Source organism: Anabrus simplex, chromosome 1, assembly GCF_040414725.1.
Source record: "Anabrus simplex isolate iqAnaSimp1 chromosome 1, ASM4041472v1, whole genome shotgun sequence".
Taxonomy (NCBI): Eukaryota; Metazoa; Arthropoda; class Insecta; order Orthoptera; family Tettigoniidae; genus Anabrus; species Anabrus simplex.
In genome coordinates, this window is record NC_090265.1 from 1,006,673,176 (window position 1) to 1,006,745,264 (window position 72,089).

A 72,089-nucleotide genomic window follows, 5' to 3' on the forward strand; every position below is an offset into this window, starting at 1 on the left:
CCTCATCCCGAGATGGTGCAGCTCGTTTTAAGCACATCTCCAATGCAAGTGAGCTGCATGTACAATTTCAAGCACATATCAGCCCTCCTATCATCCGAATCGTTGGCTGAGTAGTCACCGTACTGGCCTTCGGTTCAGAGGGTCCCGGGTTCGATTCCCTGTCCCAACACTCTCCTCTTCATATTCATACAACATACCACACTACCAACCACCACAAAAACACGCAATAGTGATTACATCCCTCCACATAGGGTTGGCGTCAGGAAGGGTATCCGGCCGTAACACAGGGCCAAATCCACATGTGCGACGCAGTTCGCACCCGCGACCCCACAGGTGTGGGAAAAAGTGGAAGAAAGAAATAAGAAGATCAGCCCTCCTACCATTATTAAATTTCGGGCAGTGCCGGGAATCAGAGAACGGGAGTGAATGCTACGGAGGCAGACATCTCTCTTCAGATTAATATTCAGGCATAATTTCTTCTACTAGGTGCAGTAAATAAATGAACTGTGTCTGCTGGTGTGCGAGTTTCTAGTAGTAAGGAACGTGTTGCAAATCTCTATAAACACAGATCCCATCCAAAACCTCTCGCGAACCTGTCTTCCAATCGTTCACATAGCAGAGGCATTACTCTGTATACATATGTTCTTATTTCACTCTCAATGGAATGTCATATTCTTAAAGATAATGTAGAAAGTGCAACTTGCGATTCTGTAGTTACTTACCGAACTCAACCTCTATCGACACAATAACAAACTATGAGAAATCACTTTCAATGCAAAGAGTTACATAAATACCCAAGAGATGGCCACACTGCGTCATGTCGGCAGTCAGTACATCTACTGACTGATTCTTGATAGGTTTCAATTCTTTCATGGGTGTTATTGAAGTTTGAATGGTTCAATCTGAGTTCAACTCAATATTATTTAAATAAAAATGAATTTATCATACCATGCAATGATTATTTTTCTAGGGGCTTTACGTCGCACCGACACAAATAGGTCCTATGGTGACGATGGGATAGGAAAGGCCTAGGAGTTGGAAGGAAGCGCCCGTGGCCTTAATTAAGGTACAGCCTGAAGAAAGTACTCCCGTAACATTTGCCTGGTGTGAAAATGGGAAACCACGGAAAACCATCTTCAGGGCTGCCGATAGTGGGATTCGAACCTAGTATCTTCCGGATGCAAGCTCACAGCCGCGCGCCTCTACGCGCACGGCCAACTCGCCCGGTATGCAATAAAATATTGTACGTTCCACGTACGAAAGTATCTCTCGCATTCGTTTCGATATCTCAAACAGAAAACCTCACATTCGGTCCTTGCAGTGTAAATAACTGTTACGTGTTTGTGAAGAGTTTTTACTGCTTAAAAGAACTAAATCAAAAGCAGCTTGTGTTCATCCATACACAAAGTCAGAGTCAGCAAGAACTACTTACAATCAACTTGCAACCTAAAAGCACAACTAAGTATAATCTTATTATACGTCCCGGTTTGACTCTCTGAACCCGGTGTCTCGGCCGGTTTACCAATTGTCATGGTTTGAAGTTTACTACTCACAAAATAATTTAGATGTTTTGACCGAGATGGAACGGTGAAAGTTCTGCGTCCTCACTGTTGCCAACTTAACTACTTTATAACACTCTTTCTTCAGCAAAAAACGGCCGTAACCGTGTTGAAACACCGGATCCCGTGAGATCTCCGAAGTTAAGCAACATTGGGCGTGGTCAGGATTTGGATGGGTTGCCACGCGCTGTTGGTGGGGGGTAAGGGAATGGAGGAGCGGAAAGGAACTGGTCACCCTACCGCACGTAAACTCTGGCTCAGGAACACCTCTGCGGAGGTTCGGACCTGCTTTCGGGCAGAACAACCCTTACCTTACCTTCAGCAAAATACATGAAAATATTCTATTGTTTAAATTTAAAATGGATAACTGGGAAACCAATATATTAAACAGTTAAGAAAACTGGGTTCTACTGTTCACTAATTTCATCATCATCATCATAATCATCTGTTTACCCTCCAGGTTCGGCTTTTCCCTCGGACTCAGCGAGGGATCCCACCTCTACCGCCTCAAGGGCAGTTACCTGGAGCTTCAGACTCTTGGTCGGAAGATACAACTGGCCACCCTACCGCACGTAAACTCTGGCTCAGGAACACCTCTGCGGAGGTTCGGACCTGCCTTCGGGCAGAACAACCCTTACCTTACCTTGACCAGTACCTCGCCCAGGTGGCCTCATCTGCTATGCTGAACAGGGGCCTTGTGAAGGGATGGGAAGATTGGAAGGGATAGGCAAGGAAGAGGGAAGGAAGCGGCCGTGACCTTAAGTTAGGTACCATCCCGGCATTCGCCTGGAGGAGAAGTGGGAAACCACGGAAAACCACTTCGAGGATGGCTGAGGTGGGAATCGAACCCACCTCTACTCAGTTGACCTCCCGAGGCTGAGTGGACCCCGTTCCAGCCCTCGTACCACTTTTCAAATTTTCGTGGCAGAGCCGGGAATCGAACCCGGACCTCCGGGGGTGGCAGCTAATCACGCTAACCACTACACCACAGAGGCGGACGTTCACTAATTTCAAGAATCGAAATATTTTTGTAGGTCACCTCCGTTGCGTTATCGGCTTTTTTCGTCTGTCTGGCTCTTATATTTCTGTTGAGGGCGTATTTTCAATTATGACCAATGTATGGTCCGAAAAAAATGGTAAAATTGAGAAATGTACAAAGAAAGGTGCATTAACCTGCAAATTAAATTAACGGATTTAGCTGTAGTGCACCTTACAATAAAATTAAGAATGACAAAACCATTTCCAAACTATGTGCACGCCATTAACAAAGGAATGGTTTCAATCCCACTTTGTATCTCTCAATATTATTATTATGGCGTGTGGCCTCCGGAGAGGCCTGGTATAGGTCTTTCGATAGGCGTATAGGCGACCTGCACATCTGTGAGGATGGGACCCTATCTAAAATGAAATCGAATACTGAAGAAATCACGAACACCCAGGCCCCGAGCCATAGAAATTAACTGAGGAAATTTAAAATCACCAATCCGACTGGGAATCGAACCCGGAACCCAATGAACCCCATGGAGCTGATAATAATAATAATAATAATAATAATAATAATAATAATAATAATAATAAGCTCTTTATTAGTATGAATATGTCTTCATGCCTGAAGAAAGTACTCCCGTAGCATTTTTCGTGTAGAATTAATGTGGCTTGCTAATGGCAGTCTCAAACACGTATCGGTCAAATTCATCCTGAAATTTCAGAAAATCTCACTTCAATGTGAAACATGAAATGATTTATAGTAAATAAATTATCCTTTTCTAATCCCTTGTAAATCAGCTCGTTTAATTTTTGTTTCACATTCTGTAGAAATATAATTAAAACAGAAGATTGGATGAGTACCAGTCCATGCCAGAAATTCTACTCGTACATACAGAACGGTTGCCTCCATCAATAAACAATGTAAGGGATGTGCCCCACGGCAAATTGAACAAAGAGAAGACACGCGAGTTTAGTGGGGCCGTAATAATGACAGTGATATTTGCGTGCTGGCGGAATTAATAGTCGTATACAGGACAAATACCATCAAACATAGCCAGGAGATAAACGTAAATTGACCAAAAGTAATACACAAAATATTTGCGGTTTAAACAGTCAATATTCTCTCGCTCAGAAACAACTTGGCAAACCGCGTCCAAATAATCGGCTTTGAAAATTGTAGTGAATTGAAAAGCACCAGAGATGAAATCACCAGCATCAAACAAAGTATTTTATGGAAATGCATATCGGTTTAGAAGTCCGAAGTACCCTAAACAGTTGTCAGGGCCATTAGCATCCGTCATCACACAAAAGAAAATGCTCACATACCGAATGAAGCTAGAAGAATTCTCCAAATACCAAAAATTGGTAGTAATATATCGATGGCCTAGATTGAATACCTCGTATCTCAAAAAGTTCTTCCTATCCATTATTTCCCTTAAGACTGGTCACGCCTCCCAGCCACACATGAATATGCAGTCCATCAGAACAATGTTCATTGGGTTTATTTTCCTATGGTGTTGCGTAAAGGAAAATGAACCTTATAGAATTATACTGTAGGAGTCAGTAAATACGTCACGCAGACATACTTTCCTATAGTACGGTACGATAAGGTTCATTTTCCTTCACACGTCGGCATAGGAACAAAGAACACAACGAACATTGTTCTGATGGACTGCGAATTCATGTGTGGCTGGGAGGCGTAACCAGTCTTAAGGGAAGTAATGGATAGGAAGAACTTTGTGAGATACGAGGTTTTCATTCTAGGCCATCGATATGCAACTATTCCCTACACTATAACCGATATCTTCACTTGTCTGCGAGACAGATAAAGCTAAAGTGTAATATACATCCAAGGCAATCTGTTTCGCGTACAGTATTTTTTAACCATGGGCTTGTACATCATCTTTCTTCTTACACTTCCCATCACAACTAACAAATAACCTATCCTAAATTCTACTCTCCTGTCAGCATCGTTTTCACTTCCACAAATAACCGATTAACATGCTGGCCTTTGGTTTTAGAGGGCCTGGGTACAATTCTCTGATTGTCTCGGAGACCGAATGTTCATGACATCTTCAATATTAGACCTCCTTTTTTTTCAAGTGAATTTTTGTACAAGTAATCGTTATCGTATTAGAGTTTTTAATTAATCTGGAGACATTGTTTGTGATGAACCGTAAATTTTGATTTAACATATGTCATTTTGCAACATATTTTAGAATAATTTTTAACCAGGTACCTGGTAAAACTGAGGTTTTGTTAATGACTGAGGATGCCCCATAAGAACGGGCGAAACATGTCTCATCCTAACAACGTTTTAACTCATACGTTAACATTTTGAATTGTATTGAATAGGTGGTAGTAAAATAAAATATATTTTACATATATTAGGTAATTTAATGAGCTTATAGAATGTTATATCAGCCCTAAAACCAAACTGAACCACAGTTGCTCTAGGAGATTTTAACATCAAGGTCGAGAATACTACGATGGATAATCATTTCGGAGGTACGGTGTGATATTTCTGTTTAGGGGAGCGTAATGAACGAGGCAAATGTCTATTACAGTTCGCCGTCGATAACAGCTTTTCCATTATGAATACCATTTTTAAATACCACAAAAGACGTCTGTTCAGACTGATTACATTCTTGTAGACAAAATGTGGAGAACCTCCTTTCGCAACATCAGAACGAAACCAAGTGCTTAATGTGAGTCTTATCATCATCTACTCCGGGCCTAACTTAAAGTCAGAGCAAACTAGTTATCAAACAAAACCGACTCGAATAATAACTCCTGAGCCATTTGCCTTCCAACGAAAGTTTCGAAATATTGGACCATCTGACCTTAAAGGAAGCAGCAGCACAGCGTGGAAGAGAATACAGGAACGGATTACAGAAGCAACAAACAATATACCGAAACCAACCACCGTGATGAAACGCCAACACTGGATATCCGAAGAAACTCTAACACTAGTTGAGAAACATTTTAATGTCTGACGTACAATCACAAATCCACAACACCAGGGGCAACTGCTGAAAAAAGTGAACATTGACATCAAATATACTTGCAGGAAAGACAACAATAAGCACATTAAGAAGCTTTATTCTGATCTGGATAACCATTAAACAGAGAATCACTGCGTAGAAATATATGACGAAGTGAAGTACTTGGCTCGAGAGTTCAAGCCTAGGACTCAGATCTTCACGGACAGGAAAGGAAATATCATTACTGACGCGAAAGGCATAGCCAAAGTGTGGCGGAAGTATTGCACCCTTCTGTTTTATGCTGAACCAGAACACATGCTAGAAGGAAGAGAAGAAGACCCGGAACCATTAATTCTTAGAGAAGAGGTAGAACGTACAGTGGAAATGCTACAAAATGCGAAAGTCCCCGGCTGTGGTGGAATTACCACCGAAGTGCTGAATGACACTGGTGAATTCAGCACTGACGTTCTTCACAGGCGGTGCCAGAAGATCTGGACATCTGGAACCTGGCCGGAGAAATAACGCTACTCCGTCTTTATACCACTATTAGAGGAGGGCTCCCCTCCTGACTATGAAAATTACAGAACAATAGCTATTTCCCATTTCAGAAAAGTCATTCACACGATAATGAACGACAGCCTGAAGACATTACTCCTCCCATAAATACCAGATGAGCAGATTGGGTTCGTTCTCCACAAAGGAACTCATGAGAAATTCCTAAACCTCCGACAGTTCGTGGAGAAGACCAGAGAATTCAATGTCACGAAGTGCATGTGTTTCGTGGACTACAAAATAGTGTTTGACAATGTGAAATGGCCGAAGTTGTGGATCATACTCATCGAAATGAAGACACCGAGCACCTGGTGCACTTGATCTAGAAACTGTACTCTTCGAACACAGCAACTGTACGAGTCAATGACCCCCTCTCTGGTCATTACCGGCGTGAGACAGGTGTGATTCCTTCCCCTATTTTTGAAGACTGGAATGATGGCATTGCAGTTAGAGGCAGACAAGTAAGTTATCTTCGATACGCAGACGACACCTTGATAATTTCAAAGATCATCACGAGCTAGAGACGATCATGCAGAGAATAGAAGAACATAGCAGAGTGTATGGACTTCAAAAGAACAACAACACCAAGAAGACCAAAGTGATGATTATAGATCGTCTTAACAACGACCTACCTGAGATCTCGGTGGTTGCTAACTGCAAAGTGTTTAACCACTTTGAGTACCTTGTATTTGTTGTTTCTAACACTGGTGACGAGGAGTTGGACAGCAAAGCTTACTCGCATGTGAAAAGCCGACAAATATTAAGTGTTTGTGGACACCCATTATTCCCATTGCCAATTACGCAGCAGCAATATGGACGTTAAAGAGGTCAGACTGCCGCAGGATTAACCCTTTGTAAATGTGATGCTGCAGAAGAATATTGCGAATACCTTGGAGGAACACCGAACGGACGTTTTGATCTCGAAACATTTCGGCATCAAATTAGGGCTATGGACAATAATTATCAAACAACAGCAGCTCATGTACTGCGGCAACACTGTTAGAAGACCCAGTGGACTGAAGAAGACGATCATTGAATGAAAAGTCGCTGGACGAAGGCCAATAGGACGTGCTCCATTGAGATGGGAGAATCAACGCAAATACGTAACTGGAGAGAACCTAACCAAAGGATTCACCATGCCCAGGAGAGAGACTCACGGAGATAGGTCTTCAAGAGGCCAGCTACACGATGCCATTACCCCCATACAGAAGATTAGAATAACACATATGCCCCTCACAAGTAGCTCGAATAAAGGCAGCATATTAAGAACTCACTTCCTTGTTCTTACGCATTTAAATAGCCAACTTCAAACTCAAATGAATTTCCGTTTAACGAAATATTCTTGGAGTAACGGCTAGATGTTGGTACATTTCGAAATGTCACAAACCGTCACTGATTAATTGAACCACTCACATCCTCTTTACATAACTTTAAATATATTTCCCGTTTTGTAGCGAGTGGCTTCAAGCGACTACATCTAAAATTGCAACTCCAACAACTGTGCACCAAAATAACTGGGTTATTCCAGTATTTAACAATGATCTACTCATACAGACTGTCTAATTTACATTGTATATACTAAATATAGATATAATTGCATACAATAATTTAACCTATTTACAGTTACTTCAATGAATATAAATGAGCATGAAATTTAATGTGGTTTAATAAATTAAACATATATATAATTCGCCACATAATTAAATTGAAATATAAAAAATAAGTCATTGTCACGTACCGGTATTTGACGTTTTACAGAGGTATAACATTGTACATCTTACAGTCTCCTCCAACGCATGTATAACTGTAACTTAGATACTTACAAGATGACTATCCTGCGTGATGTTGGCGAGTCAATACATCTGTCGACTGATTCATGAATGATATCGATTCTTTTAATGTTTGAATGGTATGAAATGGCGTATGGCTTTTAGTGCCGGGAGATCCCAGGACGGGTTCGGCTCGCCAGGTGCAGATCTTTTGATTTGACACCCGTAGGCGACCTTCGCGTCGTAATGACTATGAAATTATGATGAAGACAACACATACATTCAGCCCCCGTGCCAGGGAAATTAACCAATGATGGTTAAAATTACCGACCCTGCCAGGAATCGAACCCAGGACCCCTGTGGCCGAAGGCCAGCATGCTAACCATTTAGCCATGGATCCGGGCGTTTGAATGGTGAATCATGAACAGAGTATAGAACTCATTATTTGAACAAAATTTAAGAAATGTCACATAACAAGGAACAAAATAGCGTACTTTGCACGGGAGAAATTTTTACACGTATTCCAAGCTTTTAAAGCCTTTGAAATTCTTATGTTAAAGTTCAATTTAGACCCTTATAACATACGTAACTATTACCAGTATTTAGAGGTTTCCGTTCACGGAAGTTTTATTCACCTGAGGACATCAGGGTGCTCGTCTTGTGTACTGTTCCTGTGGGATTCAAATGGAATGGGGCAGAATATTTAAAAAAAAGGCCTCTTGAAAAAATAATATTATTTCTTGGTTCTATATGTGATTGTAAGGATAGTGACAAGTTGAATGGAACATGTCACATTCAAGAGAAGTGTTATTATTTTAATGTGTATGGATTGTAATCTTCCTGCGGATGCTTTTTAAAATATCCTTTTCCACTTTTATTATTTTGCTAGTTCCTCATACAAAGACATTATTTAATTTTCTTGTTCCTTTATTTCATTTGTAATTCACTAAATGTACAGTCACTCTAAAACATAATGAATGGATGGTATTGTATAAGTTCCTCGCAACTACACTTTTTTCAGCAATTTAATATATGGAAATGCTGCTTGTTATAGGTATCCACAGGATTCATATCACGTGAGATGTGAATTACATTTTGATAATAATTGAAAATAGGTCTGATATCATATCAAATTCGAGGAATATACAATATCCTGCGCTCCTTAGTTTGAGTGAATATGCAACCGGTGATTGCTGTTTATTAAACAACTTAAAAGTATAGGGATAGTAGGCGAATCGAATTGAACAACTTCTGTTGATCGTGATCAATAGAGGTTGATGTTCATGACCCCAGCTACTACCATCGACAGTTAACTCGTTACCATGATAATTGAACAACTTTTTCACGTCAGCGATGTTCGCTGTTGATGGGATCTAGTAAAAAAAATCTCAATTCGTGAATATCTCCGTTCGTATGGTGAAAATGTATGGTATATACTAGATTAAATAGTCTATTCCATAACTTTCGTAAGGTACAAAATTGTGTAGACCTCATATTTCCGGAGATGTATGGAAGTTTGGGAAGAATATAAAAATCCAAATGTATATAAAAAGGAAAAGACTAAACATGAAACTTCAGAAATGATATTTTGCACAACTGATCTTATCTAAAATATTTGTTTTGAGCACTTTATGCTATATTTGTTTATCACCGTACCCAAATGAAATAATATGTAGCCTGTGTATAGCCCAGTGCACAACTCTGCTATCCTAGAACTTAATTTGTGAGTTTTGAGATATTCTATTAAGCCTTTCCCCATGATTTAATCAATAAACATACTAAAACAACCAGAAAAGCAGATGAAAATTGAATATAAACTATTTTCCATAATAAAGCTAATCCAAAATGGTATGAGGAGAAGTTTCGAAGTGTGCGGACAATATTATAATTTTGTTTACAGAGATATTAAGTAATTACCTACCCTAGTATTTAGGCTTCATAATTTGGGACTGTTAAGAATACTACTAATAATATAATTGTTTGCTTAACGTCCCTTCAGTTTGTCGTAGACCAGGGCCTCTCAAACGCCCAAAATCTCACGGGTGCAAACTGAGGCGGAGAGTTCCTGTGCACAGTGCATCGGTCTCACTCGGCTCGGCTCGGACCAACGCTTCGTCTCTGGGCTACTCGGCTAAGCTCGGCTCAACTCGGCTAAGGTTTGGAGCGCTACGGAGCAAGTGAGAAGTAGGTAGACAGGCGGAGCGAGCGACACAGGAGTGGAGAAAGAGAGAGACAGCGCTATTGCTTCATATCGAGGAGTGAGAGTATGCACTGTTCAAGCAAGCGAAGTCGTCTTTTGCACCTTGCACAGTGCATGCACCAGCACCCTGAGAGGCCCTGTCGTAGACTTCATGTAACACTGTTGAGGATGAATCTGTTCCTACAAGAGTTCTTTAAGGTGCAGGAAGCCAACGACGTTGTAAAATTTGCATTTAACCCTTAAATACTGGTAAGGAATTTCTGCTCTATTAATATCAACCACATTCAATTAGCATTGAATAAAAGGAGGATGTTTTAATATGCAGAACAACAGGAGTTAAATTTGTTTTCCTAGATCGTTACGTAACCAGAAAGTAAAATTAAACGTTTGGCACACAAATTACTTTTTAAGAACGTATCGATATTTCACACGGGAATTTCGGTTCGGTTATTTTTTTACAGTCCTCGTAGATTCTCACAATGGCAGCAATTGAAATCTCTAGGACCACATGTCTGTAGTTACGGGATGTACTCTCTGAAATACCACGGACTTCGCCCGGAATCGAAATAGATTTATTATGGACCGTACACGACAAACCGTCTGCACCATAGAAAACAGTAAGACTATTTCGTATTATTTGATATGCTACCTAGGAAGAAATATGATTCTTTACCGTCTGTGAAGTCAAGGAAGTAGAAGTGCTGTAAAAAACTTCGGTCGTAGTTCATATTTTCCTTTATTTGGACACGTACTTACTGCGGGGAGAGTACTGCAGCGACATAATTCAGGATGAATAAATGACTATAGAACTGTATATAATTGCCATTACCTGAGAAGTCCAGCGATCACATAGGACCTTAAACGTCATCAATCATAAGGCCGCATGAAAAGGTTGCGAGATAAATCCAGAGCTAGAAACCAACTGAGCGCGACAATAAAAACAAGGAGAAAGCCGTGCCATTAAATATCCATCCTTCATGAGAGAAGCCAAAATAACGAAACAGAATGGGGAAGAAGTTCGCTCCCGATGTTCGTTCTGCTGTAAGCTTCTGGGTCATAGATCAAATATATACACTAAGAGAGAGTGTCAATTACAATTTCTGACTACTGCAGGCATTATGACAGGTCCATATGAAATACAAGGCAGTGGAAATCGAAAGAGGCCGATACTACTTTAAATTTTGTAGCATCTCATCAATAAACTTGCCAGGAATCGAAGTAGTGTTATTTGTTATGTTAAGGAGTAACTTAGCCTGCATTTAGTCATACAGAACGTAACATTTTAAAATACACTATATCTAATGTTAATGTTTCTTTGGTTGATTGCATTAGATGGATAGTCGGTTGAATTTATCCTCTGAAAAGTGCCTAAATCTTTGATAATTCGCAGTTGTGAGTTTCGATAAGTTCTGTGAAGTTTTTTTCCCATGGTGTCGTAGTCAATAAATAGACAAAAAATAAACAGATAAGCATATAAAAATGGAACAGAACCTATTTTTGGATTTAATAAGGCTAACGCAAAATAAAAACATAGTATGAGGAGAAGGTTCGAAGTATGCGGACAATATTATTTTTGTTTACAGAGATATTACGTAATTATCTACCCTAGTATTGAGCCTGTGTTTCCTATTTTCAGTTCTTTTGCAGTTTTTCATGGTTTTGCCGTCTTCACATTTCACTTAAATATTTGAAGGAAAACTGTAAAAATTTTATGTACTTTGTTTCAGCTATTTTTACACATCTTTCCATCAAATGTGACTGTTTTATTTTGTGTAAAATATCAAATTGTATATATTTTTCAAATCAAATTTTAATTGAACCTTTAGTTTAATACATTTCAGTAAGCACATTTTTCCTCTCCTCTGAAGTAGTTATGCCTTCCTCTGATCCCTGTCGACCGGTCGGCGATGTGAGAAGAAAAGACCTGTAATGCCCTAGAATTTCAAGAGTTAAATGCACTACCAGAGCAGCCGTGGCAGATGACCGACGATCGTGGGTTCAATATGGATACTACTTCTGTGCCCTAACTGGTGGTAAATATACTATCACGCGAAACAGCTCGTATGGAATAATGTTTCAGAGTAAATGGAGCCTCTGTAAACAGTAAATAGAAAGAGCAGTTACAGTAGTGAGAAGTAAAACAATTAACATTGCGGCATCAAAAATATAAGTGGGACTACAGTTTGAAACCAAATGTTTAAACAAGTAATTCAATACAACTGAGTTGTTTACAATGAGGCAGGTAGGCGTTGAGGGGGCGTATGGGATACTCGGTGTGTGCAGTCAATTAGCTGACAAAATAGAGAAACCAATCCCTGGGAATAAAGACTGTGACGCCTCAACTAGTAATTGAGCTATATATCGACCCTGAAGAATATCTCTAGAGGGATGCTGCTGATCTTTCAAACTGCAACAACAGGAAAGTCGCATCTTATTGTGCCGATATGTACAGAATGGGTTAGATCTTGATATCAGAAATACACATCACATGCATCAGTCACTCGTCGAGAAAGCAGTATAAATTCAGAAGACAGAGGGTTAGTATTACGTAGTGGAAAAATGTTGTAAAAAAGCGCTATATCGATCGATCGATAGATAGATAGATAATAATTTAATTTGGAAAAAATAAATGCCTTTGTCGCTCTCTGACACTTAATCAGTAAAATGTTTGAATATTAGGCCTACAAATCGAATTTAATGTCTAGTCTACTAAACTACCTACTATGAATTATAAATATAACTTCCTACATAATACGTAAAATAAATAGACATATTTCCTTAAATTATCCATGTGGAAATTAATAATAATAACAATAATAATAATAATAATAATAATAATAATAATAATAATAATAATAATAATAATAATAATAATAATAATAATAATAGTAGGAAGAAGAACCATGGAAAATAGAAGGAAAGAAGAACAATTGCTATCATTCAACGACCTCATATCATAGAGATATTTTTAGCGCTGTCGTTTAAAGCTTCCAGAATAATAATATATCCCTAGGACCTCTAGCGGAAGTAAGTTCCTTCGTTGTAGGTTCCATTAATGGTGGCCACACCAGTGAAGAAGTTGTAGAGCGGTGATTTTTATATAGGTAAAATGAGCATTGTCGGGCTCAGAGATCTCACGGTATGCTGAAATACTATGCAAACGTACTTACAGGTAGGCAGACGAATGTAGATTAAGAGTTCGGTGCGGTGAAGTTAAGGTAAGTAGCATGTGTTTGCCTTCGAGGAGTGGTCATCCGAGATGTTTGCTCACGGTTCAGCTCCTCGAACAATACGTCAGCCACCGAGCTCGATAGCTGCAGTCGCTTAAATGCGGCCAGTATCCAGTAATCGGGAGATAGTGGGTTCGAGCCCCACTGTCGGCAGCCCTGAAGATGGTTTTCCGTGGTTTCCCATTTTCACACCAGGCAAATGCCGGGGCTATACCTTAATTCAGGCCACGGCCGCTTCCTTCCACTTCCTAGGCCTTTCCTCTCCCATCGTCGCCATAAGACATATCTGTGTCGGTGCGACGTAAAACAAAATAGCAAAAAAAAAACATACGTCAGCCATCTTTGTACGTGGTGGCGCTGGCATTTGGGACGTTAACTACTTGCTTTTCGCGTGTAGAAGATACTACAAACAACAAGAGAATTTCATCAAAACAATCGGCTAACATCACCACTAGTACTCACCATCGATATCGCCCCCGCTCCCACTAGCTCTCAGGGAAAGGAAAAAATCTCAAGAAAATTATTTAAAAGTCTGTATTATGTATAAATTGTAGGAAATACCGTGGGTAGTTGGTATTCTACCGTGGAGTACAAGTCTCCATTCATCTTCTAAAGTATTAAAAATACTACATACCCCATGTCTAGCCCAAACCCCACCCTACAAACTATCCTATGGGCGCCCTTGGTACCGCACTCATCATATCATGTGTGGTCTCATTCGTCACCTCTTTTGACAGATAGTCCACAAGGAGGCAGCTGTGTCATATTATGGATGTATTCATCCACCCCCACGCATAGATTTTATGATTTTGTGGACAATCGTTCTAAGTTTGAACAACTCGAGCAAACAAGATCATATGATTTCCAGTTTCTCCTCTCTTTTTTTCTGATTGCCGAAATCGAGATATTTTAAACAAATATACAGATATCAAAGACATTGTTCTAAAGTTAAATCCTATCTTACTATCGCTGGCTACAATTGAAAGACTGTTTTCCTATATAACCATGACAAGGACCCCAAGGACGGAAAGGCTGTCGAGTAGGGTGTTCGAGAAAATAGTGATATAAAAAAATCCAACTATAAGGCTTGAACATGCGTGACATAGCGTGATATCCGATGATTGTGAGGAATTTTGGTCATGAAGGTACATTATTCTACAACTTTGTATATCCAACTTTTATATTTCAACGTCAGCGATTTACAATGTATTTAAATCTCATTGGTATCAGACGACGATTACAGTGTCTGAAAAAATGTTTGACATACGGGTCATCCTCAATTCCAAGATATGTATTTAGTTACATAGCATGTTATCCAATGTTTGTGAGGAATATTGTACCGTACCACATCTGCGTGATATTGTCATGTATTAAAACAAGCGCGGGGATGCGAACGTAGGAAAGCGCGCCAGACCAGGGCCACACACGACGGGGACGTGTAGACTAGCAAAGGGAGAACGTGAGCGGGATTGACAGATTAATCTCCAACTCTCCTAACAGAGTCATTTAAGTGCCAACTTAAAGTATAAAAAAGCAGAAAGAAACATTAGTCGAATGCTTGCGAGATTAATGGATAATTACGCCTAGGAGCCACATGAAGGAAAACTGGAACGACAGAGAATATTGATTGGATTTATCTAGTGTCTCGAGTTGATTATATCTATTAAGGGGAGTCATACACTAGTTATCCAATGTTTACTTACCACTTGACAAAAATATGACTATTTCCTACATTATTTCAAGTAAGGCTTTGAAAATTAATTTGGTAATATTTAACATCCTAAGCTATTGTTTTATATAGTAAAATTCGAAATTTAATGTAAAGTAGCCACACTATTAATTTTTATTATTAATTAATAATTAATAAGTATCAACCACAATAAACCTAATTACTCCTTAAATATGAGCTTAATTGTTCTTTAATTTATTTTGAATTGCATCTCACAGAATATTGTAGAAGATGGATTAAGATGAAATCTCTTATTGCATTCCAATTAATTTGGCAGATTTAAATATATATAATTTTTACATTTTTATGACCTGTGTATATAATTCTGTTAAGCCTAATTTTTGTCACAGTTACATTACTTTTAGTTCATCCCCTATAGAATTCATCTTTGAACAACTGTGCAAAATTTCATTTAGATTAAACAAATGGTTCTTGTGATATTATTTTTCTGGTTTGAAAACCTACGTTCTAAGGAAAATGCATGTAAAGTTGTAACACACATTTCGACCTACAGGACACTTTATTAAGCCCCACTGGCATATTATATACTGAAAAGGGAATGCCCTACGAGCATTCACGTTTCATTCATTTATTAAGAGGAACTCGCTAACACCCGGCCGTAAGCATTTAAAACTTGCGCCGAGCGCACAGGCATTGTGGGAACTGCAAGCAAGCTCGCGCTGTTCTAGAACACCGGCCAAGGTCAAGCGACGTCACGCAGAAGGTTCTTTCGTGTTCCATAGCATTGCAGCATGAACGAAATGTGATATCAATATTTCAATAACGTCACCTTGCAGGCAGGAATAATGAACGCTGCTAGCCGAAATTTCATGTCAATCGGTGTAAAGATGGCCAAGATATAATATTTTCTTGGGGCCCACAGGTGTAGCCACGCCCACCGACCTTCGGCAATATAAGCGAATCGCCAGCCTGGGGTAAAGCAGAGAGTGTGCAGTGTGGGCAGTGTGCAGCTGCAGTGTGCCGTAGGCAGAGAGAGTGAGAGGAGTCGGCAGTAAGCCGTGAGCTCAGTGTGTGTGCAAGTAAGCACGTCGCGATATAATTCGTCACTCGGTCCGGCTGTGTACTTGAGTTCGGAAACGTTAGTGTTGGAAGCCTTCTCCGTGGACTTGAATTTTGTGCATGAACAAAAACGTAATTTCGTTTTTATCAGTCTGTACGACTGGGCGATTATATTTCGTTTGTGGACTATGAATGTTTCTAGCATAAACTGTGCCAACCTTGATTTCATTTAAAGACTGTGTTTCGAGCATAAACTGTGCCAACCTTGATTTCATTTAAAGACTGTGTGAAAACCGCGATAACGTTTCTAACATAAACTGTGCCAGCCTTCATTTCATTTAAAGACTGTGTCTATCCATTGAACTGTGTTCGTAATAAAACTGTGCCAGCCTTCATTTCATTTAAAGACTGTGTCTATCCATTGAACTGTGTTCGTAATAAAACTGTGCCAGCCTTCATTTCATTTAAAGACTGTGTCTATCCATTGAACTGTGTTCGTAATAAACTGTGCCAACATTCCCTCTCAAAGACAGTATTAACTTGTGGAATACGGTATCGTAATTTCTTTCTGAGGGACCATGCCAATTCCCATCATAACCTGTTCAGAATCACGTATGATCTTAAGTGTCAGTGATAATCTTCTGAAAATTACGACGTAACAGAACTTGGACTGTCGTTTATTTCAACAAGTGTGTGAATATTGTGCTCATGGTGTACATTGCAGAGACTGTACCCGGTGAATTTAATTTTCTTTGTGAAGTGCTTAATCACTGCACCTCGGAAGGTCCTAGATTGTTTTCGTTTGTTTATTATTCCAAATACGATAATTCCTTCCATCTTATTCTCATGGAACTGTGACTCTGACTTTATCGTTGCTGCTAAAGTGCGTTCAAACATCATTGACTGTGGGAACTATTTCGGTGTGCTTCGCCTTAGAGAGGTGTCACACCAGAGTCCCATGACGTCCGATGCGGAAGCTCCACATTTCCCCGTTCCTGCCTCAGGTTCGAGTCGCCATCAACACTAATACAGAGAAAACACCAACGACGGAAGACAACGCCGACGCCGACCGCAAGACGACGCAGACGCCGCAGGACGACGTCCCCTCCACGCCTTCAAGGACAACCCCACGATTCAGCTGTAAAAGGTGACATAATTCTTTGCATATCTATTGAATAAACTGAAGGATCCGCTTAATCATAATTTTTTTTCACTACCCTTCTCTCTCACTCTCTTAGCATGGGCCGTACACGCCTTGTCGTTTCTCATGCTCTCCGATAAACTGAAGTACGGGCGTTCCTGTTTCAATACCCTCTTTCTGAATTATCTTGGAGATTTTTCCAGTCTGAGGCTTTGCCTAGATCTTCTAGCCTCCAAAGTTGAGTTTATTACTTTTTTCATCTGAATCTCCCCTTCTGTGGTCGAACTTGCACAAAGCTTCCACAGTATTCTTCCAAATTTGATTCCCAATGTCTCCAGTAATTGTAGGCTACTGCTATATCCATCATTAAAATTTTCCTCTGCACTGTAGGTTGCTATTTGAACAATGCTCTTACCACTGCATGATGTTTTGGGCTAGATGGACCAAAAATTTCTATTGAATGACTCATTTGCGTTTTGGTTTCTCCCTTTTAGACATCTTCTCTGTAACTCTGTTTTGCTAATATCTTTGAAACCAGGCTGTATGGTGTCCATTACGGGTTAGGAAATTGGATGTAGGTGCTTGTAAGTACTGACTGCCCCCTCTGCTTCAGCTCTTCGGTAGCCACGCCAAGATTCTGAGCACTTGGAACAAAAGGTGACCTAACTTCTGGCCTAAGTTTCCTCGCTGATGCACTAGGCCTACTGGTTCCCTCAGTAATAACATTGTCATTATCACCTCACTCTTGATTGGAATAGCGATTTCTAGCAAATCTCCTCTTTCTCAGTCTTACTGCATTCCCTTTCTTAAATATTATGAACACAGTTCACAACACAATGTTTGGAAAGTTTCAAAACAAATTGCTACTACCGCAAAGGAATAGGCAACAGAAACCTTGGAAACAGAAGTTCAAAGCTCTATACTGTCAAAGACAACTCGCTAAACCATGGACACAGGCATGGCCTACGTGTATACCACCCATGCAGCCAGTGCTATAAGAAATTGACGAAAAGAGAAATCATACAACTGTCTGCCGCTGTACCTTTGCGTCCATTACCATGTAGCCACGCCCATTATAATGTGCAGCTGTCACTAAAATGTAAATATCCCTAAAACTACGAGGAATATTTACATAAAACTCTGTATCTGTATTTAGAAAGCCACAACGATTTGTATGATATTTAGTTCAAAAATGACATTGTTTAGCATGGTCTACAGTATGACCAAATTTAGTCATTACATACCATGGGAACCAAAGCCCATTCAACGCAAAGAGGTGGCATGCTTCTGTTAGTGATTCCCCTAGTGAGGCGTCATCCCGAAGATGTGATAACAAGGAGATGGACGAGGGGACGCGCATTATATTATGATCCAGAGCTTGACGAAGAAGGTTGTACGTATGACTTAGTGTGAGTCAATAGAACAATATAAGTGTAGAACCGCATCACGGCAGTGTACTAGTACTGGCAATTATCCAATGTAGTCCCTGAACTAACTAGGAGAAAACAGTACTTAATTGAGGTCAAAATTGAAACTTCGAACTTGAATGCTAGGATGGGGCGTGTGACTAGACAGCGAAGGACGCTATAGGACAGTGAGAAAGTAAAGCGCGGAAGGAAAACTAGATATAGGCGGAAGTAATGAACATGTTTTAATTTGTTAAACTCCACGCCAGTACGCAATTGCACAGATAACTAGCACGTTATCCAGGCTAATTGCAGCGACGACAGGCGAAAGTGGACCCGGTGTATGAAGGATCGCCGATCCAGTAGATGAAACGAGACCTTCCAACTGTAATCCAGAAGGACTCGGAGAACGAGAGACCGCCGATCCAGGAGATGAAACAAGACCCTCCAACTGTAATCCAGAAGGACCCAGTGAACGATACTACCATAGACTGTTTTAAGCTGGCGAATCAAGAGGATACACCTCAGGACCAGCAGGGAGCTATGGGACATTAAATCAATCTGTGATCCTTTAAGATGGAGCCTAGCGACAACACCTAAATAAGATAAGTCTGAACAAGTATAAGCATGGCGTAGAACAGCGAGGTTCATGAATTTCTAATGTAAATAATTATTCTGCGTAGGGAAAAACATGTGTTAGTTTCATAGGTTCAGGAAGGTTGAATGTGATTTTAGTGCATATAGCTTTGCTTGGGTAGTTGGTTATACAAGGGATATGCGTTAGAGAGGTTTGATTCACTGTAATATTATATAATGTTATTTTTGTCTTGTCTGGAGTTACGGTACTTTGAGAGCTAAGATCATCCAGAGGCTAAGGACGAAAGGGTATTATAGTAATTGAACTGGAAGAAGATCCTTGAGAGGGCTAGTCAAACTAAAGAGCAGGATGTGCATGGTAGATTAATGATATGCATGAGATTCCAGAGATCCACAGAAGGCTGAGGACAAGTTGTCGCATCCGAGGGCTCTGTCTGTTCACTGAGGTCTATTACCTTTCTCGCAGGGTTAATCAGGTGCCCCGGATATTTCCAACTCATCAAGACAAGTCAATTTTATTTTATGTGCGCTTACAGGTGCACTTTTTAACGTGTATATTACTTTGGTGCGTTTAGTTTCATGAATATTTGTCATAGTAGTGTGTTTGTTATTAGGGAAATAATCCCGTATGCTTACAGTAGGGATGCAAGATTCTGAATTCATTCATTTGCATATTGGAAATCGTGCCAGTAGAAGAGTCTGTGAATATTTTGGGGATTGAATTTTAAGGTCCTGGACGAGTGTTCATGTATTTGTGCCCCTAAGTCTAAATAAATTTGTAGCGCCAACCTTGCTCATCTTTGCCCATGTTTCATGAATGTTTAGGAGCAAAAGTTTTCATGTCTGTTCAGATTAGGAAGTTAATGATACCACAAGATAAATAACGTATCTCACGTCACCGAAAAACTTGTACTTGACCATATTTTGTGTGGGGAACAGACCCGTCATTTGGTAAATTATGCAATGATCATTTCGGTATCATGTTCCTTGATTCTTAAAGGGGAAATTTCTATGTTTTATCATAATAAATTTGTCCAACTGTAACATGCTGATTTATCATTCACAAATTTGTATATTAGTTCCTGCCTTGCTTTTATAACTTTGGAATAGTTATTGAGTTTTTATTTGACCTACTGAAGAACCGAAGGCGAATTCTGCCTATGAGCAGCTGGATGAAGAAAGCAGGGAGGCAGTAAAGTACAAAATCTTTAATTATCATTCATTATTTTAATACTTTTTTGACAACTTCAGTAATTTACTTCTTTAATTTAATAATAGTAATAAAATGTAGTTGGTTTTACGTCCCGCTAACTTATTTTACGATTTTCGGAGACGCCGAAGGAAGTTCATCTTGCAGCTCTTTTACCTTCCAGTATATCGACCTACTCGAGACTGATGTACTTGACCAACTGAAAGTATCACCGGATTGAGCTACCATGTGAGCTACTTAGCCCGCAACTTTGTCATTTAAATAGCATTCGTACCATTTAGCGAATACAATGTCCGAAAAATCGTTTGAGGGACGGGCGGTATTAAAAGCCAATCTCGACTACACTGCCTAAAAAACAAATTATAGCACCTAGAAGAAATGGTTGGATGTCAATGTAACTTCGTACACGTACACACCATCGGAGGATATGCGACTGATTGGAGTTGCAATTCTCCGACCGAGCTCGATAGCTGCAGTCGCTTAAATGCGGCCAGTATCCAGTATTTGGGAGATAGTAGGTTCGAACCCCACTGTCGGCAGCCCTGAAAATGGTTTTCCGTGGTTTCCCATTTTCACACCAGGCAAATGCTGGGGCTGTACCTTAATTAAGGCCACGGCCGCTTCCTTCCCACTCCTAGCCCTTCCCTGTCCCATCGTCGCCATAAGACCTATCTGTGTTGGTGCGACGTAAAGCAACTAGCAATTCTCCGTGAGAGGTAGAGCAGTGCATTAGTTCTGTCCGTGTTTAGTGTTGTTACCAGGCACGGTTGAGCATATAAGGAGCGTTAACAGCATCAGGTGTTGAGCAATTACTGTGAAGAACACGGAGATGTCACGTACTCGTTTGAGACAGCGTTTGTCAGTACCTGACAGAGTATGAATGGGGCCTCATTGTGGATCTCCATTCTGGGCGGCTGGTCGAATCGTGCAATATGTAGATTTGTGGGGCATTCGGATATGACAGTGACCGATGTTGGACTGCATGAGAACGTAAGCGCAGACATACTCGTCGTCAAGGGAGGACCGCCCAATTGTGCACCAAGCACATCTTAACTCTTACACATCTGTCCTAACATCCCAGAACGAGTAATGGACTCCCTGCAACATTTTATGTCATGCCGCACCATTGGTCAGAGACTAGCAGCAGCCGGACAAGTTTTTTTTTTTTTTTGCTAGGGGCTTTACGTCGCACCGACACAGATAGGTCTTATAGCGACGATGGGATGGGAAAAGCCTAGGAGTTGGAAGGAAGCGGCCGTGGCCTTAATTAAGGTACAGCCCCAGCATTTGCCTGGTGTGAAAATGGGAAACCATGGAAAACCATCTTCAGGGCTGCCGATAGTGGGGTTCGAACCTACTATCTCCCGAATACAGGATACTGGCCGCACTTAAGCGACTGCAGCTATCGCCTTTTATATAAACATGCATGTAAAGTTCTATCAATGTTCGGCTCAACGTACATAAATTTGTGAGCGTTTCTTTTCGGTTCTTAAGCTTACCAAAAGTAAATATCGGGTAACGATGAGCGACAGAAACGCGCGTAATTGTTTAAGAATATTGGTAAAACATTGGTAAAAGGTTGTTGAATTTTCCTCTCAGATATGTTCAATTTTCAGTTTTGAATAAATCGCATTACTGTATTCTTTACTTAACACTTGATTTCGCTTCCTGCATATTCCATACATCGGAATACCTATCGATTTGTATATGCGGTATATGTGTTATGGCAAAACAGCCCTATCAGTATGATGTCAACAAACCCACAAAAGCCGTCGGACGCACGACTGTACATACGTATCTAGTCAGCGGGGTCCGAACATCGTCCGTCTCAGGTCTTCTAGCTGCCACAGTTTAGTGGTGGTATTGAAAGGAGCGCTAGTCTGACTGCCCAGTGCTCCCCGAGCGCGGGCGCGCTCTCGGAGCGCAATAGCTGGATGGCCCTGTACTATATTGTATCCTTGGGTTACGTGAACGAATTCGATCCACGAAATGTCACTGTATTATTTGTACCAAATTAATATAATAATTGCTTTTACTAAAAGAAAGTGTAAAATCTGCGGTAAATTAAGAACAGTACGAAATATTTTACTTGTAGAGAATAATACGGATACATACTTTACTACCTTACAACTATATTTTCCGCTACGTCGCAGCGATTCCGTATGAGTTTTGTTTGTGTGTTGTGTGTTGTTTTCGTGTGTGATGTCTGCTCACTGAAGTTGGTTGAATTAATATATAATTTTATTAAACACACTGTGTACAAGGTATTAATTAATTAAACGAAATTAACATCATTTGCACAGTGTGACAAAGTCAATGTCCTGTCTTTGCACTCAATGATATGATACGTGTTGCATGGTCCTCCACATATGGTGCACTGACATCTGTCGGTGGGGTTGTGGTATCCCTTGGTTGAACATATTCGGTGATGTAGTCCGTGGGCTGCCACTCTCGTATATAAATGGCGCAGTTGGTAGTTGGCCTTTTTCCATTCGTTGCTTGTCATCGCTGGGGTGGTGAGGAGTCCGGGATTGATGTCCCTCGCTTTCTGCCGCCTGTCTTCTAGGAATCTGGTGCTTTGTGGTGTTGGTATCAGATTATGAGCTTTCATCAGGTCTTATATAAAGAAGGTTGTGTCTGCCAGGATATACGTTATTCTGTTTTGAGTGTACTTTGAGACACAGAACATTCTTTTCAGGCAGGCTGTTTTAATTCCCTCTAATCGCTTCAGATTCGAGTATGTGAGGTGGTTCCATGTAAGATGTATGCCGTATGAGGCAATGGGAGCAATCTTTATGTCGAATAGTCTCAGGACTGTTGTGACGGATAGTAGATTGAGTTTCTTTATCTCGAAAGTCGCTTTTATTGCTCTTACAGCTCTGTCTTCAATATGCTTGGAAAAGGTATGTCCTGTCACTTGCAGTGTGAGTCCTACGTACTTGTAGCTTTTGACTATTTCTAGTACTTCTTCCCCGCAAGTGAATCTGTCAGTGTTTGCCAAATTTCCCCCTTTTCTGATTTTCATTATTTTTGTCTTTTCCCTATTTATAACTAGATCATTTTCTTGGGACCACGCTTCCAATTTATCTATGGCTTCTTGCAGGGGCTCTCTTCTTTCTGAGAGCTGGATCATGTCATCAGCGTACAACCACATCCTCACTTCTTCTATTTGTATCCTTTGTATCACATTATGGGTAAGTACGTTAAACATAATGGGGCTTATAGGATCTCCCTGGAGTACTCTGTTTGTTTGCTGGATTCCTTTGGATTGGATTTGGCCTTCGTGGATTCTGATTGTATTTTCTCGGAGGGTGCTTGCTATGAACTTAACGATCTCACTTTCTTCGTCTAACACAAGTTTTAGTTTTCCAGTATTCTATCCCTGTTTACCCCGTCAAAAGCTTGTTTGTAATCAACGAATGCTGCATATGCATGACCTTTGGGTTTAGCCAGGGCTTCGCTTATGAATTGGAGTACGTGTCCCACCGCTTGTAGAGTTGATCTTCCGGGAGTAAAGCCGTACTGTTCCCGAGGTATAACTGCCATTAAGTTGTCATGGATCTTTTTGAGTAAGATATTGTTCATTATCTTGAATGGTGCACATTCCAGGGCTATCCCTCTGTAGGATTCTGGGGTGTTCTGTGGTCCTTTCCCTTTGTAGATCACCTTGATCGTCGATTCTCTCCATACTGCACGAGTTTCCATGATTTCTAGGCACTTGTTGTATAGGACTGTCCATACCTTTATGGTATATATCATTGATCCTTTCATCAGCTCGTTCGAGATATTGTCTGGGCCAGCTACTTTTCGAGGTTTGCTCTTTTCAATTGCTTGCTAATCTTCGTCTTCTGTTATTCTTTTTTCTTCCGTTACCGGGGTACTCCCTTTTGTATGGTGTTGCATTTTCTTCTTCTGAAGTATATTTGCGAAGTGGTTTTCCCATATTGTCATTGAGATACATGGGCTCACCTTGGTTCTCCGTGGCTCTACGACTTTGTAAGGTTTTGCTTCTCCTTCTCGTATTAATTCTTCTTCTTTGGCCTGTGTATACTGTTGTTTCTTAGCCTTCAGGAGCGAGGTATATCTCGTTCTCGCGTGCACGTATTTGAACCTTTGAGTGTCGTCGTTCGTGTCTATCTTTTTCAGGTCATTCAGTTTTTCCAGGACCAGGTTCCGTGCAGTGTAGCATTCACTGTCGAACCAGGGTTTTGCTTTTCCTCTTTGTCGGTTTTGGGGATGCAGACTGCATCAGAGATTCGGTTAGGTTCTTCAGTGCAAGATCAATGTTGCCCCTTTCTATTGTGTTCAGTATTTCTGCCACGTTTGTGTTCTGAACTAGTAGATCGGGAACTATTTTTCTTGGCGTCCATCGCTGCTCATTTTGTGTGGTTCTCTCCGTCGATATTATCTGGAATTCTGCTCTTACTGGGAGATGTTTTCTGATAGGTGTGCCTGCTGACTCTGTGGTGGTAGTTATGGTTTTGAGCTTTAGGTCGTTTCCGCGGTAGAATACAAGGTCTATAATGCTCGAGCCGTTGTGGGAGATGTATGTTTTTTCCTGTGCTTCGTTGCTGAGGATGAAGCCTTCTTGGAATCTCTGGGTCAGTTTCGTTCAGTGCAGTCATTACGATTTATATCACTTCGTCTGCTGAGCACTGGGGTCTTATATAGATTCCTACGATTTGAAGATTTTTTAATTGTACTATTACGGTGTTTTCTCTTGTTTCTATGTGAGTCGCTTGTCCTAGTGCTGGATTGTAGTAGCATGAGACTCCACCTGATGGTCTTCCTTTTGGACCGGCTTTGGCCAGAGCATGTGCGGCGTGGAAACCATGTATGTTCCAAGGTTCTTGTAAAAGGGTTTCACAGAAGATCAGAATGTCATTACTGGATATTATGTCGTGTGGTAAAATATTTAGAAGATATTTCAGTCCTTTCACGTTCCATAACGTGATTTTGACGTCAATTGCGAAATGGTACGGTCGGAAGATTACTCCTTTAGGCCATAATTCCTCCCTCCCAACTTCGTGTTTGATGCGTTCGTCGACTGCAAGTTTGAAGCATTTGTTCCTTCCTCTGGTATTTAATTCCACGCATACTTTTACTTCCTTGATGCCTTTCTCTTTTAGGTGTTCCGTGATGTCTTCGGGTGTGGTCATCTCATCCAGGCGACCCAGAAAAAGCCAGTATAGTTTCACTGCAGGCTTTAGTATACTTGTCTTTTCTCCTCTTCCTATTCTCGAGAGGGGGTGGTAATTAGGTGTCGTTTCCTTCATGTTGCTCATTCGTTTTTTGCCCTAACTCATTCATTATTATTGGTCCAGGAATCATGCTATTTTGCTGTTTGAACTGCCTGCGCTAGTCATATGGACAATGGTAATGTGAATTCACAGACATAGCACTCCCATCCGTTGGTGTTAGCCATGGACCTCAAGAAAGAAACAAAAGACGGCACGAGTAGCGGAATGCAACGTAAGGGAGTCCTGTCTACAGATCGTAAGTACCGTACGTGTACATATTTCTCTAGATATTTCTCTAGTAACGACGGTATTTGTTAATGTACCGCAGATTTTACACTTTCTTTGAGTGAAAGCAATTATTATCTTCCATTTGGGGCAAATATTACAGTTACTTTAGTGGATCGGATTCGATCGCATAACCACATTCTTGAAAACTTGACAACCGTACTTTGACACTACTTAAAAGGTTAATGCAAACCTTATTTTAATAGTGTATGTTTCAGACAAGATCCATCATGCATCTAAGGGTTAAAGATATCTTTAGAATTTTTACTATTGTTCTACGAGAGTCTCTTAACTTGAAGCTGTATTTACTTAGCCATGACTAGTTCCCAGAAACACAGCGTATCTGCAGAATATTTAAGTCCATCAAGGCCTTGGGGAAGTTATTTTAATTTTCGTTCCTATAGAACTGAGATCTCCGAGGAGCGCTATATACTGAGTCAACAGAGCCTTGTTAAACAAAAACTCATTAACGGAAGAATAAACTGAAGTGCTGGAATCTGTGCTATTTGTTTGAAGTAAGAACAGCATTTAAATGAATTAATTACCAGTCCTGGAACTCAAGAAGAAGGTTTGACGTTAATGTATTTAATCATTTGTCTTTATCACTTCAGTAAGTGTAGAAATGACCTGCCCCTGCTGTAAGGGGTAGAGTGACTGATTCGTACCCAGAGGCCCCACATTCAGTTTCGGGTTGGTGCAATGGTTTTTAATTCTGTGCTGGAAGAGGCGATGTGTTTTACAGGTGTTAAATGAAAGGCGTCCTTGATAAATAATTAGCAGATCGTGGCTTTTCACTTCGTAAACGTACAATAAGCTTTAGTCAACTGTTTCGTCACTATCAATATCAACTATCATCACACAAAACAGAAATTCTCTATTTGCTACATTAGCACAACATTTAATGGGGGGATCCACCCGGACTCGTCAGACTTAGATATGAGACGCCGTGGCCCTATCTTCAGTGAAAGCCAAGTACTCGTAATACCGTCGATAATGTCACGCTGACTACGTGACACTCCACCATCTACAGGCTATCTAGCTGAGTAGCAACCGGCTTGGCAGGCCAAGTCCCTTTATAGGCTGAATGTTCGATGCGCTTCTTTGCTATTTTTAGAGTTGAAATGTGTGCCGATATCCCTAAATATTCATAATGTATGCGTTCAAGTGCTAACGCATCTTGTGTACGTAAGTGTAAAATCATTTGAATTAATATTTATGATCTAATGGTGGAATATAAAGTACAGTAGAGTAGAAAAGCTAGAGTCCGCCTGTGTGGTGTAGTGGTTAGCATGATTAGCTGCAACCTCCGGAGGCCCGGGACCGATTCCCGGCTCTGCCACTAAATTTGAAAAGGCTGGGACGGAATCCACCCAGCCTCGGGAGGTCAAATGAGTAGAGGGGTGTTCGATTCCCACCTCTGCCATCCTGGAAGTGGATTTCCGTGGTTTCCCACTTCTTCTCTAGGCAAATGCCGAGATGGTACCCAACTTAAGGCCACGGCCGCTTCCTTCTCTCTTCCGTGTCTATCCCTTCCAATCTTCCATCTCTCAGCATAGCAGATGAGGCCGTTTGTGTGAGGTACTGGTCCTCCTTCCCAGTTTTATACCCCGACTCAAAGTCCCAGTCTCCAGAACACTGCCCTTGAGGCGGTAGTGGTGGGATCCCTTGCTAAGTCCCAGGGAAAACCATCCCTGGAGGGTAAACAGATTAATAAAGAAAGAAAAAAGAAAGGAAGAAAAGCTATAGTGGTACAATACAACCTAGATAAGTGCGCTGCTTATGGAGGTGGTGAAGGCGTGCTCGTTTTACTCGGAAGGATGTAGGCTCGAGTCCCGTCAGGAAATTTGGAATGGTAACTGCGACGTAACATGACGAGAATGACTGTGCACGTATTTCATCTATGCAAAACAACAAACTTTCATCAACCATGTGAGACCTGTGTATGTCAGAGATGGGGACAAATGTGTAAACGCTACCACGCACTGAAATGTTAGCGACTCTCGGAAATATTGAACTGATTTTATCACTTTTTGTTATTTTATTATCAATTTTTCTCATTTCGATAGTCATCTTTAAAATTTTCCTAGCCGATATGTGCTAATGAGCACGTGGTTTTCCACCTTAAAACAGTTATGACGGAAACACCACTATTGCTAGTTAACACGACTGAACAATATTTCTAACTTAGCGATGCTCGGCTTTGACATGCATCGTCAATCGAGAGCGAAATGCCTTCGGAGCCAGTTTACTCCCCGCTCTTGAGGAACGAGAGCAGCTTAGCGAGCAAGTAGGGGAAGTGCACCGCAAGCTAGTGGCGCAAAGGTATAGGGCATCTTTCTGCACAGGTTAGTTTGCGAAACGATACGCGTGAACTCATGTGAGGTGACAATAGTGTGTTCCCGGCTTTACCCTCACACCATACGACGTTCAAGTCTAGTCGGTTAATGTTGCATTTACTACGGAAGAGAGTTCAGCACAGCGTTGGCCATCGACGCCAAACTGTTTCAAACCTTCTTGGGAAGAAGAGTATTTGATACTTCAAGAAAATAACACATACAATTTTTAATATGTAATGAAATATTGAATCACATTTAAAAAAAATTAATCTGCAGTGCCGTTGTCCCTTGTGTCATGCCAACAAGTACGATAAATATGAAGGCCGGGAAAGGATGGCATTACTAGAAAAACTTAACAAACAATAGCTTATAAGTACATTTCATATTACCCTATTCAACTCTGTTTATATTAAAATGTTTGATAATTCCTCAGAAATTATTTATTTATGTATCGGTATGTAATTCATTGCTGTTGTTCACACGGTAAAATTTCCGAGTGGCAAGTACAGTACTACCACGGTCTGCAACCCGCCTGTCCGCTGCTCTTTTGTCACGTGACTGACAGCTGTCCCGAGCGGAGCAAGTAACACCGGCTCCCTAGAGGAACTACGTGATGACGTCTGGACTATGCTACAAAATTTGAAATTAAGACAAGATGCAAGGGTCGAAAATGTATTTGTTTTTTGTTTTTTTGCTATTTGTTTTACGTCGCACCGGCACAGATATGTCTTATGGTAAAGATGGGATATGAAAGACCTAGGAAGTGGAAGGAAGCGGCCGTGGCCTTAATTAAGGTACAGCCCCGGCATTTGTCTGGTGTGAAAATGGAAAGCCATCTTCAGGGCTGCCGACAGTAGGTCTCGAACCCACTATCTCCCGATTACTGGATACTGGCCGCACTTAAGCGACTGCAGTTATCGAGCTCGGTCGAAAATTGTATTCTCTACAATTTCTGTTATGAAGTATTTATTGAGAGGACCATTGAGAATTAAATTTTAGGCCTTCTCCTAAGCTATTTATTTATAGCGCAGACCGTCTTGCCTTATTCCCCGACTTTGTATACCGATTTTAATTCATTTCTGTTCAGCCATTCTCTCGTGTCTCGGTGTTGATATGGACTAAGCAACAAAAAAAATAAATTCATAAATATCTCTGTAAGATGTGCATCAGACCTAAGTGATCTAAATGGTAAATGGTATTATCTATAATATTTGTTACGTAGTGTTTATCGATAGGACCATAATAACAAAGATATTTGAAAATTAAATTTCAGATCTTCCCCTAAACTATCACTTAACCCAGCGTGAATAAAATTATTTATAGCCTAGATTTTAGTGCCTTATTCCCCGACTTTTTATACCGATTTTCATTAATTGTCTTCATCTATTCTCTTTTTTTTTTGCTAGGGGCTTTACGTCGCACCGACACAGATAGGTCTTATGGCGACGACATCTATTCTCTCGTGATGCGCGTACATACATACAGGTAGACAGACAGACAGACAGACACACAGACAGAAATGACGGAAAATTCAAAATTGCATTTCCTTCTTATTGAGGACACGACCGATACCGAAATACCATTTTTTTTAAATTCTGAACAACGTACAGACGAAACTCTTATTTTATATTGAACCCTTGTACTTACCATTCCATCGTTGGTCGGCCACAGCTGCTACAGTAGAACAATATAGAACTCTTAAATCATGGGTCGTTGCGGGAATAAATTCGGTCACGATCTTAACCAAACGATGGGGTTCAGAGGAGAGCCTAACTACTTGAAATGAGGAGCAAATATGTGCTTACTAAATTTTATTAAAATCGAAATGACACGACAACATTATTATTTTAATATAACTCCTTGAGAGAAAAAAATTATAAATTACTTATTATTGAATGTTTCAAACGCAGTCACATTGCATAGTGTTAATTTATTTCTCACAATATCGAAGAGTTGCTTCGGAGAAATTAGTACATTAGTGGACAGCGAAACTGAAAAACTGAAAAAGGAAAGACCTGAAAACCGGGCACCTATTACTCCAAACGAGAACTGAGAATTAATCCACACGATCCGTGGAAAATCTGACTTTCAACAAGTAGAACGCCTGATTTCCTCTCAATTAAGGTTATCCACCAGTCGAATACCCTTTACGGATACGGAACACGCGCCGAATGGACCCTTAATCGAACCAAATTGACTATCAGTTGCTTTGGATAGGTTGCGAAATATTATGGGAAAGCATGTTGTTCACTACGAGTTAACAGCATCATTCACAATTTGAAATAAAATTCCACCATGCATTTGTCATTCATGACACCCTTAAGTGATAAGGTAATCCCGATGCTAAATGTGCATCACCTAAACAGCTGTTCGGAAGGAACCAACAACAACATGATCCGCGAGGATCTTACGTTACGTCGTTCTAAAGGAACAAAACTGCGAAATGCAGGAAACACTTATTCATCACGCATTTAGAAGAAATGCCAAACACTGAAGTTAATTAAAAAGTGGTAAATCACTTGAAAAGTATTATTATCAAACCGATTTTCAGGTTAGAAATGGTTATGTTACGTTTAATAAAATTACCAGTCCACATTGAAAAATACTACAACTGTAAGGAATTCTTTCCTTTGAAAAACAATGACTACCATTACAGATCCATCTACTTATTGTCTGTCCCAACACACTACCTATAAAGTGATTACTTAATCGAATTCAACTACGAATAAAATAAAAGTACGACAAAGATTGAAAATAAAATAATATTACTGGCTGACGAATCGAAACCGCATTCGCAACTCAAGTCTCACACTAATACACTGAGTGTCAATATGCACACTATCAAAACGAAACGGACGTCAGAACGACAAAACAATTAAGTCCGTAAAATAAAATAACATATCGAAGTCATTAAAACTCAACACGCATGGAGAATTACAGTAAAATATTTAATCTCCGTCAGGTCGATATCCAATATTTGGGCAATCCTCATTCACCGATAGCGGCCCCGTTATCTTAAGGAACACCCTTCAGCTGTTGGAGCTACGCACTAGTTGGCCTCATTATACCGATCTAACCCTCTTCATATTTCATATTTTACTGTAGAGGCTACCTTCGCCCAGGTCACTTCGCAAAAACAAAAGAAACATCTAATCTGAGACTTGAGTATGTACAGCTGACATCCCAGACCTATTGTCGGGCTCACTTAAAATCTGTACGTCCTAACACTAATCTCTATGTACACGATACCTTCCAAATTCTATCGTCGGGCGTGAACTAGGACGTCACATCATCAGTGACTCCAAGGATAACATGTGACGTCCTAAATCTATGGTCGGGCGTAAAAAAGTGGGTCGTACTACCCATCCCCTAGCATATCAGGCGAACTAACAATTTCAAACCAACTCTGACATTTCAATACATATGGAACCACGTCTCTTACTATTAAACGAATGCAAGTCGGAAAATGCAGTAAGTCTCCATCTCGTTACAATATGTGAACTCGGAAATAAATATACGTGACGAACAATTCTCCAACTCAAACACAATCTCAGCCTGTGCAATGAAGTTTTTAGGGAAGCAATGATAATTCCCAACACACGTCTACCATTTAGCGGATGTATTCAAAATAATAATCATCACTACCGCATTAGAAACTCTCAAATCGCCTACCGTCAATTCCAGATATTTATATCAATGACATATCCAGTGAAACGAAATTCAATACAACACCAACCATGTATTCTAAATGCTCTTTTATCCTTGAGGTCACATTATCTTAATATTCATACGGGCTTTACGTAACTAGTCACTTGACTTTTACTACCAAGATTTTTAACCTTTTACTAGAGTCGTTTTCGCTTGGGATCTTACTAGAAATCTACGGTGCCTCACACAGTAGTCGTCTCAAATTTCGGATTGGTAGCGGAAAACACTACACCCTGCCAAAATACAGCCTGCTTCACAAATACTTCCTCGGCAAACATAGCCTTCTCAAACTCATTCTCCTCGCCTTATCCCAGCGGTATCACATAAAATCCAGGCTCCCTTTCTCCAGCAATATTCCTATCCCTCTTATCTCCACATATATAAAATCTTCGTTCTCAATCCATTTTTCTTATATTTCCAGGACCCTTTTCATATTTCAATCCTCTAGTGAAAACAACAACCATTATAAAATACACCTCTTTACTTTACTGTTACTACTACTTTCGGACCTCGAGAATCCAAGAACACACCGCGATTTTCCGTATCATCGATATACACGATGTCACAAAATTTTACTTCCCATGAATAAAGATCACTCTATCGAATTTTACTGGAAATTTCTAAATACCCGCGATCCTTGTAAAAATATACTGGTTAAATGCACTTTTAACATAGAAAAATTTCTTTAACCCGCGGTAGACATTATTATTATTATTATTATTATTATTATTATTATTATTATTGACCAACATTTCTGAATTCTACTGACATTTGAAATTAAAACATTCGCCACGACTATTTTACCATTATAGCTCTCATAATTTTCCTCACTTTGGACAATATCTCATTGAACATTAACACCAGATTTAAACGTCGCATTTTACAGTTTCTTGACGTGAAATTTACAAACTAAAATTTTCACACGCTGACCAAAATTATAACACTTTTCGCCTGATAATTGCAAATATCAACACGACAATCATCTTGAAAAATTTGTTGGGACAGAACAATAAAATCTAACTACAACATAATACAAATATAGACAGACCTGCAAAATGGAGTCATCCTCAGTATTCTGGCTACATCGTCGCCAGATGACCTCGTGCCTTTAGCCGTACATTGGTACAAATAACATCATCTCCTACAACATATCAATCTTACAAACACTGCCTTTTCGCACAATATTAAATTACAACACAAATCACGCACTTTCCTCGTTATAATTTGTACCACGAACCTCCCTTGTTCTGCAGTCAAATGCGACTGTCTGCTTTCTTCCCAGAGTTGTCTCTCTGTCTCTCCCACGACACACCAGGTGTTCAACAGATAACGAAATCAGAACTACTCTGACTAGCTTCCCAATTCTCTTACCACTTTCAAAGGCACATGAGGTGATACAGTAACATTTGCTGTGTACTTTAACAGACGCCTATACTTTCACAGTTTGTCGGCAATAGTTCAGAAATTTTCTGTCACCTTCCCTTTCTAACCGACTGGGTGGACCTCAACCACGAACATGTACTAAGTTGTTTGTAGATCAATCTGGTACAATTTTCTGCTGACGACGGGCGTAAGCTACCGCCGCTTCAAGAACCAGATCAACACTGAAAAATAGCAGTGGGGGGTTCCTTTTATAGTCTTAGGAGGGACGCTACACACACTACTAGGCTTGATTGCGTAATCTGCTAATTTCGCGTCCAATAGACCGATTTTTATGAGACTTGTCCCAGAATTCCGGACAGACTTGTAATTATTTTAGATGTTAATCTCATAATTTTACCACACTCGCAACAGGTGAAATAAATTATTTCTGCCCGGGCGTTTTGCGGGTTTTCTTCATCCATTGACCTTGGCACGTGGAGCTAGTCCACTGATCTGACGCTGACTTGTACTTGGGCTTAACTGCATTTATGTTTTACCCTGGGGGTTCTGTCTTCACGTAGGGTTTAAGAATAATTTAAATTATTTATTTCTTTATTTACTGTATTGCCAAAATCTCTCGTCACGCAGAATTCCGTGAATTTAAAGAATTATCGGGCACTCGAAGTCCGCCGAGGTGTCACGGTATTTCACGAGCTTGCCGCGGGTGAGATCTTTCCCACGCGACATCGAGTCTCTTGGAGCGCAACATGGCTGCCCTCAAAAATAAAAGTAGCTTGTTGATTTGAAATAAATATTGAGAAAAAAAATATTTTGCTCATTGTAGAATTATGGGTTCAATATAGAGTAGAACTCCGTTATGACGACATCAAGGGACATGAAAAATTGTGTCGTTATAAACAAGTGTCGTAAAAACCGAGATTACAACTCGGTTATAACGACATCCAAGGGACCTGGAAAAGTGTGTCTGTATAAACAAGTGTCGTAGTAACCGAGAGTAGAACTTGGTTATAACTACATCCAAGGGAACTGAAAAATTGTGTCGTTATAAACAAGTGTCGTAGTAACCGAGAGTAGAACTCGGTTATAACGACATCCAAGGGACCTGAAAAAAAGTGTCTGTATAAACAAGTGTCGTAGTAACCGACAGTAGAACTCGGTTATAACGACATCCAAGGTACCTGAAAAACTGTGTCTGTATAAACAAGTGTCGTAGTAACCGAGAGTAGAACTAGGTTATAACGGCATCCAAGGGACCTGAAAAATTGTGTCTGTATAAACAAGTTTCGTAGTAACCGAGAGTAGAACTCGGTTACAACGACATCCAAGGGACCTGAATAATTGTGTCTGTATAAACATGTGTCGTAGTAGCCGAGAGTAGAACTCGGTTATAACGACATCCAAGGGACCTTAAAAATTGTGTCTGTGTAAACAAGTGTCGTAGTAACCGAGAGTAGAACTCGGTTATAACGACATCCAAGGGACCTGAAAAATTATGATCGTATAAACAAGTGTCGTAGTAACCGAGATTCGTATTATCAGTCTAGGGAGGTGAAAAATACAGCAACATAAACTTAATTAGGCTTCGTCCACGTCACTCCGATCAGATTTTCGTAGCCGCTTAGATTTCGAACCATTCTGTTCAAATGTAGCAACAATTTTATCCTTGCTCTTCCAAATCGTTTGGACTGTGAAATTAACAAGGCCAAAATCACGATACTCGTCAGCTTCTTTAATTCCATTTTCAATTTGGTGAATCACTTCCACTTTTCCTTCCGACGTTAAAATTTTTCTTTTAGTAGTCATAATGCGAAAAAATGCGTGCGTTTAGAGGAAACTTCCAGTCGAAACTGACCGCACGCAGGTACCGTTGATAGCGCAAGAATTCGAGCCGGTTACAATGGGGTGGAGAATCTGTCACATTTCCCGATTTTCTATGACAAAAGGGGTAAGGAAGGAATTTGCCAGGTTGCCAGATGTCAACAAAATATTTTTAAAAAACAATTTTAATAATCTTATTCCAATCTGAGGTTGAAAATGACGTTATATGCGAGGTAGACGCATATACCTGTACGTTTGTCGTATTAAGCAAGGCTGAAAAACACATATCACATGCAGAATACGTTCGTAGGACAGAAAATCTGACGTTATAGACGAGTTGTCGCTGAAACCGATGTCGTTATAACAAAGTTCAACTGTATATAGATTGCAATGTCACTGGCTGCAATAAATACTTCATTCATTTCATACTTCTGAAGAACTTGTAAAGTAAGCAACTAAATTCTCCTTTGCACCTTTGCACGTATGCAATACTGTGTCCTATTAGTGTGGATGGAATATACAAACGTGGCTGATAGGCAGTGAGCGAAGTAAAAGACAACGAGGTGCCATGAGACAGGAGGCAGCAGTTTGTACGGAATAATCTGTTAAGCCCTGAATTAACTTGGGAGCTAAAGTCCCTTGCGGCGATGTTCCTTGGGAAGTGCTCCACAGGGAGCAGATAGTGAGTACGGCGACATCACTCACAATGTTGTTATCAGGGCCGCAAGAATGTGCTGTCACTCAATGATTCAGCGATCAATCACTCGGCTGGCGAGACGCCGCATGATCGGGTACACGATAGGGGCGGGGCCAACCGTACACTCTGGGAACAACGAAACACACTACCGTCAGAATTCAAGACTTATCTGCTATTAGTTTAGCTAAGTTGTGGAAGTATTTCTAATAGGAAGTATAAACATACTAAAAAAAAGCAAAAGCAAAGTCATCTCCCTACAGGCCATGAAGGCCCTTGGAGGGGATGAAGGTAAAGGCTTCCACTATCCGTAACCCCGGCACTTGATGGGGCAGAGTGGTTAGCTCTACGCCCGGCCGCCTTTGCCCCCAGGAATTACCCTGGTACTCATGTTTGGTGTAGGCTGAGTGAACCTCAGGGCCATATGCACCTCCGGAAGGGGAAATCTCATTTCTGAAATTTTACGACTTCCTGACGGGGATTCGAACCCACGTCCTTCCGGGCGAGCCGAGCACGCCTTTACCGCCTCGGTCAGGCAGCCCCTATAAATATACTCAGTGACATTAATTATGGTAAAAGAGAAAAATAACCGTCTTTTCTAAAACATATTCAGCCATCAAAAGATAAGAAAAAGGCCATGAAAGTGACAGTGGGGTGGTGGTAGTGGTGGTGATTGTGGTGGTTGTGTTAAAGGGCAGTACAACTGGAACACCAAAACTTAACACTAATCATGGAAGAAATAATAAACGGTTCGATCTGTCAAAGAATTAGTGGATTAGCAAATGAAACGTGCAGCAGTGGGTGGTTATGGTTGTGGTGATAATTGTTTCAAAGAAATGAAAGGTTCTAATCCAACAAGCCTACGAATAATACCATTGTTATCGGAGAACAACTAGAATTCATGAAATTAGGTAATTTAGGGAAAATAAAAGTAAGGAGACTGGCATAATTAAGTGGAAGCAATAGAGGACTCAGTAAAGGGCCCCGTGATTGTCCTCACACTTCCCAGTCAAGAATCCATAGGGGATTGCAGTGTTATGGCTGCTTGCACTACGAAGTTAAACTCCAGCGGCCGGAACATGATGGTCTTCTTGTAAAGGCTTACCTTCCAATTCTTAATTAGTCAAGTGACTAAGCTAAGTTACTTTTGACCGGGCGAGTTGGCCGTGCTGTTTGAAGCGCGCAGCTGTGAGATTGCATCCGGACGATAGTGGGTTCAAACCCCACTGTCGGAAGCCCTGAAAATGGTTTTCCGTGGTTTCCTATTTTCACTCCTGGCAAATGCTGGGGCTGTACCTTGATTAAGGCCACGGCCGCTTCCTTCCCACTCCTAGGTCTTTCCTATCCCATGTCGCCAGGAAACCTTCCTGTGTCGGTGCGACGTAAATCCAATTGCAAAATAAAAGTTACTTTTGATGGTATTAAGGGAACTGATGACTAACCTAACGTAATGATTTTTTATTTTATTCACAATACGTTCAAATGTCAAATGTCAAATGTCATAATATTCACTTACCATTTTCTACAATTTTGGAATAAAAACCGTAAAATTGTTCAGTATTGTAATGAAATGTCGTATGGCTTTTAGTGCCGGGATATCCCAGGAAGGGTTCGGCTCGCCAGGTGCAGGTCTTTCTATTTGACTGCCGTAGGCGACCTGCGCGTTGTGATGAGGATGAAATGATGATGAAGACAGCACATACACCCAGCCCCCGTGCCATTGGAATTAACCAATTAAGGTTAAAATCCCAGACCCGGCCGGGAATCGAACCCGGTACTCTCTGAACCGAAGGCCAGTACGCTGACCGTTCAGCCAACGAGTCGGATAGTGTTGTAATATTTCACTACTACACTGTATAAAAATCTTTCCTTGCGATGAACATAAAGAGATTAATTGAAAAATGATGAGAGCCGTTTTTAATAAATATTTAAATAATAACTTAAATTTATTTTTTAATTTATACGCGGAATTTGCACATTTCTGCCAATTTAAAAATTGTTCAAAAATTTCTTGAGGAAGTGTTAAGGAAAATAGTTTTGTTTCCGCGTATATCATTTATAGTTGAACAAAGTCACAGTTTGATTGACTGGAAATAGTAAATCATGGAACTCTGTACAACTTAAGCAACTATGAACATATGCAGTTCGTTTCCAATCAATACTACTGAGTAGCTCCATACTGTTATTCAGATAGATAACTAGTCCACATGTGAGCTGAAATGTCGGTGATGAACTTTTTAAAAGTTAAAGCATGTAGTTACTTCGGATACAGTACGCGTATAAACATGGTGTAAACATGGCCTGAAATAACAGTAATGATAGGATTTAAAATTCACTACAAACTCATGTCTGCAAAGAAAAGTACGGTCATGTTTTGTAAATATATATTCAAATTTGCTGAGAGTGTGTTATTATTTGCGTTTTCCTTGTGCACAGAATTTAGGTTTTAATGAAGCTAGAACCAAAAAAAAAAAAGGTAGAAGAGAAAGGGAAACTGCATTATTATATCATTTCACTTTATGGAATATGGAGATAATCAAGGAAAATCCTAAATAGTATGACAAGCTATCTATTGTTTCTTCATTTTAAGGGCTAGGAATAGACTGTCTCAGATCATCTGTTAGTAGTCAATGGCATCAAGAATTATACTGCAGTGAAATGAAGCTGCAAGAGTTCAATAAATTAATTTGATTCATTTCTGAAGTGACTTCAATTTACTTCTGTCGATTTCGAACTGAATATCGATATGCATTCAATTAGGCGTCCGCCTCTGTGGTGTAGTGGTTAGCGTGATTAGCTGCCACCCCCGGAGGTCCGGGTTCGATTCCCGGCTCTGCCACGAAATTTGAAAAGTGGTACGAGGGCTGGAACGGGGTCCACTCAACCTCGAGAGGTCAACTGAGCAGAGGTGGGTTCGATTCCCACCTCAGCCATCCTGGAAGTGGTTTTCCGTGGTTTCCCACTTCTCCTCCAGGCGAATGCCGGGATGGTACCTAACTTAAGGCCACGGCCGCTTCCTTCCCTCTTCCTTGCCTATCCCTTCCAATCTTCCCATCCCTCCACAAGGCCCCTGTTCAGTATAGTAGGTGAGGCCGCCTGGGCGAGGTACTGGTCATACTCCCCAGTTGTATCCCCCAACTAAGAGTCTGAAGCTCCAGGACACTGCCCTTGAGGCGGTAGAGGTGGGATCCCTCGCTAAGTCCGAGGGAAAAACCGAACCTGGAGGGTAAACAGATGATGATGATGATGATGATGATGATGATTTAATTAGGCTACGCAACACTGAAAAAAATCGAGAAGGGACCGTGGAACTACAATGTTATATTTTTTATGTTTGTCTACCCCTAAATCCCATTTACTGATGTGGGGTCGGGGATATGATATGTTTTAACGCCTACATGCCCTTCCTGTCGCCAACCTTAAATGAGTAGGTAATGAGATGAAATGAATGATAGTGAACGAAATTTTGTAAGGACGTGAACAGAATCGGCTGTGGGCTATGAATTGGAACTGTCGCGGCATTTGCCTGGAAGTGAAAACATTTCTCAAGACAGCCGACGGTGGGGGTCAAACCCACGCTTCTCTCGAGTGCAGAGCTTGGCGCAGTAGCTGTACTCGCGGCCACTCCACTCGTTGAACGACAGTATTATATAATTTTATTTTACAGAATATGGAGATAAGCAACGAAAATCCCAAACTGCAAGCCCAAATATCTATTGTTTATTTGCATTAAGAACTGAAAACAGACTGCATCTAATCAGCTTTTAGTAGTCAATAATTTGGTATAAAGCGCAGCAAGACAATGAAATAAAGATACACGAGTAGAGTAAGATCATTTTTAATAATTTCTGAGGTGATTTGTATCTACTACTATTTATTTCAAGCTCAATATCGATATACATTCCTAAGTGATTAACATTGGAAGTTTTAAAGAAACTTTATCCTAAGTGAGATATAATGGTGTTGGCCGGTGGAAAATGTGGCACATGGCACTGCTAAGTTCTCAGGAAATAAAAGTTCGTTCAAACCTCTATTGTGAAAGAATGTGGCATGTTTGTTCTCAAAAAGGGACAAACATTGTACACAGCCGGTTAACTACTGACTGAAAAATTAATTGTATATCATGTATTTACAACCCATTTTAGTGGAAAAAAGCATTGAATGTGCGCCAAGCGCTCATTCGTTTGCAAAAGAAAAGGTTACGTGAGTACAGCAATTTTTTTAAAGAAGATGGTGGGCTGGACTGAGCAGCTCAGTACAGTGGTATTTGAAGGTGCTCAATTACGTCAGCCTCGTGTCGGTAGATTTTCAGGTACGTCAAGGAACTCCTGCGGGGCTACATACCGGCACCTCAGCATCTCGTCAAACAGTTAAAAGTAGTTAGTGGGACGTATAAAGAATAACATTAGTTTTAAAAAATGATGGTGGGTACTGGAGTAGGATTTAGTTATTTTTGACGAGTTCAGGCTTATACCATTATACATATATACATCATACATACATCGTCATTATAGACCGTTATGCCTTTCAGCATCCAGTCTGCAATGAATTTACTAAACGTCGCCACAATCCTCTATATGCAACTAGGGATGTGGCCTAATTTAGTTCTATGCCTCTTATCTTTAAATCGTTAGAAACTGAGTCTAACCTTCGTCGTATTGGTCTACCTCTCCTTCTCTTACCCTGCACAGCAGAGTCCATTATTCTCCTAGGTAACCTATCCTCCTTCATTCGCCTCGCATGACCCCATCACCGAAGCCGGTTTACGCGTACAGCTTCATCCATCGAGTTCATTCCTAACTTAGCCTTTATCTCCTCAATCCGAGTATCCTCCTGCCACTGTTCCCACCTGTTTATACCAGCAATCATTCTCGCTACATTCATGTCTGTTACTTCTAACTTATGAATAAGATATCCTGAGTCCACCCAGCTTTCGCTCCCATAAAGCAAAGTTGGTCTGAAAACAGACCGATGTAAAGATAGTTTCGTCCGGCAGCTGACTACCTTCTTACAGAATAATGTTGATCGCAACTGCGAGCTCACTGCATTGGCTTTACGACACCTTGATTCAATCTCACTTACTATATTACCATCCTGGGAAAACACACACCCTAAATACTTGAAATTATCTATCAGTATCAGCTTGGTTTCACCAATGTGACATTCAATTTTCTTGGATTTCTTACCTACTGACATCAATTTAGTCTTCAAAATGCTAATTTTCTTGTCATAGATTCTACTCATTGAACCTATATTCACGTTCCAAGATATTAGACTGCAGGCTTTCGGCACTAATCTTCCATTAAAACCAAGTCGTCAGCGTAGGCTAGACTGCTTACTACATTTCCACCTAACTGAATCCCTCCCTGCCATTTTATACCTTTCAGCAGATGATCCATGTAAACTACGAACAGCAAAGGTGAAAGATTACAGCCTTGTCTAACCCCTGTAAGTACCCTGAACCAAGAGCTCATTCTACCATCAATTCTCACTGAATCCCAATTGTCAACAAAAATGCCTTTTATTGATTTTATTAATCTACCTTTAATTCCATAGTACCCCAGTATGGCGAACATCTTTTCCCTCGGTACCCTGTCATATGCTTTCTCTAGATTTACGAAACATAAACACAACTGCCTATTCCTCCCGTAGCATTTTTCAATTACCTGGCGCATACTGGTTTTCATCCAACTTCCTCTCGACTACCGATCGTACCCTCCCGTCCAAGACGCCAGTCAATACTTTGTCAGGTATACTAATCAATGAGATACCTCAATTGTTGTTGCAATCCTTCCTGTTCCCTTGCTTATAGATGGGTGTAGTTACTGCTTTGTCCAAACTGAAGGTACCTTAGCAACACTCCATGCTAACTTTATCACTCTATGAAGCCATTTTATCCCTGCCATCCTACTATACTTCAAAATTTCAGGTCTAAATTAATCTATTCCTGCTGCCTTATGACAATGGAGTTTATTTGCCGCCTTTTCCATTTCCTCAAGCGTAATTTCAGCAACATCATTTTCCTCCTCCCTATGAGCTTGGCTGTTTGCAACATCACCATGATGATTTCCTTTTACATTGAGAAGATTTTCAAAATATTCCTTCCACCTGTCCAGTGATTGATTGCCTGTGATCTACTATGATTTCACCTGAATTACCCAAAACACTGTTCATTTCCTCATTCCCACCCTTTCTAACATTCTTTACTACTGTCCAGAAAGGTTTCCCTGCTGCTTGACCTAGCCTTTTCAGGTTATTACCAAACTCTTGCCACAACTTCTTTTTGAATTCAACAACAATTTGTTTCGTTCTGTTTCTTTCAGCTACATACAAATCCCTATCTGCATTAGCCCTTGTTCTGAGTCATTTCTGATATGGCTTCTTTTTACGTTCACAAGCTGGTCTCACTTCATCATTCCACCAAGATATTCTCTTTTTCCCATCTTTACACACAGTTGTTCCTAAGCATTCCCTTGCTGTTTCTAATACATCATCTCCGTATGGTACCCATTCTCTTTATATAACCTGAACCTGCTTACTGTCCACTGTTCGGAACTTCTCACTAATCATATCCATGTACTTCGGTCTAATTTCCTCGTCCTGGAGATTTTCTACACTTATTCGTTTGCAGAAAGATTTCAATTTCTCTATCCCCGGCCTAAAGATACTTAGTTCACTGAAGATCAGATAGTGTTCCATATCATCGAAAAATCCCCGGAAAACCCGTAAATTTCTAACAGATTTCCTGAATTCGAAGTCGGTTTAGATATAGTCTGTTATGGATATGGACCCTCCCATGAGTAGCGGTGAATAGCCTTATGCTTGAAGAATGTATTCGTAACTGCTGTGCTATGCTATGCTATGCTGCTATGCAACTATGCTATCTGTAAAGTATCCTAACGGATGAGAAATACAGGCTGAAAAATGGAGGTATTTGCAGAATATACTGCAGTTGGTACCATCCATTTATATTTCCTTTCATCACCACTGATAAGTGACAACAGTACAGGAAGGCTTGCATTGGATATTACCGATTAGAAGCTCCCAGGTAATTTTATTCTTCTAATGGTATAGGTTACTAGGGCCTAGTAAGTGATCCTGAGAGTCGGGATAACACTTGCTACGGAAAGGGAGTGGTATCTCGGACATATTCTGAGTCATGGCCCTCCTTGTGCTCAGGCGGCTAGGACTATACAATCCACCGGTGGTCGCTATTTCTTTAGAGAAGAGATCCTCATTTAGACTATGTGTAAGTAGGGTAGCATCCTGCTTCGTGAATTTACCGAGCTCAAAACATTTTAAGCAAGCCTCGGTCCTATGGGAGTAACGGAGTCCCACTCCCATTTGACAGGCGAGGAACTCCATGGAAACAACTTGGCGAGCAAAATGGTATTCGATGGGTAGCTATCGATAATAATGAGACTTATGTAAGAAAGTAGAATTGGCTGAGTCAGCAAAGGGGATGCATCTGGATATGCTAGGAGTAAATGCCATTCGGGTAAGGGGAGATAAAAAGGAAGAGATAAGAGATTATAAAGTGTACTTGACGCATGGTAAAAAAAGGGCAGAGTACGTTTAGGACTGTTCATCAGGAATACCATTGCACGTAACATAGTTTCTGTTAGGCAAGTAAATGAGCGAATGATGTGGGTAGATTTGGCAGTTGGAGGAATTAGAACGAGAATTGTCTCAGTGTATTAACCATGTGAGGGTGCAGATGAGGAAGAAGTTGACAAGTTTTATAAAGCATTGAGTGACATCGTAGTCAGGGTCAACAGCAAGGATAGGATAGTGCTAATGGGTGATTTCAATGCGAGAGTTGGAAATAGAACTGAAGGATACGAAAGGGTGATTGGTAAATGTGGGGAAGATATGGAAGCTAATAGGAATGGGAAGGGTTTGCTGGACTTCTGTGCTAGTATGAGGCGTTCTTTTTGCTAGTGGCTTTACGTCGCACCGACAGAGATAGATCTTATGGCGACGATGGGAGAGGAAAGGCTTAGGAATTGGAAGGAAGCGGCCGTGGTCTTAATTAAGGTACAGCCCCAGAATTTGCCTGGTGTGAAATTAGGAAACCACGGAAAACCATCTTCAGGGCTACCGAGAGTGGGATTCGAACCCACTATCTCCCGATGCCAGCTCACAGCTGCGCGTAACTAACCGCACGGCCTACTCGCCCGGTTTGAAAATACAGAGACTTTGGCTATCAAAATTGTCAAAAACTTTGTCAAAATCTAATTTGCATTCAATACTGTAATTATCCTTAGCGTCATTGATCTTGTCATCTTCTTCCTCAGCTTTCTTTCTTCCTCTCGTTTTTTAATTTCTTCTTGTTTTTGACTAGGAGTTTTCCTCGGTGTTGGAAGATTTCTTGACAGATAGGCAGGCACATATTCAAACTTAGTAGAGATAGCGTCTTTTGAGAGTTTTAAACGGTTACGTTTTACAGTTACAATAGACCCATCTGGTCTTTTATCAGAATCCTCCCTAATTACGAAACCTTTGTCGAAGTGTTTTATGCACACAACTGAGCTTGCTGAAGGCACAAATTCGGTTCGATGGATGGCTAAGATCCACTTTTGTTTCCGAACCAAGTCAGTATGAAATTAAAACACTGAAATATTAAGCTGTTTTGAACTATAGTTACTTCTACAACCAGGTACACAACACGACGTGGGAATAATTCCACAATGTTAACACACGTTTAAATCACTCAACACCAATACAGCCTCACTGCGGCGAGGTTCAGATCAGCCTACAAGTCATTGGCGAGGAGGGAAGCGGCCGGCCACTTGTGTGACGTAGTACCCGAAGTGGAGGGGTAGCCTTACGGCCTGTCTATCTAGTTGGCCTTGCTACAGGTAACTTGTTAAATTTAGGGTCATTATTACTCACTTTCAGGAATTATTTGAAAGCGCAGAGATGATCAAAGAACTTCAGGAATTATTTGAAAGCGCAGAGATGATCAAAGAACTTTCATATAATCAAACTGAAAGTATTTTGACTTAGCTTGCAAATACATAATACATTTTTTTAACATCACAATAATCAATATAACATTTCAGTACCAACCAATTAAAACAGGCTTCCTTCAAATTCCGGTTATCTCCTGTCACTTATCACATTGTAATCTGTCACGCCTTAACATAGCAGTGTTCTACGCTATTGCTGAGAGAGAAGGATGCAATATACAGAATGGTAAAGACGTCTATTATCACAATACAAGGCATGCATAGAATAATCGCAAGTACTGTATATTCATAATTACATTTCTATATATCGATACGATATCGATGATGCCTTCACATAGTGAAGAATACTTGTAAGAACGAATTAGTAAAACAGATTACCTCAAAGTAAGCATATTCACTAAAAAGGATGGCATTTAGGCTTTTTTAAATGATCCACCCAAACCATGCACAATGATCTAAAAATGAGTGCATGTCCGTATAAAAGAGTACGTCTGGTCACCCTAATTACTTCCCGCATTTTTTGAAATATCCTAATATCTATGACATGTCTATTAATTCTGCAAAATTGGTACATTTGACTGTCGTGATTCAGAAATTCTGCCCACTAAGATATGGGATTTAATTGAAGTTATTCCATGGATAATTTATTTCATTGGCTACGGAACATTCAGTCCATTCCCTTGTTGGTCATAACAAAAAAGTTTACATATTTGTTTAATAACTGTCTGCCTACCCTAGCTTCGCTCGGCCTAACGATTACATAGGTTCCAAATTTTCTGAAGTCCCTCTCCTTATATCACAGCGCATATCTTGTTAAATTGTATTGTTCAGACTTCAAAATGGTACATCACAGGGTCATATGGACATAATTAAAGTAGGAATGATCTAACAGAAAGAAAATAAAAACAGACTGAGGAAATGAACTGCGTGCACAGAGAATAAAGCTCCTATTCACACATTAATGAGGATTACAAATAAAAGGTAGTTAAATGAGCAGTATGAAGCTGTGAAAGAACACAGAAACACGTCTGATCGTATTGCTGTAAGAGTGACAACTTCCGACTCGTTCTATAAAGACAATGAACTGCAACAACAGACAGTAAAGCGCCTATAAATACATTTATATGCATCACTTCTACAGAAGGAATTTGTAAATTCGACTGACGTTTCATTGACTGTGAAGTTGTTTGATATATCATGCTATTTGATAATAAATGTAGGGGCCATCATTCATTACTATGATAATACTTTTTGATCTGTCGATTCTTAGAGATAGGTCTCTTTTTTTTTAAGGTTAAAGGAACCAATCGCTAGAACCCAGATCCTTACGTAATTACATATTATATTCCTTTACTTGTAGAAACTGAAAATGAAAAATGTCGGCGAATTGTGGTTCTGAGATGGTTATATCTGTGTTTCATTTTACACATTTTTACATATTATCTGAAGGATGTAACATTTTTGTACATATATAGGTAGTTATTCAAAAATTTAAAAATTGTGTCAGCTCGCTTTATTTTCAGACCATAGTAAAATTTCATGTGACTTCCTGCGACGTTGAACGGTCCTTCTCAGCGTAAAAGAGAATTTTATCGGATAAGCTTCAAAACACTACAATAGAAAACATGGAGAAGTACTCGGTAAAACACTGCACATCACGATAAAAATGTTACTGTATTATTTCTGCTACTTACTAGGGGTTTAAAGACGGCTTCTATATTAACTTTACTTCTGGACATTTATTTGTTTCATTTTCAAGGCATGAGGGCAACAAGAAATTATCTATAACAATACATTCTCTAATCTACTCCAAGATTAACACAGCATAACAATATTCTTAAACTAGCGAATGTACCCGTGCTTCGCTACGGTATTCTACATTGTATTCGAATATCGAAGTAAATAGTGTACATGCAGTAAATAAGATTGTTTTAAAATTGCATGTCTCTTAGCGTTATCCGAGAAAGAGCATGGGGAGGTCCCCGTACGTTGTTTCCAATGTAAAGTGTTTGTTATGGATTTGTGATATAATGGCAGGGTCACTTGCCTACTGCAATTCACAATCGAGTTGGGAAGTTTACATTATAATTGCAGGCCCTATTGCCTACTACACGGACAGAATCGATTTGGGGAGTTTTCGTTAAAATTGCAGCCCACTTTCCTACTTCCAGACAGATTACAGTTGAGGAGTTTTTATTATAATGGCAGGCAATTACCCTACTATCACTCGAAATTGAGTTGTGCAGTTATCATTATAATGCCAGGCCCATTTTCCTACTTCCAACCAGCTTACTGCCAGTCACACCAAGTTGGTGAGTTTCCATCAAAATAGCAGGCCACTATGCCTAATGCCAGTCACATTTTAGATGAGGACATTTCTTTATAATGGCAGGCACCCTTGCCTGCTGCCAAACACAATCGGGTAGGGGAGTTTTAAACAAAACTGCATGCTCACTTGCCTTCTGCAAGTCAAATCGAGAAGTGAACTATTCATTTCAATTGTAGGCCTTCCTTACTAATGACAGTTACACAGGAGTTGGAGAAGGAACCCTTTCATACAGCCAGTCAAAGTCGGTGTGGAGAGTACTGATTACAATAGCAGACCCACCCTTTCTCGATCGCTACAAATCGACATCAGTGAATATATATAGATCGACATACGAAAGTATATGCGTGTTTACAATATTGAAGACCTTCAGTTACAGATTAACTGCTACTAAACGTACGTCATATCGACAAAGGATTACACCATAAGACACGCCGGATTTAGTAGCCTAAATGGCTGGTCCTATGATATGTCATCTATTCTTGGGTCAGATTGAGTTAGAAACGTGGAACAGGGTAACGTTTTTGTAAGATTATCTCACATTACATTACTTTTCGGATAATTATGTGACAGCTACATACATAGCATTTGGCTCACATATGGCTACTGGGTGGGCCAATTTTCGTGAAAGTTTGATGGAAGTATGAATTATGCATGTGAAAATTCCAAATTGACTTAACATCGATTAATAGAGAAAAATCAAACGTAAAAGGGATACAGATACGGCAAAAAGTCATAAGACCAAGGTTGTAGATCATTCCAAATTGGACGGAGATTGTGCAATCTGTTATGTGATAGGAATTTCCGAAGGTCTACACCATCATTAAAATTGCCTGCATATTTCGATATTCTTCGGGGATAAAAAGTGAAAAATTTAATGATCTAGGATGTTTTCCGTTCGTTACAGGCTAAAACGTATAATTTTGTCAAATTTCAATTATCTTCTTTTTCTTCTGGCAGATTATGCCGATGGGACTTGTACAGAAAAACGGTCCGTTAATGATATCTCCCTTATTAATCCTCGTATCGAAATGATGCACATGAGAAAAAAGGTTTAGAAATTAATTTCTGCCAAGGCAGGTAGATTTAAATTAACGTTGGTTGTGTATATTTTGTGGAAGTGCAAAATCACTGTTTCGGTTTCGTATAAACCCCCAGTCAGTTCAGGGATTTAGAAACAATATTTGCCCTAAAACCTATCAAGGACAGGTGTATTCTAAATATGAGTCTTGGTGGAAATACATCCAGTAGTTTGTAGCACTCGCGTACATACGGCGTAATTAAGGAAGAAAATAATACAGTTAAGAAAGTTGAAAGTAAAGAAAATGAATTATAACTGAGGACAGCCGGATAACGACAAATATGTAAATGCCAAGTGAATGTATTGGAAAATCAAATGCCCCTCAATAAATTATGCTAGTGTGAGTTATGGATATAATAAAGCGGTAACAGAGGAGAAATTTAGGTCCAGTGATTCCTAGGTAAACAAAAAATAAGAAGATGACTAATGGTGTTATTACTTAATCTATTCGAGGGCGGTTATAACATCCAACGATATTCCGCCAATATCTCGCAGATAGGCCGATTGACGCCTCTCTTGCCTTCTACCCAAGGAACAACCACGAATTTAAGAGCATGATGAGGAAAATGGCAATACGTTACTTCCCTGCTGGCATGCTGTCAGAGACGTTGCCATGGTAACCTGTAGGTTCGTTGTCGGTCTGTTGGTCACTCAATGCAGAGCATGATACCAGCGGAAAATTGTAAATTTCTCCGTCATGTGAAGAGTAAGGTAAATTATGAACATAACGAAAGTTGTTTATAATGAAGAGACGTTTCACGTACGGTAAACGAAGTTTACAGAAAATCAATAGTATAAGAGAAAATGGAGGGAAAACCATTCTGATTTTCCTATAAACACCCCGTCTCTTCAAGGATTTTAAAATGATATGCATATCGAAACCTTCCCCTGGATGAGTATACTCTAAATATGAAGTTTGGTTGAGATCTATCCAGCCGTTTCGACGTGATAGTGGAAAAACCATTCTGGTTTTCCTATAAACCCCCCGTGTATTCAAAGATTTTAAAATGATATGCATATCGAAACCTTCCCCGGGATGAGTATACTCTAAATATGAAGTTTGGTTGAGATCTATCCAGCCGTTTCGACGTGATGGTGGAACAGACAAACAGACAGACAGACAAACAAACAGACACGAAACGTAAAAAGCACCGATTCGGTCTTGAGTTGACCTAAAACGGATAAATATCGGAAAAATTGGAAAAACAAAAGAAATTACAGACAGCGGACCCCCTACAATTTTATTTATATAGATTACATATTATTTCACTGATATTTACTACATTTTCATGTAAGGTACTGAACCCTTTGGTCCATACCTATCAACAAAGGTTCATGAGATCTGTCTCTTGGGTCGTATTGGGTTCTTCGTCACTTGCTGAGGTAAAGGTAGGGTTCAGTAATTCTAATCTATCTACTCAAATTAAAGGTTTGTTTAAAAAGAATGTTCCTATTTATCCAAATAATTCCTGAAGCATTTATGATTTATCAACGGTATCATTGAACTCAATCGTGTCCGCTGGATACCACAAACATTTTTACATAGAAGGTTAGAACACTGGCGTGAGCCTTTGACTCGACTACTTGATGGGCATCCTTACATGAAACCATTGTCTCAATTATTAATTAAAGAAAGGAACGTCTGGAACTCCTTAAATTCGGCTTCCATGGGAGACTACATGTAGCATCATAGTGATTCTTTATGGTCCAGCCCTCGTAAAACGAACTCTGGATTCTGGGTATAATTAAGGCAGTCCAATCGGTGTGTGCCACGCAGTGGTTATACGGCATGGGCCCTTAATTGAATCGATGTGACTTGCGACTATGTCATAGACCGACATCTAAACTTCTAAGTTACTTTAAAGTCATTGTGGATGATGACCGCAAGGAAAATGATGCTACAGTGGCATATGGCCCTAATCTATGTCACTGAGGTTGATGACCCCCTGACCATCCAAGTTTCTAAGCTGAAGGCTAAACATAATTAAGTTACATCGGTTGATGACCAAAGTTTCCACTTTTCTATCCCCAGCACATTTTCTGCTCTTTCAATCAGTCAAATAATGCAACAACAACAATGCTCACAATACTTTGTGACAGTAAAATCCATTATCTTCGGATATGTCCCCTTAATCGTTACGTTAACATTTACATATACCCCAGAAAATAAACTACGATTTCCAGAATGCATCTTCAAGTTATTCGCTTGATTTTAAAGTTATTCCAAAATACGGTTTTCACTGAATTTAATAATTAAATATTTAAATGGTTTAATGAAATCTTAAAGAACAACAAATTCTATCTCCATGGACGAATCGTTTCTTCACAAGTCCCTACACAATTCTTGACGTAATTCGTTTAATCATGTTTGATGTTTATCTGTTGATTCCTGTTGCTGGAAAAGAAATATTACATCATTCATGTCCAGTTTATATCTTGTTTCATGACCTCACACTTTAAATCTAATCTAACCCTAGCCATTATTAACACTTGGATAACCCTAATAATTAAGTACAAACCAAAAGTAATTACGATGTCATATCTCGTCATAACATTTCATAAAGTTTGCGCACACCTCACAAACAAACAACATCACTACCACCGCTCTATATTTTGGACAACCCTGAATTTGGCTAACCTTACACATTATACTCTAAGTTCGTGGTCTCAAATGTTCATTACGATCTGAATTTAACAAATTCCCAGTATCCAACAACTCGCAAGTTATTCCCGGATGGAAATTTCAACTAGATTCCGTAATTATTTATCTCCGTTACCAAGAATGCAATCTCCAATCTACACGCAAACCACTACACGTTCCGTTATACAACTGTCCCCCCTCGATCAGCTGGCGGTCTCGATACAAGCGACCCTTCTCTGTCTGTCAGTCTCGATATGAAACATCTGTTCATCTTGCCTGACTGACCTCAAAGAATGAAACATTTAACTTCGCAAAAGACTAATCACAAAATACGATATATTCTGAACAATCAAATATGCACATAGATTAACTTTCAAAAGTCCCACAATAATGTACACGTCGCAAATTAATACCGGTGCGGATTCTCGTATTCTGCTTTCCATTCCCAACATTATAAAATCTTCCTCGGGCTCCCACAAGTCCCGGCTTCATTGACAGGTTTCCAAATACCTGATTCACAAATCCTATCTCGACTCACACGGCAAAACTAACCTCTGTTTCCCAAACTCAACGACTATCACTGACAAAAGAAATGGAATAAAAATCCTTATTAGAATCCACGACGCCTAATAAAACACAATGCTTTAATAATGAATAACTTTGCGTAAAAATGATATCGTATTTTAATAACTGGATTTTCACGAAAATGACTGACAAAATTCCTGATTTATTGTCACTCAGACACGGTTTAAACGGACATAGAATACGTTACACTCATGACAAATTCACCGACATGCGTTACTCAACACTACGTACAGCGCTTTCATCCGATTGAAAATGGGTAACCACGGATCCCTTTTGCACCAACTCCATGAAAATTCCAACTGAAAATTTTACGTCGAATGAACACCTTAATTTGACATCACAAAATATAGGCAATAAACACACGGAAATGACGATCTACATTGGACGTGATATCACTTCGAAACCCTATTTAATAACTTTTTACAACATCATACGGCACTCGCAAGACTTCAAAAATTTATCCAAGTGAAAAATAAAACAAATGATCCTTTTTCGTCGTATTCTGACATTTACAAAAACCACATAGGTGCGACCAACTGCGTCGTATATACCCCATAAAATAAACTATAAGTTAGATATCATGAAACACGATATAGTAGGTAGTAAGATTGTAAGTCACATACCTTAAGTCACGCCAGCAATCATCTTAGGGCTCACCTGTGACCCTGGCATTTTTATTTAGCCATTTTTACATTTCTGGCTGTACAGATCATTTTTGTCTTCCGGTTTCATGGAAATAAAGCATTAAAAAATGCCCTTCACTTGTCGTTCTTGTTGATCGCACACGACGGACTGTAATTATTTCCCGCACACGAATTACTTTCTTTACCACACACAATTTATACAATTTTTTTCGGTACCTTGGCCGTCCTTTTTGTACAATTATTTCCACTCAAGAAAAACTATCTCCACGTGGAGTCAAGACCCCAGTCACATCGGCTAAAATCTGTTGGTTGGACTTAGTCTACTTTTGTCGTTCGATTTTACAGAGCAGTTCAACCCTCTGTCTTCAGCCTCGTGATACAAAATGCAGGGGTTTCAACATGGCGCCCCTCCTATATTTATAGAAACTACCCCCTCTCTCCAGGCATTTCCCTTTTGCCACCAAGAAAATTTCCGTAACTTTTATGACTTAACTGAACTGTAATTAAAAGAGTTTTGAAGGTAACCACATACTTGCTACACTGCTGGCGGTAGTGTTCATGGACATTTAATATTTATACATATTCAATTATCTGGATAAATGATCTCATTTGATAGGCACTATATTTTTGTCGACTTGGCGTGGGTACGCCATACACACGCGCTCCTCTGAAATAACCCACCAAAATGGCTTAGCAATCTCAAACTTTCTTCGGTATCCTTCCTCGTACGACACGTGCGGATGACGTCACGTATCCCAGAGCGTCGGTCGGAAAGTAGCTGCCCCTTTGCCACGTGTCAACTCGCGCTATCAAGAAATCGAACTTCTTATTCCAACTGACAATTTAATACATAATATTCTTAGGGCATAAAAGTCATGGGTTCAGTACGTATTTGGCACTTTGATATCACATAAAAATTCGGACCCTTCTAATCACCAGCATGGAAGTTGCTGCTTGATTTTTGCTTATAATCACGAAATCATTTGCAAAATAGATTACTGCGAGAGGTGCAGTGGTAGGAATTAATCGAAACCTGTACCTTTCCGAAACTTTGGTATTAGTCAGTTAATGATTAATGGCCCAGTTAATTTACACAGATGAAATAATATCACGTTGGATCACCCCACAGTTCATGTCAATCTTTTCCTATTCCACCATTGGCAGTATGAAATTTTTAAATTATCTATCGAAAGGATGAATACCTCTATGCATTTTGGCAATGAAGAGTCTTCACCGGTTGTCTTTAGATGGTCATGGCCTATACTACTGAAGTATTTGCTAACATCAAGGAATACCATAGACCCTGAGTTCCTTCTAATAATTGTTGTTCGTGGAATACAATTAGTTATAATAATATTGGTCGAGGTTCCATGGGGTATCACGAAATATTTTAGCAATTATGCGCCGAATGACAGATGAGTTACTTAATGGCTTCCAACTGTTCGAATCGCACTCATCTCCACCTTTACGGACGAGAACTGTTATGGTAGCTTTGAGAAAATCAGGTATAAATCCACTGGTAAGCATGCTCGAATAATACTCGTATAACCTATCACACCTGCAGCAATGGGATCTCTCACAGCCTTCAGGACTAGGACTAGAGTCAACTACTACGATTTTAATTATTTAAAATACTAAATCTTGAGTAATTTCAAAAATATCACTAATGTTTACATTCCTATGATCATCATGAAAACCCATCACGTAGTAGTTAAGAGGAGCAAATTTTCTCCCAATAATAAATGTGACTGGCCTCCGTAGAGGCCTGGTGCAGGTCTTCCGAATTGACGACAAGAGTTGACCTGGGCGTCTGTGAGGATTGGACCCTATCTATGATGAATTGTAATGTTGAAGATGTCACACACCCAAGTCTCCGAGATAGAGGAACTAACCAATGAAAATAAAAATCCCAGACCAGACGCAAATCGAGCTCGTAATCCCTTGAACCACTTAACCCTGGAGACGGACAATATATTATATTTCAAGAGTTCTTCAGTTTGACATTTCTTTATTACAAATTTTCTCTACAACATGTAGAACTGGACTTCCCTCCACAAATACCCTGCCAGATAGACCTTCAATTACTTTATATTCAAATTCGTCTTACCGAACGGCTGGTTACGCGGTTTCGTTTTTCTGTCGCTGTGAACTTGCATTGGGGAGATCTTAGGTTCGAACCTCATTGTCGGCAGCCATGAAGGCTGTTCTCCCATTTTCACTCAATGCAAATGCCGGGGCTGTAATTAAATTAAAGCCACGGTCGCTCCCTTCCCAGTTCTAGCGCTGTCCTGTCTCATCTTCACCATGAGACCTGTCTGTGTCAGCGCGACATAAAACAAATTGCAGAAAAAGTCGTCCTAATACTCTGTGCCTTCCGATCTGGCAAAAGCAAAGCCATAAAAGATGTCTCTATCACACAATGCAATGAAATAGTTTTCATAATTTGGGGTAAGTTTTTAATGAAGACCTATCGTCAATAGGAATAGTCCTCAATTTCCTACAAAGTTGTATATTTAGAATTGCAGCGAACTTCACCTATATTGCTTTCTAGGTCATACATAAACAGGTTACTTGAGGTCTCTTAAAATCGTAGCCTATAGAAGTATAGCGAATGTGATTCACCCGCAAATTGAGAAAAGTTGAGTTTTAATATTCAATTAGTCGTCTTCAACGGAGCAATCTGGCCACGTCTTCCGCAGAGATTGTGGGGAAATGCGTAGAGACCTTTTCTATACTCCTCTATCACCGCAAAGGGGTTTTATATTGAGATAGCAAGAAAGAAGGCAAAAATTCCTTGTTTTTAAAGAAACTGACCGGTTTCCAGTCGTCCATTTTCCATTTCGTCCTTCCGGAGCGTTTTCCCGTTACCTTCTTTGTCCGCTTCCATACTTCGTTGACACATTTTTGTGCCCTACTTAAGTATTTATCTACATTTTGTCTACTTTTAGATTGTGTAGTTGTCAAAAATTACAGAACTGTTTTCAAAAAGTATTGCGAATGTTTGAAATCCTTGTTTATAAAAGGGTTGAAATGAAATAGGCTACAAGTTTTATATGTTTAAGAGGTTGTTGTGAATCAATAAGTGATGATCGTCTCCAGGAGCAAAGTACAACTTCGTTTCGTAGCTGAGGGTTTGAGTAAACTTCGCTCAGGGAGTTAACATGAAACCAACCCCGAGGGCGTGCAATTTAGCTACTGGTTGGCGGGTATAATTATTCACATGTATCCCCTCAGGCACCCAAGAAGGGCAAGGTGGTGGATTACAACATATAAATACACTTTACCAAAAGAATGACAAACGCAGATTTATGAAATAAATTCACAAATTGTTTCATCATCATCTCATCAGCCAATACTGTCATTATATGATGTGGCCTCTTTAAGTTAAGTCTTTAGCAGAACTCTCGAGGTAGAACGGTCTCGTGCAGTTCTCTGCCAGGTAGCACCAGATATTCTCTTGATGTCATTGTCCCATCTGTCTGGCGGTCTTCCTCTAGGTGTCGGATGATCTCTTGGACTCCATTCTAACACTAACTTCGTCCATCTGCCATCTTCCCTTCGAGCAATATGTCCAGCCCATTGCCATTTTAAGGTGGCTATTCTCTCAAGAATATCATTAATTTTAGTGATTGATCTGATGTCATCTGCTCTCTTTTTATCTTTCCTTGTAAAACCCAGCATTGCCCTTTCCATGCCTCTCTGCGCTGTCATAAGTTTCCCTTTCGTAAATTCGTTCAGTGTCCGGGTTTATCGGGTAAAAAAAAGAATAATGTCATCAAATCATGACAAAATCTTGCAAGGAATTGTATTGTTTAGCACGCGAAATTGATTATTGTCCATAATAATAACAATTACGAAAGGAAGGCCCCGTCAGCAATGGTGAATATAGGGCAGAGGGGGTACGATACGCATAGGTATCACCCAAATATCACTATAAAATTTATCACAAATGGAACATAACAATTGCTTTTACACGTATCAAGTGAAAGATATCTGGCAAATTAAGAAATACCGTCGTTATTTGAGAAATATGAAAACATACTTAAGGCCTGTAGACAGGACTGGTTTATGTCGTATTCCGCTGTTGACGCCGTCTTTTGTTAATTTCTTGAGGTCCAGGGCTAGCACCGAGGAATGCGAGCGCTATGTCTGTGGATTCTCATTATCTTTGTCCATATGACTAGAGTGGCCAGTTCAAACAGCAAAATGGAGGTCAACAGAAAAATAGCATGATCCCTGGACCAATAAATATTTTTATTTCTGTTCGAACGAAAGTAGCTCGATCCCTGGACCAATAAATCACCAGTCCACTGAATTTTTCTTATGTACATTGGCCATACCATTTTGTCGCCTATTAAATATTGTATATCGCGATACAATTCATGAAATGATGTCATTGACAAGTGAAGCAATGAAACGAAAGCAAAGAACTTCAGTGAACACAGATATCACACACGAAATTGTTGAAAGTGTAAGACAAAAGACAAAAGACATACGTGTCTCACTGTGAGTGCAACACCAAATGTACTTGTTAAGTGGTAAAGTACGTACACATAATATTCTCCAAAACTCAAATATTTCTTAATTTGCCAGAGATTTTTCACTTGATATGTGTAAAAGCAATTATTATGTTCCATTTGTGACAAATTTTATAGTGATATTTGGGTGATACCAATGCGCACTATACCCGGGCAGAGGTTCTCAAACTATTATCAGATTGTACCCCTCATTCATAACTACAAGTTCAATATCCCCCACGAACAAATCCCTAAATGATAGGTTTAAAAATATGGGTACCTCGTTAATTATTGAGGCATTTTAATTGATTATAAACCATTCTCTTAAATACACATCGTAAATAAGATTGTGAAATTAAACATATTTTTATAACAAATCGCAAAACTTTAAGAGTTTCTGTCTGTATCAGGAATAATACAGTAATAATAAAGTAACACTGGTTACCCTGATTGTATGAAAGTTTCACAAAATGCTAGATTTTAGCCTCAGTATCAAATTAATAAATACGAATTAACAAGAACTTGGGTAGACGGAACCTCGGTAAATGCATATTGCAGATGACTCTTATGCTGCAGTTGAACTGGATGCAATGGTGTATTTCCGCGCAGATAAACATTTCTCACTATTCACTTAATTATAATGGTAATTTTACCGAAGATTCTCAACTATTCCATAACTATTTATCATCCACAGCTTAACTCTAAAATTATATAAAACCGGGCGAGTTGGCCGTGAGGTTACGGGCGCGCAGCTGTGAGCTCGCATGCGGGAGATATTTTTGAGTGGGTTTGAACCCCACTGTCGGCAGCCCTGAAAATGGCCTTCCATGGTTTCCCATTTTCACACCATAATACCTATCTGTGTCGGTGCGACGTAAAGCAAATAGCAAAAAATTCCTATAACCCAATGTCCATTGACTGAAATAAAATCGCGACCAGTAATATATTCCAATATATATCTATGATTTTAATATTCTATATTCAAACTTCACATCAAGTATAATCATATTCCCAGTACCTCATCGCAGTCGTTGCATAGTACCACATTACACTAGCATTAACATTCGAACATCTGTGACCTAACTTCTAAGTATTCCGGTCAATCTAACATGATTTTACGCCTACCGTAGTTGCGTAGTGAAGCCACATTATTGTGAACATCATCAACATATCGTTGTGTTCTGTTTAGATGATCCCTAATATTGGCTTACTTGAAAATCTATATGTGATGCAGATCATATAACCATCCTTAAAGCAAGGCTTTAATCCGTAATTCTGACATAAAATATTTCAACTTGCTCTAACATACGTATTGAAGATTGAGTTTATTTCAGATGAGATTCAATACACTGCAATTATTATCCTTTTTATAACTATTTGCGAAGATCCTCTTCGATTCTATATTGCACTCATCACGTTTATCCCTTTTAAATTGTATTAAGATGATCCAAATATTTCCAATACCCATGAATAAAATCTTCACGTTAAATGCATTTAAAGGGTCCTGTTAATCTCCCTCAAGCTACTTGAAATAATTCTGAACATACACAAAACTGAAATCAAGAGGAACAATGGTAGAAATGGTAAAGTAAAAGATGAGTAAAAATTTGCACTTATCTCGTGAGTAATTCATGGTGATTCACATGTATTATGAACAATTCACCCGTTAGTATCATTGTTTATGATTCCTCTTCATCTACTCGTGCATCCCGGACAATATTATTGTGTGACTTGCAAAATTGTATACTCCTGTCTAGTCGGGGTACCTGAAACTAGAAATATAACATTACTACAGAGTGGTACGGCTGCATGCATAAATATTTAGCGTTTTGGCCTTTGGTCCAGGGTTCCGGGTTCGATTCCCGGCCGGGTCGGGGATTTTAACCTTCATTGGCTAATTCCAACATCCCGGCAACTCACACACCACACATAACACTATCTTCCACCACAATAACACGCGGCTACCTACACATGGCAGATGTCGCCCAGGGCTACACTCGGCTAGAAATAGCCACTCGAAATTATTACACCACAGTGTGAACATTTTAAATACCATAACTGCGCTGTTATATATATATATTGCTATTTGCTTTACGTCTCACCGACACAGATAGGTCTTTTGGCGACGATGGGGTAGGAAAGACCTAGGAGTGGGAAGTAAGCGGCCGTGGCCTTAATTAAGGTACAGCCCCAGCATTTGCCTGGTGTGAAAATGGGAAACCACGGAAAACTATCTTCAAGGCTGCCGACAGTGGGGTTCGAACCCACTATCTCCCGATTACTGGATACTGGCCGCGCTTAAGCGACTGCACTATCGAGCTCGGTGCAACGTATTTCAAAGATTTCGCTGGGTCTCATTCGACGTACACCCCATGTCGGTGGGGGCGGTAGAATAACACCCACGGTATATCCTGCCTATCGTAAGAGGCGACTAAAAGGGGCTGCAGAGGCCCTGAACTTGGGAGTATGGGTTGGCGACCACAGAGCTCTTAGCTGAGTTCTGGCATTGCCTCCACTTACTTGTGCCAAACTCCTCATTTTCATCTATCGGATCTGATCTCCCTTGGCCAAATATTATTCTTTTCCAACACTGACGGTATTACAGCATTCGAGGCCAAGGGAGTCTTTCACCTTCACGCCCTTGTCTTTCTTTGGTCGGTACATTCATTCTTCGAAGTGTAGAAAGCCTTCCATTTTTCTCTGATTAGTGTAATATGGAGGTGCCTAGTTGTACTTCCATTTAAGACAACCCCACCACTCGACATATTCGTGACAACAGCTGTTGCGCTACAAATAATGGTCCTTCTTGCTACTCGGAAGTAGACAGACAATGATCCGTCTTTCCTCTCGAGCGGCAGTGCTTTGCGACCAGACATAATCATTAGAAAAAAGAACAGAACAATAGAATGCTAATTGTCCTGCCTGGATGATGCGTAATTAGCATATTAAAATATTGCAACATTTGGATGTCGTCAGGAATTTCCTTAGATATTTCTTCTTAGTAGAGCCATCAGTTCCGAAAGGAATATTCTTTACTAATTTACTTGACAGTACACTATTTGAATAAAATCTGGACACCTTCTGATATTCCTAAACATTTAATTTATATCTACCAAATTATTGATCATCCTAACATGAAACGTTTTAAACTGTGGAAAAACGTTGGAAGTTATTATGATTTACTAACAAATATACCCGTGCTTCACTACGATATTCTACGTTGTGTACAGCTTTCGACGTAAATTACTCTACAAGCAGTGAGTATGATTTTATTTAACTGCATGTATGTTAGCGTTATCCGAGAACACCACGGGGAGGTCCCCATACGTTGTATCCGATGCTCGTTGGGGAGTTTTGATGATAATTGCAAGCGACGTTTCTTACTGCACTTTACAATCGACTTCCGGAGTTTCTACTATAACGGTAAGCGCATTTGCCTACTGCTTTTCAAAATCGAGTTGGGGAGTTTTAGTTATACTGAGAGGTCCCTTTTTCTAATGCCATTCACAATCGTGTTGGGGGTGTTTTCATTACAACAGCAAGCCTCCCTTGCGTAAAACCAATTACAATAGACTTCGGGTGTCTTCATTATAATGAGAGGCACACCTTACTTTTGCCAGTCATAGTCGAGCTGGGGATTGCTAATTATACCGGCAGGTCATCTATCCTAATGCCAGTCACAATCGAGTTGGGGTGTTTTCATTATAACAGCAAGACCCCCTTGCCTACAACTAGTCACAATAAAATTAGGGTATCTTCATTATAACGAGAGGCACACTTTACTTTTGCCAGTCATAGTCGAGCTGGGGATTACTAATTATAACGGCAGGTCATCTATCCTAATGTCGGTCACAATCAAGTTGGGGTGTTTTCATTAGAACAGCAAGACCCCCTTGCCTACAACTAGTCACAATAAAATTAGGGTATCTTCATTATAATGAGAGGCACACCTTACTTTTGCCAGTCATAGTAGAGCTGGGGAGTACTCATTATAACGGCAGGTCATCTATCCTAATGTCAGTCACAATCAAGTTGGGGTGTTTTCATTATAAAAGCAAGCCCCCTTGCCTACAACTAGTCACAATAAAATTAGGGTATCTTCATTATAATGAGAGGCACACCTTACTTTTGCCAGTCATAGTCGAGCTGGGGAGTACTCATTATAACGGCAGGTCATCTATCCTAATGCCAGTCACAATCAAGTTGGGGTGTTTTCATTATAGCAGCAAGCCCCCCTTGCCTACAACCAGTCACAATAAAATTTGGTATCTTATTATAATGAGAAGCACACTTTACTTTTGCCAGTCATAGTCGAGCTGGGGAGTACTCATTATAACGGCAGGTCATCTATCCTAATGCCAGTCACAATCAAGTTGGGGTGTTTTCATTATAGCAGCAAGCTCCCCTTGCCTACAACCAGTCGCAATAAAATTTGGGTACCTTATTATAATGAGAAGCACACTTTACTTTTGCCAGTCATAGTCGAACTGGGGAGTACTCATTATAACGGCAGGTCATCTATCCTAATGCCAGTCACATTCGAGTTGGGGAGGTTTGATTACAAAGTCGGTCCGCTTTGCCAACTGCCAGTCACAACCTAGTCGGGTCATTTTGTTCATAATGGCGGGCACCCTTTCCTACTGACGGATACAATCGATGAGGGGAGTTTTGGGTTGAAATTGCAATCATGGTGGCGAGTAACCCCACCCTTTTCTAGGTCACTATAAATCGAATTCAATGTATATACAGGGTGTATCAGAACGATACCGACAGGAAAATAAGGATGTCTCTTCTTATTATGTTAAGAACGACGGTGCAGTCAGATTGGCGGAGAAAATGTTTCATTTCCAGAAAATGAGGTTAATTTCTTACCTTCGGGTACGCCATTCAAATTGACTAACTAACTTGCCGTACTTGCTATGCCAGACAGATAGCCGCTGCCTATTGCTGTGCGTCAGAGGGAAGGGAAGGGAGGGGAAGTGGGAAGTGGGAAGTGGGAAGTGGGAGACAGAGGTAATTGAGGAACTTGTCATGTTTGCTATGCCAGACAGCCAGACGCTGCCTATTGCTGTGTGGCAGAGGAGGGAAGGGAAGGGAGGGGAAGTGGGAAGCGGGAGACAGAGGTAATTGAGGAACTTGTCATATTTGCTATGCCAGACAGCCAGACGCTGCCTATTGCTGTGTGGCAGAGGAGGGAAGGGAAGGGAGGGGAAGTGGGAAGCGGGAGACAGAGGTAATTGAGGAACTTGTCATATTTGCTATGCCAGACAGCCAGACGCTGGCTATTGCTGCGCGTCAGAGGAGGGAAGGGAAGGGAGGAGAAGTGGGAAGTGGGAGACAGAAGTAATTGAGGAACTTGTCATGTTTGCTATGCCAGACGGCCAGACGCTGCCTATTGCTGTGCGTCAGAGAGTAGGAAAGGCAGAAGAAGTGGGAAGTGGGAGACAGAGGGAATTGAGGAACTTGTCGTGTTTGCTATGCCAGACAGCCAAACGCTGCCTATTGCTGTGCGGCAGATGAGGGAAGGGAAGGAAAGGGAAGTGGGAAGTGGGAGACAGAGGTAATTGAGGAACTTGTCGTGTTTGCTATGCCAGACAGCCAGCCGCTGCCTGTTGCTGTGCGTCAGAGGGAAGCGAAGGGAGGGGAAGTGGGAAACTGAGGTTTCATTACAATGACAGCCCCATTTACTAATGCCAGTTACAGTGGAATTCCTTATTCATTTCGCAAAGTCGCTTCCCAACTTCAGTAGGCAGTGTAAGGTTTTGTTTTGCATAAACTCACTGCTGGGCAAATCCCGTAGAAAGAGAAGATGAACCACATGGAAGGAACTGACCAAGCTAAAATAAATATTGTAATCGAATGTACAATACTATACAGCTCACCTCTTTGGCTATCTGCAATGTTTGTTTTCCCTTTACGGACGTAAGGAAGCTATATCTGAGACTAAAAAATTTCAGAAACGTGCAGGTTCCGTTTAAAGAACATTGCTGAAAAAGGCAGTCCCTACGTCAATATTTGGCTCCAAGTTATGGCACTATACCTACAACAATTTAAGTATGGGGAATCGAGCAAACTTTGACCTTCAGCAGGCTACTTTTCCTTCGATCATCAGTGACATCATGACATCCGTCACTTGCTACATGGTTACAATTTAAGAGCCAAAAGAAAGGGTTGGTATCACAACTTGTCTTAAATATGCCATACTCGCACCCCAAAAAACCAACAGAAAAAGAAGAATTCAAAGACCCTTGAAATGACTAGTTAAAATTCGAGACAGAATGAACCTTAGTTCTTGAAGGTTCTTTCTGTTAAGTGTTCATCCCGAAGGCTGGTTGAATCCTCAAATAGCACCTCCAAAAGTTGTGTGGTTTTGTGAACCTTAGTGCGGGTTCAGTTCTAGAGTAAAAATGAAAGCTGATGGTGGAGCTACAATGAGGTGCACAAAGCATGATGAGGAGTGAGGTATTTTCTTCACTGAGCCAGACAGTACTATTGCGGCACAACTGACCCTATGCGGGCACCTTTCATAACATCCAAACTCACTAATTACTCAGCACCGCTTGTACAGCTGTCTCGGTCATCCTCCGGGTCCGAAGAACGTGGGTTCGAACCAAACAGAGGAATTCGGATGTTTGAGGCGTATAGAAAAGTCCATTCGGCAGTCCATATAGTTAGACGCCTGCATGTAAATGATCACTGGTGATACATTTGGTGTTCACCCGACAAAATTACAGTAGATCATCTTTCTCTGCCAATTGGTTAGAGTGACACGGAACGTCGATATTGACACGCAGGAAGTCTAAATGGCGTCTAATTAGAACGGCTGCAAACTGTATTATTATTATTATTATTATTATTATTATTATTATTATTATTATTATTATTATTAGCGGTAAAGGTCGCGCAGCTGTGAGTTTGTATTCGGGAGATAGTTGGTTCGAACCACGCTGTCGGCAGCCGTGAAGATATTCTTCCGTGGTTTCCCATTTTGACACCAGCAAAATGCTGGGGCTGTACCTTAATTAAGACGATGGACACTTTCTTCTCAATCCTAGCCCTATCCTCTCGTCGCCATAAGACCCATCTGTGTCGGTGTGACGTAAAACAAATTGTAAACTTATGTATATTATAGGCTATATTATACATTGTATATTATTATTGACTCCATGGATGAGTGGTTAGCGCCTTGGCCTTTGGGGCCTCACGTTCGTTTACCGGATGGGACGATAGATTTTAATCGTAAATGTTTAATTACTTTGGCTCGGGGACTGGATATTTGTGACGCCTCCAACATTCTTACAAGTCGTACACCACACACAACACCGCACTAACACGACACACATTGCGTACCATGATCGGAGGGTCTGCCTTACAAGGGCTGCACCAAACTAGCAATAGCCAAATCATTTCTTTTAACATATCATATTAGCCTCTTAGGACCACAGTTAACATTTGCCAGATTTTCTGGATTTCCAGTATTCCTTCACCTTGATGAAGAATGCATGGAACACTTTGCACCAGGTCACCTTTTCACTTTTTCCGCAAGATCCTTCAACTTCTTTCTTGAACCAATGTCTCAGAGGCACCGACTAGATCGCCCTTCAATGCAGTTGACCTTGGAGTGTTACATTTCTGAGTCATGAGAGGATCAAAAATTATTTGAGATAGTCTGATGTTAAGCATAAACTTCTACTTTGGTTTGTTTTTAATTTTGCCATTCACTCCAGCTACGTTCGTAATCGCGAACATGGAAGGCTCAGCTTTATGAATTACATTGTCAGCTATCACTGTTCGTTGATTACGTCTCCAGTCTTATGTTCATTCATTCGAATTCCTAACCAGTTGAACGATTTAAGCCTAATAAGTATATGAAGACATGGCTGCAAAACCACCATACTGCAACATACACCAATTCAAGAGTTTGTTCCAGTGAAAAGTGTGATCAAAAATCAAAGGAGACACCTTGAATTGCTTTTTAGTAAATAGCTGGAACTAGGACCAGTAGCAATTACTGTGTAATAAAATGAGATTTTCAAACTACTGTATTAAAATACGGATTTCTTCTTTGTCATCGTAAAATGTCTGGCATCCGAGATTTGTCTTGCCCTGACTGTGAAAATATTGTGACTACAGCGCTGATCAGGGCTACATTATCTGCAAAAACAAGGCAGTCGGTGTTCACTGCTTTGGATCCAATGCCCAGCCTTGCACCTTTATTAGGTAATCTGTTTCTCCATTCAGGGATGACTTCTTCAAGAACATATTTGTAAACAAAACAAAAAAGGTGAGAACCCATCGCAGTGATTAGTACCATTCATCCCATAGGTACTAGCGATTTCCCCCCTTATTATTATTATTATTATTATTATTATTATTATTATTATTATTATTATTATTATTATTATTATTATTATTAATCTAACTCATGGCTGTCTTTTCTAAATAACTTAATTCCGCTTGCTGACAAGCGGACGAGTTATTTGTCGAGGGTAACGTCGCTTGATGAAGCATCTGAAGATAATAAATAGAGGAAGGGAGGGTGTCTTACAGTGAGAGCTGTTCGGGTATACTGTACTGTATACAGTAGCAAAAATCCTGCAGAGTAAATGACGTAGACCTTCAGGTGTAATTGTCTCACTCACACACGTACACAGTATTTATTAAGGATTGATGACTATGATTCTCTTAATCAGTAAAGAAAAACAGAAACTAAAATCTGGATAGCTTTAAGAGGTAATTAGTCCAGGAAATAACCTCGGAAAAAGGATCGCAGAAGACGGAGGAGATTAAGATGGTCTGATTTATTTTAGAATGAATACATTAGTTTTAAGACGAGAAACCACGGCGCTTGTATTGGAACAGTCTGTACTGTAGGTTTTCTGCAATGGGGTGGAATTGGGCGGTGCGGGGGAGTTGGAGAGGAGGGGGTTAGATGGGAAGATCTGGGCAAGTCTCCAATGACGGTGTTTACAGCCCGCGGCCCAACACGATAACAGGCTGGATGAGGAACTCGGTGGCGCCTCACTCTACTACGCGCCTAGATCAACTCAGGTATTTTATCGCATTCCAAGTGAATACTTTGCGAGTTTCTTTGAAAAATGAAATCAAGCCGCCTTTTGTCCTCTACCTGTGTTCATATCAAAACCTATGTAGCCAGGTCTTTGGCCTCTATAATGTCAACAGGTGATCTTCACAGAATACCGATGATGAATACTTTATCATCCTGCGTTTCCTTTGACATGACGCACATTTTTATATAGTCAGAGCATTTACTCTGTATTATTACATACTATAGACAAATTCGTGAACCTCAATGACAGATTCGATTAGTTGCTGTCTACCTGTTCCCAATATAATAAATCTCATTCCAACTGAGGTTGGTAGCTCATGAGTGTATTTGAATGCGACAACGTCCTGTCATGACAAAGAACTCCTGCGAGATAAAATTCCGACTCTTTGACATAACTTAAAATGTGTAAAACTTTATCATAATATGATAGCAAACAGCTTTAACATTAGAAGTGATAGAAACTAACGTATGATACAATAATAATGCCATATAAAAGTGGCACTGGGCAAAATTGTAAAACCAAATTTAAAATATCTAGGCGTTAAGTATGACGAAGGCCTCCCATGGACAGAGCAAGTAAAATATGGGCCTACCTGTTCGAGAAATCCATTGCTCCATCCCTTGAAAAAAAATAACAGGAACGTCCTAACTCTAGCTTCAAAGTAGAACATAATCAGCACCCTATAATCCAATATTCGTTAAAAACAACGTGGGTGATTTGGCAGGAGTAAATAAAACATATCATTTGCTAGTTTCTGTTGGCTGTCAGGTGACAAAGTTGTCACTATATGCCGCTTATATCATGGTCACTTCGTGATTAAGAGTTACTCTTTTTAATATGAGTACGGCAATAAAAATATATATGTTTTTTGTAGAAGGATTTTCCATCAGTTGCGCATCATCCTGAGAGTATATTTTTATTCTTATTGCTTAGAAAAACATATTCAAATAGTTTTTTATTTGCGAATTTGTTATTGTGCAAAGATAGCTGCTCGTAGGAAAAGGCACAGAATTCGTCCTTCGCATGAGAGATAGCCTACTTCTCTAACAATGGCAAAAAATGAAATGGCGTATTACTTTTAGTTCCGGAAGTGTCCAGGGACATGTTCGGATCGAGAAGTGCAGGTCTTTTGATTTTACTCCTGTAGGCGACCTTTGCGGCGTGATAAGGATGAAATAATGATTAAGACGACACATACACCCAGCTACCATGCCAGCAGAACTTACCAATGATGCCGAAAATCGAACCCGGGACTAAAAGTCATAAACCATTTAATTTTTTTCCAGCACTGGCAGATCGCTGGCATATTACAGTTCGTGAAAACTGGAAATGTTTACTTATCTGAACCACCTATAAGACCGACCTGTTGAAAGCGGTAAGATAACTAGAGGTAAATATAATTTGAATATGTATGTATGTTTACTCATCAGCCCGAAGGCTGGTTGGATCCTCAACAGTTCCGCCATGAGCTGTCATAGATGGCCTAGGCATCACTGAAGAGGCGTACTAGGTAAATGAGGAGTGAGGTAGTTTCCCGTTGCTTTCCTCACCGAGCCAGAGTTGCTATTACATATCACTCTGCCAAGCCCACTGAAATGCATGCACCAACCAACCCTATGAGCAACAGTTTCACACCATTCATAGCAGGGACTGGCTGCGTAAGGAATGGCATTACTAGCATCGCTCATACCTCAGTCACGTTCATATTGTCAAAGCCAAGGATAAGACAGAGACAGATCAATGAAAGTAAAACAAATGCTCTAGCCCATACCAGAAGACTTAGTGCACTGTAAACACTAGGCCCCACCAGCAAAGGCATAATTTAAATATAACCTTAGTAAATGATTAGTTCGGTATAAAGAGCTTTATCCCTTTTACAACGTAGTATTACGAAGAAATATGTGTAGGTCTACCAAAATAGTAAGTTCTAAGTTACCGTGTGGTCTGCCTATCAGGTTATCTGCCTGAAGGCTGGTTGGATCATCAAATAGCACTACCAAGTGATAATTAATATTGTTTTTGAGGTTGTTCCGAGCAGCACGTGTTTTAAGTAGTGAATGATCATCGTCATTTCGGAAACATGATCGGATATTCAACTTGCCTGCCTGCTTACCGACACCGTGAGTGCTTTCTAAACCTAAACCAAAGTTTTATGCTTTTTCTCCCGTGTATTTATTGAATACACTGGAAAGAATCGACTTGTACTAGTTAAATAATTTGGTATTAATGTGTGCTTAGTTAACTTTTAATATATAATAATGTTACTGGCTTGATGTCCCACTAACTACTTTTAAGGTTTTCGGAGAAGCCGAGGTACCGGAATTTAGTCCCGCAAGAGTTATTTTACGTGCCAGGCTGGGGATCAGAAGGCCAGCGCTCTACACTCTCAGCCACTCAGCCCGGCTAGTTAAATTTTCATTATATATATTAATAATTGAAGAATTTTTCTTCAGCTTATCCCGGCTATTTTTGAGCTCACTGGAGCCATCGAGGCTCCTTTTAGTTTTGGCCGGGAATTTGAGGTCGGATGCTTTTCCTGACGCCACGTGAGTTTTGAGATGAAAATTTTAACCCAGAATCGACGAGGATTCTGAGTAATGACGTATGACTTTTAGTGCCGGGAGTGTCCGAGGACAAGTTCGGCTCGCCAGATGTAGGTCTTTTGATTTGACACCCGTAGGTGACCTGCGTGTCGTGATGAGGATGAAATGATGATGAAGACTACACATACACCTAGCCCCCCGTGTCAGCGAAATTAACCAATCATGGTTAAAATTCCCGACCCTGCCGGGAATCGAACCCGGTACCCCTGTGACCAAAGGCCAGCACGCTAACCATTCAGCCATGGATCCGGACAGGATTCTGGGTGGAAAGCCAGAGCTAATCACGCCCCCACCCTAAAAATTTGAAGCAATATGCACATTAAAATACGTTCATGCTGTAGACAAGAGCATGAAAACAACCACTCTCAAATCATGTTATTCGATTTGGCAATGCAGCTCAGTTATTTCTCGCGCCATATCTGTTATGTTTTCCTCATGAATATTGGACTGGACTAATGTTTCCTATTTGAATACTGTAATTTTGTGTACAGTGGTCTTAATTTACTATTAAAATGCTCATTGTTCTTGCATTCCTTCCATCTTCAGTATGAAACTGTGTCAACATATCTGTCCAGATCTTAACCAACTCTCTGTGCTTAACCTCCGAATGAGAAAGTAGACACATGCCCGGTGTCTACTGCACAACTCTGTAAGTACGTCTACCCCTCAGAACCTCTAGACTATACAGATTGACACCCATATCTTGCTTGATGCCATCAGTAGATCTCATCCTTTGCCACCCTCTTATTCTTTGACCATCAGTAAAGTATTTTCCAGGGTTCTCAAAACATGACCAAACTACTACAAATTTTGCTTTAGTATTTGTCCTTTCAAGGACCAGTTTGGGTTGATTTCCTGGAATACTGACTTATCAGATCTCTTTGCAGTCCACGAAACTCTAAGGAGTTTTCTCTAATATAGTTCAAAAACATCTGTTCAACGACACTCAGTCTTTTTTATTCCCTAGGTCTCGCTTCTGTACAACGCAACTGCGAAGATCATAGCCTCTATCTACTATACGGATCTTTTGTTCTTATAGTTATATCCGTCCTCTTAAAAACACTGTCAAAATCGGCCATTGCCTGTCTTCCAAGGAGCAATCATCTTTTAACTCCATGGCTGCAGTCACTGTCGGAAGACATCTTTGAGCCCAGGGAGATGAAATTGGAAACTACCTCTATTGTTTTTCTCTCAGTAAATCATAGGGAGGTTTAGTTGCCATGATTTTAATTTTCTTCACATTCAACACTAGTCCAGTATTTGTAGGCCTACTTTCTTCTTTCATCTTAAGTAGGAGGTTCTCTTGCTTTTCTTCATTTTCTGCCATCAGGGTGACAACATGTGCATATCTAAGATTATTTATATTTCTCGCAGCAAATTCAAAGTTCTGTTTCATCTAACCTGGGATTCCTTATACATTTATAAGTTGAATAAATACGGTGATAATATGCAGTCTTTTCGTACGCCCTACTCAATCCTGACCTTTATTCAGAATAGAAATTCCTCAAAAAGCAAATAAGAAGGCCTGGTATTCTCATGTTCTTGTGTACTTGCCACAGTTTACTGCGGTTGACACAGCCAAAGGATTTAGAGTAATAAATAAATAAGAGGTACATATCTTACTGGAATTCTCTTACCTTCTCTATAATCCAGTGAATGTTAGCAATTTGTTCTCTGAATCTTCTGCATTTACGGAAACCGGCTTGTTCTTCCGGAAGTGCTCAGTCATTACTTATTTTTCTTCTTCTTCTCCCCTTTTCCCACACCCTTGTGGGATCATAAGTATGAACTGTGCCACACACACACTTGGACTTGGCCCTGTTTAACGGCCCGATGGCCTTCCTCACGCCAGGCCTGTGTGGAAGGATTTATTCGCTATTGCGTGTTTCTTTGATTGTTGATAATGTGTATGAAGAGGAGTGTATTGGAACAAACACAAATACTCAGTCCCCGAATCAGAGGAATTAACAAGACGTGACTAGTATCGAGGTTTACGAAGTTCCCAGAGACCCTTCAACTAAACACCCGTTCTCAAAACAAGAACATCCTGATTATTCCTGCACACACCAATCCTTCGTGGCAGGTGCAGCGCGGCTCTGGAACTCCGAAACAATTAATTTACGGAGATTGATATCGGGCTCCTCAATCAAGAAGAAACATTTACTTTCTGCTTAATTGTTACTATTATTAGTTTTATTACGATTACCATTATTATTAATATTGTGTTCCATGTATTATTATTATTATTATTATTATTAATATTATTATTATTATTATTATTATTATTATTATTATTACTGTTATTATTATTATCATCAAATTTCTAATACAATTATCTTTCTTTCTTTCTTAATCTGATTACCCTCCAGGGATGGTTTTTCCCTCGGACTCAGCGAAGGATCCAACCTCTACCGCCTCAAGGGCAGTATATTGGAGCGTGAGAATTTGGGTCCGGGTATACAACTGGGGAGGATGACCAGTACCTCGTCCAGTTGGCCTCACCTACTATGTTATACAGGGACCTTTTGGGGGATGGGAAGATTGGAAGGGATAAACAAGGAAGAGAGAAGAAAGCGGTCGTGGCCTTAAGTTTGGTACCATCCCGGCATTTGCCTGGAGGGGAAGTGGGGAACCACGGAAAATCACTTCAAAGATGGCTGATGTGGGAATCGAACCCCTCTACTCAGTTGACTTCCCGAGGAAGAATTGACCCCGTTCCAGTCCTCGTACCACTTTTCAAATTTCGTAGCAGAGACGGGAATCGAACCCGGGCCTCTGGGGGTGGTAGCTAATCACGCTAACCACTACACCGCAGAGGCCGACACTAGTTTTATATTATTGTTAACCATGCTTTAGGGTAAGAGAAGGCCTCGTAATCTTAACTACGTCAAGCAAATCATCGTAAATATATACATAAAAACACTTCATCTTCCTTTTAGAGCCAGCGGCTTTTTTCAAGTTAAGTGGTCGTATGCGGAAACATCCTTTTGCTCATCTTGAGTAAACATGTGAGTACGATCGTGAAGATAATTACTATGGGGTTTACTTTCTACTCCACGCACGTAAATCCTACGTTAAAAGCGTCGGAATTGAATTTTATCATTTTAGTAAACTAGAAGGAAACGGAATTTTAACGCAAACTTCATTTTCGTCTTTGCTGTCCCGTAAACTTTTATGTGTAGGAAAAGGTACTAACTGGTAAATAACACAGACAGTAACAGAAACTTCAGATGTGAGGATGCTGTAAAAAGCATGTTTGTGGCACATATTCTGCAAATCCTGTAATTTGATCTCTCAGCTCTAACATGGTGGAGTTCATACCACTCTGTCAAATGTTACTCATTTACAGTAATGTGACAATTACTAGAATCCTGAAGTACGAATAGACCAGATGCGAATGCCTTGTTGGAGGGGTAGCTTGTATGTCTATTTCCGGTTGTGCGGGTTGTCAAGTTGAGACAGTAAAGGCGTACGCGCTTCACCCAGAAGGATGTAAGTTCAGCTCTTCGCCAGGAATACCAGAAATTTAATGCACTAGTGAGAACGTTTTAGGAACTGTAAAATCATTCATCAAAGAACTCTCACTATTATTACAAAATTATTGACACATGATATCTTAAATCCTTAGAAGACAACCTAATCTTAACCATACACTGGGAAGGTAAATGAGAATAATTGATTAATTATGTAAATAAATAATATATACATACATTGCGTCTTCATTGCAGAATATTACGAATCAAAGCTGCCAGTTTGCATCTGTGAATTAACTATGCACTTCCACAATCCCTTATTTCCAAC